Raw genomic sequence first — 72089 nt, 5'->3', positions numbered from 1 at the left:
CATACAAAAGTTTAGTTACTCTTTAATGGCCGTGCAGTATGGAAGGTGCTGAGCAGCAATTAACAATACAGACCCAGTGAGTGGTGCCGTCTTTATTAGTTTAATTAGAGCCCGCTGCTGCACTTTTGCCTGCACAGTACTCCATGATGTAACCTCGCCGTGTGGTCACACCCTTAGTTATACTTGAAAATAAAACTCAGCAAGAGGTGTCAGCAATTAACATACATATGGCCCATCTGTACCTGTGTAAACACGGGTGAATAGCGACATGCAAATGAATTGCTTTCAGAGAAAATGTATTGAATGTTTCCCAGTAAGGTCCATTTAAAAAAATAAAGGAGCCATCCCATGAAAAGTATTATTATTCAATGAATAGGGCATTTCAAAAGAAGTATCACTACAATACACCTGCAATAAAAATATTGTTCATTTTTTATGTACATTGCATTTTTTTTTATCTCTGGTAACGCCCCCTGCTGTTCATCCTTCTGGTCCACCTTCTCCTGCATTCAGAAATGGACTGACATGCTCAGCAGCTTTCATGCTCCCGTCCCTTTCCCTGGGGTAGTGATCTCATAGAGTAGCAAATAAAGAGTCCCAAACACCATCATCCCTTCTTCTAATGTCATAGAAATATATAGCTCTATCTCATTATAGACAGTGGAGAAGGAGGTAGGGGAAATTCATACCACAATGGCCAAAAACAGATGAGCTTGATAAACGTGCCCCGCTATTTTCTATGCAGGAGAGGAAGGGCTAAGAGCTGTAGTAATGTAGTCCTGGGGGATGTAGCTGCTTGATGGCCACATGGGATAAGCCGCTGCCCAGCCACAGAAAGTGAATAGACATGAGCCACAAAAAGGTGATTATGGACATATTAATTGGAGCGACAGGCACTCAGCATCTGAAACCATTTGGAGGAGTTATACAAATCAAGGTTTAATGAATATGTTATTAATCAATAGAAAAAAAACTAATTGAAAAAATCTTATATAAAACAATCTTAAAATAATCTTAAAATGGTATTGAGCACATGAAATGCTGACAAGTATTAATACCATTTTAAGATTATTTTAAGATTGTTTTATATAAGATTTTTTATATTAGTTTTTTTTATTGATTAATAACATATTCATTAAACCTTGATTTGTATAACTCCTCCGAGTGGTTTCACATGCTAAGTGCCTGTCGCTCCAAATAATATGTCCATAATCACCTCTTTTTGACTGGGTGTGTCAAATACGACAAGAGCAAGACCAAAAAAAGACAATTACATTGTAGAGCAGCTTTTCTTGAATTGATATAGTTAAAATATTGGCGTGCATTACTCCAGATACTGTGTGTGTATTGTGAGGGGTTATGCTCGGGATCGCCTTTGCTGGGGTCAAAGGACACTTGTCTGTTCCATCCAATTCAGACCGAACACCAAGGTATACGTTTTAAGCTGACTTGTAGCCAGGTTTATTGATGAGGTTGCAGATAAAATAACAAAAAGCAAAAGAAAACCTAGCCTTACCGGCACTTACTACACATATAACGTCCCTGTCTACCCGCTGGAGGGCTTCCTGTCAGCTGACAAAACAAGACTTTCAGCAACCTTTTACTCAGGTTTGGCGCGCGCACACAGACAGACAGACTTTCTGTGTCCCCAGGCAGAGAGAGACTGACTGACCTCCTGGCTCTGTTTTATCCCCACCCTCAGTGCTGCTTCATTCATTACCTCACAGGTAAGAGCTTTCCACCTGTTACTTCACATAGGAGGGGAATCTTGCAGAAATATACCGTATTTTTTGCCCCATAAGACGCACTCCCCCCCCCCCCAAAAGTGGGGGGAAATGCCCCTGTGTCTTATGGGGCGAATGCTGCCATCAGCTGGAGGAGGGGCCGGTGTCATGCAAATGCGGTGGGCCGGTGCGGTCACTGTACTCCGGCCCTGCCGCTCACTCACTGCTTTATTGGTTAAACATTTTATAATAATAGCTTTAATTGACGTTTCGATCCCCAGCCCCATCTGTACTACCGTTCTTACTAAATGTCCTGTAGCAGGCAGAGTAGGGTGGGCGGCCGGAACTCACTGACGTCACGTTCCTGCGCCGCCTACTTCATTCATAAAGTAGGCACGTCACGTGACGTCAGTGAGTTCCGGCCGCCCGCCCTGCTCTGCCTGCTACAGGACATTTAGTAAGAACGGTAGTACAGATGGGGCTGGGGATCGAAACGTCAATTAAAGCTATTATTATAAAATGTTTAGGCATTAAGGAAGTGAGTGAGCGGTGGGGCCGGAGTACAGTGAGCGCACCGCCCCCGCCGCATTTGCATGACACCGGCCCCTCCTCCCTCCCACAGGTTTAGCTATGATATATTAGAGCATCTGTGGATGCCACTATTATGGGGTGGGGGATATGTGGATGGCACTGTTATGGGGTGGGGGATCTGTGGGTGACACATATATAGCAGTGCCATCCACATATCCGACCCCCCATAACAGTGCCATCCACAGATCCCCCTCCATAACAGTGCCATCCACAGATCACCCCCCCTATAACAGTGCCATCCACAGATCACCCCCCCTATAACAGTGCCATCCACAGATCTCCCCATAACAGTGCCATCCACAGATCTCCCCATAACAGTGCCAGTGCGTCTTATAGGGCGAAAAATACGGTACCTCCCTTACACCACCATTCCTGCATTGGTGTCACAGTATATATATATATATATATATATATATATATGCAGTACAGACCAAAAGTTTGGACACACCTTCTCATTCAAAGAGTTTTCTTTATTTTCATGACTATGAAAATTGTAAATTCACACTGAAGGCATCAAAGCTATGAATTAACACGTGGAATTATATACATAACAAAAAAGTGTGAAACAACTGAAAATATGTCATATTCTAGGTTCTTCAAAGTAGCCACCTTTTGCTTTGATTACTGCTTTGCACATTCTCTTGATGAGCTTCAAGAGGTAGTCACCTGAAATGGTCTTCCAACAGTCTTGAAGGAGTTCCCAGAGATGCTTAGCACTTGTTGGCCCTTTTGCCTTCACTCTGCGGTCCAGCTCACCACAAACCATCTCGATTGGGTTCAGGTCCGGTGACTGTGGACGCCAGGTCATCTGGCGCAGCACCCCATCACTTTCCTTCATGGTCAAATAGCCCTTACACAGCCTGGAGGTGTGTTTGGGGTCATTGTCCTGTTGAAAAATAAATGATGGTCCAACTAAACGCAAACCGGATGGAATAGCATGCCACTGCAAGATGCTGTGGTAGCCATGCTGGTTCAGTATGCCTTCAATTTTGAATAAATCCCCAACAGTGTCACCAGCAAAGCACCCCCACACCATCACACCTCCTCCTCCATGCTTCATGGTGGGAACCAGGCATGCAGAGTCCATCCGTTCACCTTTTCTGCGTCGCACAAAGACACGGTGGTTGGAACCAAAGATCTCAAATTTGGACTCATCAGACCAAAGCACAGATTTCCACTGGTCTAATGTCCATTCCTTGTGTTCTTTAGCCCAAACAAGTCTCTTCTGCTTGTTGTCTGTCCTTAGCAGTGGTTTCCTAGCAGAAATTCTACCATGAAGGCCTGATTCACACAGTCTCCTCTTAACAGTTGTTCTAGAGATGTGTCTTCTGCTAGAACTCTGTGTGGCATTGACCTGGTCTCTAATCTGAGCTGCTGTTAACCTGCGATTTCTGAGGCTGGTGACTCAGATGAACTTATCCTTCGCAGCAGAGGTGACTCTTGGTCTTCCTTTCCTGGGGCGGTCCGCATGTGAGCCAGTTTCTTTGTAGCGCTTGATGGTTTTTGTGACTGCACTTGGGGACACTTTCAAAGTTTTCCCAATTTTTCGGACAGACTGACCTTCATTTCTTAAAGTAATGATGGCCACTGGTTTTTCTTTACTTAGCTGCTTTTTTTCTTGCCATAATACAAATTCTAACAGTCTATTCAGTAGGACTATCAGCTGTGTATCCACCTGACTTCTCCACAACGCAACTGATGGTCCCAACCCCATTTATAAGGCAAGAAATCCCACTTATTAAAACTGACAGGGCACACCTGTGAAGTGAAAACCATTTCAGGTGACTACCTCTTGAAGCTCATCAAGAGAATGCTAAGAGTGTGCAAAGCAGTAATCAAAGCAAAAGGTGGCTACTTTGAAGAACCTAGAATATGACATATTTTCAGTTGTTTCACACTTTTTTGTTATGTATATAATTCCACATGTGTTGATTCATAGTTTTGATGCCTTCAGTGTGAATCTACAATTTTCATAGTCATGAAAATAAAGAAAACTCTTTGAATGAGAAGGTGTGTCCAAACTTTTGGTCTGTACTGTATATATATATATATATGTTCTGATTCATGGGATAACCTCTTTAATAAATGCTAGGCTGCAGTCTTCTAAAGCACAGCAAACTGTTACGTTTTGCTGCTATTTTGGACCCATTAAAAAAACTAGACATAACTGCAATTTGTGAATAAACCTTTAGATTATGGGATTCACCAGGATCAGTTATATGCATAATGGATTCATTCTTTGCAAGATTTTGGATGGAGTTTTAACGGGGTTATCTGAGATCTTTTTTCATTTTTTTTTATTTCATCTTGCCCCCCTGAATTACAACTGTTGCATTAATGATTACAATTTCCCTACCGGGCAAGCGATGCACTCCCCAGTTTAATTAAGTTGCGGACACTTCTGGGATGACACGCCGTACATTGTGCATATGATCCTAGCCAAGTTACAACCCATAATAAACGCTGCTTGCAGCTGCAAGCGAGGCGGCCCAAGGCTGCCTGACTGCTCAGGTGCAACCGGCATACATTGTGGGTTGTAACTTGGCTAAAATCACGTGCTCAATGTGCAGCACGTGATCCCGGAAATGCCCGCAACCTAATTAGACCGGGGAGCGCAGTACTGGCCCTGTAGGGAAATTTTAATAATCTTCAGTGCAACAGTTGTAATACTCATCAAGGGGGGCAAGATGAAATAATAAAAAACTAACTAATAATAAAAATAACCCCTTTAAAGTTCACTTTAAGCATTACAGAATCCGGCAAATACAGATTGTAAAGTAGATTTTTCGGTGAGTTTTATCATTCCGACAGTCACTACATGATAGAAGTGTAGCCCCCGCTGACACTACTTTGGGCAATAGAAGAGAACTCAGAATGAAGTGCAAATGTTACTGTTTCTAAACAGTCAAAACAAACATTACATAAAGAGAAGAAAAAAGGGCATTCCGGGACCTGGAGAAGTAGCATGAATCTCAAGCAGGTATTTTGCATCAAAATATTTTGTAATACATTCCACTGCAGGACATAAAAAATATTGTGGCTGAAATTTTAATCCTGTGATGAATAGAAAACTGGTTGAACAACATTGTGCACCACTCTTTGAGACTGCAGACAAAAAATTAAGAAAATGTATTAGAAAAGGCACACGATGGTTAAGCACAGAGAAAAATAAAACGTACCTGGTAATCCACAACTGACAAAAGCAAATGACAACCAAATTTTTGATCCAGCATCACATCCAATGGAGGACATTTAGCAATAATGGCTTAATTTGTGCCAAGAAAATACTAACATTACAAATGAAAAGTGGTGATTTGTTTCACTTCATATATTAAAAGGCGCTCGCCACTTAAAAAATTTGACTTTTAAAATATACACTTGAATTACCGCTTATTTCTCACGATTTGCAACATTTTAACGCCAATTGCACTAAAATGTGACTTTTTTAACCCCTTAAGGACACGGCCCTATTTCACCTTAAGGACCAGGCCATTTTTTGCAAATCTGACCAGTGTCACTTTAAGTGCTGATAACTTTAAAACACTTTGACTTATCCAGGCCATTCTGAGATTGTTTTTTCGTCACATATTGTACTTCATGACACTGGTAAAATAAAGTCAAAAAAATTAATTTTTTTGCATAATAAAATACCTAATTTACCAAAAATTTGGAAAAATTAGCAAATTTCAAAGTTTCAGTTTCTCTACTTCTGTAATACATAGTAATACCCCCCAAAATTGTGATGACTTAACATTCCCCATATGTCTACTTCATGTTTGAATTATTTTGGGAATGATATTTTATTTTTTGGGGATGTTACAAGGCTTAGAAGTTTAGAAGCAAATCTTGAAATTTTTCTGAAATTTACAAAAACCCAATTTTTAGGGACCACTACAGCTCTGAAGTCACTTTGCGAGGCATAATAGAAACCGGCCAAAAATGACCCCATTCTATAAACTACACCCCTCAAGGTATTCAAAACTGATTTTACAAACTTCGTTAACCCTTTAGGTGTTGCACAAGAGTTATTGGCAAATGGGGATGAAATTTGAGAATTTAATTTTTTTGCCAAATTTTCAATTTTAACCCATTTTTTCCACTAACAAAGCAAGGGTTAACAGCCAAACAAGACTGTATCTTTATTGCCCTGACTCTGCTGTTTACAGAAACACCCCATATGTGGCCGTAAACTACTGTACGGCCACACAGCGGGGCGTAGAGTGAAAGGTGCGCCGTATGGTTTTTGGAAGCCAGATTTTGCTGGACAGTTTTTTTGACACCATGTCCCATTTGAAGCCCCCTGATGCACCCCTAGAGTAGAAACTCCATAAAAGTGACCCCATCTATTCAAAACTGATTTACAAACTTTGTTAACCCTTTAGGTGTTGCACAAGATTTAATGGAAAATAGAGATACAATTTCAAAATTTCACTTTTTTGGCAGATTTTCCATTTTATTTTATTTTTTCCAGTTACAAAGCAAGGGTTAACAGCCAAACAAAACTCATTATTTATGGCCCTGATTCTGTAGTTTACAGAAACACCCCGTATGTGGTCGTAAACTGCTGTACGGGCACACGGCAGGGTGCAGAAGGAAAGGAATGCCATACGTTTTTTGGAAGGCAGATGTTGCTGGACTGTTTTTTTGACACCATGTCCTATTTGAAGCCCCCCTGATGCACCCCTAGAGTAGAAACTCCAAAAAAGTGACCCCATTTTAGAAAATACGGAATAGGGTGGCAGTATTGTTGGTACTAGTTTAGGGTACATATGATTTTTGGTTGCTCTATATTACACTTTTTGTGCGGCAAGGTAACAAGAAATAGCTTTTTTGGCACTTTTTTTGTTTGTTATTTACAACATTCATCTGACAGGTTAGATCATGTGGTAATTTTATAGAGCAGGTTGTCACGGACGCGGCGATACCTAATATGTATACAATTTTTTTTATTTATGTAAGTTTTATACAATAACTTCATTTTTAAAACCAAAACATTGTTTAGTGTCTCCATAGTCTAAGAGCCATAGTTTTTTCAGTTTTTGGGCGATTATCTTGAGTAGGGTCTAATTTATTGCGGGATGAGATGACGGTTTGATTGGCACTATTTTGGGGTGCATATGACTTTTTGATCGCTTGCTATTACACTTTTTGTGACGTAAGATGGCAAGAAATGGCTTTTTTACACCGTTTTTATTTTTAATTTTTTACGGTGGTCATCTGAGGGGTTAGGTCATGTGATATTTTTATAGAGCCGGTCGATACGGACACGGCGATACCTAATATGTATACTTTTTTTATTTATGTAAGTTTTACACAATGATTTTATTTTTGAAACAAAAAAAATCATGTTTTAGTGTTTCCATAGTCTAAGAGCCATAGTTTTTTCAGTTTTTGGGCGATTATCTTGGGTAGGGTCTCATTTTTTGTGGGATGAGTTGACGGTTTGATTGGTACTATTTTGGCGTACATTCGACTTTTTTGATCACTTTTATTAGCTTTTTTAGGAAGTAAGGTGGGCAAAATTTCAATTTTCTCATAGTTTTAATTTTTTTATTTTTATGGCGTTCACCGTGCGAGGAAAGTAACATGACCGTTTTATAGATCAGGTCGTTACGGACGCGGCGATACCTAATATGTGTAGTGTATTTTATTTTTATAATTTTTATTCAGTGATAAATGTTATTTTTTTAATCTTAATTTTTTCACTTTTTTTTTATTTTTTTTTGACCCAGACCCACTTGGTTCTTGAAGATCCAGTGGGTCTGATGTCTGCATAATACAGTACAGAACCTATATAGGGTTCTGTACTGTATTTTACTTACACTGAACAGATCTATGCTTTTAGGCATAGATCTGTTCAGCACCATGGACAGCAGGACGCCTGAGCAGGCGTCCTGTTGCCATGGGAACCTTCCCTGTCTGCCACAACTTCACAGACGGGGAAAGGTGAGGACGGGGCTTCGGGGGGCTCTCTCCCTCTCCATCGGGGGGGCTGCAAAGGCACAGCAGCCCCCCGATCGGAGAGGGAGGGAGCTCCCTGCGCTGTTAACCTTTTCCATATAGCGGTTCGTACGGACCGCTGTATGGAAAGGGTTAAACGGCTGACATTATAACCCACTAGACGCCAACGATTATTCAAGGGGAGGCGGGGGATCGCGATCCCGCCTGCCGCACCGCCCGCCTCCCGCAATGCCCCCACCGCCTGCACCACCCGCCACCATCAAATCGTGCAGGGGTGCAGGGGGGGAATCTAATTTAGGCACTCTAAAGTTTCTGATCCCCGCGGTCAGGGACCGCGGGGATCAGAAACTGCAAAAAGCGCAGCAAACCGCAGGTCTGAATTGACCTGCGGTTTGCTGCGATCGCCGTCCCGGGGGGCTCTTTGCGGACAAGAATAGGCATTTATATTAAAGGCTGTCCGTGCCGTTCCGCAAATTGCGGAACGCGCACAGATGCCATCCGTGTTTTGCGGATCCGCGATTTGCGGACCGCAAAACACACTACGGTCGTGTGCATGAGGCCTTTGTCTCATACTCGGGATGTTATTGTTTTGTTTTTGTTGAATGTCAATTTACTGACAAAACCCTGCTGTTTAGCTCATTTATATTAGATAAAAATAAATGCATTCTGTTTTAATACTTACCTATCACTTGTTCCCACAACAAAGTTGTTTTTTCTTTTCCTAAATGCGACTTTTTACACAAAACACCACACACATAAGCTGACTTAATTGCCCACAACAATTTGAGCCATTTCTGCCTATAAGAGGATGATAAAAAAGATGTAATATGCTCCAATTTGATAGCCCCATCCACTTTTACATGTATATTTTTCATCAGAACTCAGATCAGACTCCCAATCTTCATTAGACCCCCAAATCCAAGCTCCATCAGTCTCAGATCAGACCCACATCAGCCTCAGATTAGACCCCCATCAGCCTCAGATCAGACCCCCATCAGCCTCAGATCAGACCCCCATCAGCCTCAGATCAGACTCCCATCAGCCTCAGAGCAGACCCTATCAGCCTTAGATCAAACCCCATAGACTCAGATCAAACCCCATTAGCCTCAGATAAAACCCCATAGCCTCAGATAAGAGCCCATCACCCTCAAATCAGACCCCTATCAGCCTCAGATCAGACCCCCTTCAGCCTAAGATCCGACCCCCATCAGCTCAGATCAGACCCCATCAGCCTCAGATCAAACCCCATAACCTCAGATCAGACCCCCATCAGCCTCAGATCAGACCCCCATCAGCCTCAGATCAGAACCCAATCAGCTCAGATCCCATCAGACTCAGCTCAAACCCCATAACCTCAGATCAGAGCCCATCAGCCTCAGATCAGACGTTAAAAAAATAAAATAAACTTACCTTACTTGCTCCGGACGACACTGCCACTTACTCACCGTTCTCTGGTCTTCTGGCCCGCGCTGCACTGTGACCTAACGTCCAACGCCTACGTCAGCCTGCGTCCTAACACTATACACAATCAGGACACAGTGCACCTGAAAGAGAACCAGGGAGGGTGAGTACAGTCAGCACAGCGCTTCCCTCACCGCTCCCCACACCTCCTGCATGCTGATGACTAGTGATGGACAAACATCGGCTGGGACGATTCGCAATCAAATGTTCGCAAACCACGAGTTCGCGGCGGGCCCCATTCACTTTAATGGCAGGCGAACCTGAAAAACCTTCAGGTCATATTTGCAGTCCACAACATGGACAGTGATATACCAGAGGGGGTCATTGCCAAAAATTCCCACAAAAAAAAATATATTTTAATCAGGGGCCATTTTTATGCAGCAGAGCAGCATGCCGGAAAGGGGAGGCAGAGCACTACCTGGTCAGGGATGAGGACTGTGTTTCCCAAGGATCATTTTCTACTGGGAAATACAGGGCAAAGTATAACACATTAGAATATATATAATATAAAGATATTAGCCCTACCCCCCAAATAATAATACAATTAGGTGGTCATTTATTATATAGAAATACGTCTTTGTAAGGTGTATTTCTGACACAGTATTGAGGGCACAGTACAGGGAACGACTAGGGGCACTGCACAGGGTGTGGTAAGAGGGCACAATGCAAGGTATAAGGGGGCACCGTACAGGGTGACGCGCACAGTAAAAGGTGGGGGTCACAGTCACATGACCCCGTGACGTTAGAATATCCTTATGGTAATTGCGGTTCATATGCCACCATAATAAGAGGCAGAGGAATGAGACAAGGGTGTGATTATGTGGCTAGAGATAAAAAAATGTAACTGTCGGCCAGTACAGGTTCTAAAAATTAGCCAATAGGCGTTCACCTGACAGCAAAAAACTTTGGATTCTGTGGCTGAACGTACATTAGGCGGTCACAGGATAAATATGTAACTGTCGGCCAGTACAGGCCCCAGAAATTAGGCAATAGGCATTCACCTGACAGCAAAGAACTTTGGATTCTGTGTCTGGAAGTACAAAAGGCCTTTTATGCCGCTTTATATACATAAGGCAAGGACCATTCTTTGTTCTGAGTGGTGGCGGATATGTGTGGGCTGGCATGAGAAAATTCAATTACACGTGGTCATCACAGGTGGTGAATTCCTCCGCGATCCATGCCTCATAAATTTTAAAAAATGTTAGGTAGTCCACACTGTCGTGAGCTAGGCGGGTGCGCTTATCAGTCACGATCCACCCTGCTGCGCTAAACGTCCTTTCGGACTGGACACTCGATGAGGGGCAAGCCAACAGTTCCATGGCAAATTGTGCCAGCTCTGGCCACAGGTCAAGCCTGCACACCCAGTAGTCAAGGGGTTCCTCGCTTCTCAGAGAGTCCACATCGGCCGTTAACACGATGTAGTCGGACACCTGTTGGTCTAGGCGTTCCCTGAGGCTGGATCCGGAGGGTGGCTGTCGATAGGTTGGCTGCAAGAATGATCTCATATCTGAAGTGACCAACACATCTTCAAACCGCACTCTTTTTGCAGGCGCGGTAGGATTGGTACCCGCACCTGTTTCGCTGTGGGTGGAAATTCCTACAGAATGCAACATCTCTCGCAGCAAGGCCTGGAAATGCTGCATTCTGGCACCCTTTTGTGATGCTGGTAACATGTCCGCCATTTTGTGTTTGTACCGGGGGTCTAAGTACGTTGCCACCCAGTACAGGTCCTTGACATTTATGCTTTTTATACGGGGGTCCCTCTTCAAACACTGGAGCATGAAAGCCCCCATTTGCACTAAATTGGAAGCGGTGGAGTGCCCTGGCCCCTGCTCATCGCCCAGGAGAATGTCATCCTCAGTCTCCTCCCCCCAGCCACGGACAACACCAGGGATCCCCGAAAAGTTTAAAGCCTGCTCTTCTTGCTCCTCCTCCTCCCCCCAGTCACCAACCTCCTCTAACTCCTCTTCAGACTCCTGCTGATTTGTCTCAGATGGAGTAGCCCCCCCCCCCCTGGGAATTCATTCAGTATTGCGACTTCCTCATCTTCCAGCTCCTGCTCCTCGACCGCTTGATCAATGACACGATGCAATTCACGCTCCAGAAAGAAGGCGTAAGGTACAATGTCACTGATGGCGCCCTCGCTGCGATAGCCATAGCCGTGTAAGATCTTCTAAAATGGCCAGAGATTTTCCTGGCCTGCCGCAAGACAACAAACTGCTGTACGACTAAGTTCAGGACGTGTGCCATGCACGGCACGTGTCATTTTGCCCTGTTTCAGCGCACTCAGCAGATTGTCGCACAGCACTTTACCAACTGTCAAATTGAGCGGGGTTAGCCACTGATTGGCCTGTGACCGCAGAGCTGAAAGCAGTGCAGGACTGGTGTGGCTCTGGGCTTCCAGGCACAACAGCCGCAGCACAGCATGGCAACGTCTCACCTGGCACGTCGATCAGGTTCTGGGGTGCTTGGGCGGTGCAGCGGAAGAGGGGGTAGCAGTGAAAAAGAGTCAGCCGAGGAGGAGACAGAGGATGGAGTAGAAAGAGGAGAAGAGGCTAGCCTGCGTGCAATCCTTGGCGGTAACACCAAATCCACACGGGTGTCACGGGTTACATGCTTGATGGCCGTTAGAAGGTTCACACAGTGGGCAGTAAAAGTTATGTACCTTCCCTGCCAGTGTTTGCTAGACCATGTGTCTGTGGTCAGATGTATCTTGGCACAGACACTGTGTGCCAGAGATATATTAACTTGCCGCTGAACATGGCCATATAGTTCAGGGATGCCCTTCTGGAAAAAATATTTCCTGTGGCCACAAATTTTCTAAAGGTCTCCGAGTCCACCAATTTATATGGCAGCAGTTGGCGGGCTAGCAGTTCCGACAAGCCAGTGGTCAGCCATTGGGCAAGAGGATTATCCGGCGTCATCATTTTTTTACGCTTGAACATTTGGGCCACGGAAGCTTGCCTTTTGCAAGATGAACGCGATGACAGCACAGTGGAAGGTAGAGTGGAGGACAAATGGGAGGAGAGCAGAGAAGAGGCAGGACATGGAGTGCGGCTTTGTGGGTTCTGACGGCGTTGCTTCCACTGGGCTCGGTGATGGCAGGCCAGGTGCCTTCTTAAGGCAGTCGTCCCTAGGTGAGTGTTGGGCTTACCGCGACTTATGCGTTGACAGCACAGGCTGCAGATGGCAACACTGTCAGCAGCTGACACATAAAAAAAAAAAAACACACTGCGGAGCTATGTAACGGCGTTCTGGGAGCGCAAGATGTGACTGTGCATGGTGGATGGCTTGCTCCAGATACATTTGCAGTCTGCTTTTTGCCTCCTGTGCACTGCGAGTTCTGCCGACTTCTCCTCCTTATCTGCTGCTCCGTCTCTCCCTCTGAGCTCCCCTCCTTTTCCTCTCTTCTGGGCATCCATGTGACGTCCATCGACACGTCATCATCGTCACCTTCACCACCACTGACATTAGAGATATCGGAGTAGGCAGCAACAGCGGAGACCACTCTCCTTGGGCTGATCTGGGTACTGTTGTCAGACTGCTGGGTGGAGGCCGTTGCTACCTCCTCTTCCTGATCCGATGCCAAGAATGGCTGCGCATCAGTAAGGTCTGGGAATGGATGGGAAATATATCCTCTGACTCGAGTGTAGGGGCTATGGTGGTGGTGTCTTTGGGTGTGCAAACAGCAGAGAGTGAAGAGGGTGCAGATACAGAGGATGAGGAGGGTGCAGAAACGGAAGGCTGAGTGAGCCACTCAACCAACTCTGGTGCGTCCTTTGACATAATCGGGCGCACCTTCTCCAACTTCCCACTTAGGCTCCAGCCTGGTGCACCTGCCCGACCCCTACCACCCCTGCGTATTTGCCTGTCTCTTCCTCTGCCTGTCATTTGCAAAATGACCCTGTGCCAAAGTTTCTAGAGAAGAGCAGTATTTGTGGAAGATGATATATGGCAGGCCTCAATCAGTTGTTAGTTGAAGCTGGTATATCACCCTCAAGCAGTAAATTTGTGGACGCAGGTATATGGAAAACGTAATTCACTATTTTGTGGAAGCTGATAGATCGCAGCCCTCAATCAGTATTTTCTGGAAGCATACAAATGCACTATAATATACTTTCTATGTTAGAAAGTATAAGTATATCACACCTATCGATAGCACAGTTAGCAGTCCTTAAAAGGACTTTTGTGGCCCTATTAGCTAGAGTTTGGTGTCCCTAAGTTCCTAACAGCCTGTCCCTGCTCCAAAATGCAACCTCTCCCTACACTGGCAAAACACATAATGTAAAATGGCCGCCAGATCGGGTTCTGTTATAGGGTTGGGGGTGTGTCCATGTGCTGAAACATCTTAATTGGCTGTCCTGTCCCACCTGATGGATGTGTCATTGGTCAAGGTTTGGCGCAATGCAAAAGAATATGGCGCGCGCGGACATTGCCATATGTTCGCATGTTCGGCGGATCGCAAACGCAGAAAGTTCACCGCTTACCGACCGCCAGGCGAACCGCAAGGCTATCACTACTGATGATTTGTTCCATAATGGAAGCAGTCATTAGCATTCAGACTACAAGATGCACTACCACTTTTCCCTCACTTTTGGGATAAAAAAAGGGCGTCTTATAGTCCATAAAATACAGTACACTCTGTCCCATTCAAGTGAGAAGGTGCTGTAATCACACCTGCTCACCGCTCCAGTGTCAATGGCGAGCAGGTAAACAGTGAAAAGAATGCAGCGTGCTCACAGGCGTTCTCTTCAAACAGTTGATCTGCAGGGGTTCTGGGAGTCAGACCCTGCTAATCTGATATTGATGACCTATCCTGAGTGACGGTTTCAATGCTGCCTGTCCCCCTGCTGCTGCCTACCTCAGACTCCCATCTCATATGCTGTTATATGAGGGAATACTGTTAATCATTGAGTCACTCCGAGCCCTGGACTCCTAAGCCTAGAATGGACAGAGATTTCCATTAATAAATATAAAAGTTATACTGAACATGTTACCCCAAAATTATATATCAATCTGCTCAGCTCCTCCTGCTCTTTAAAAACATGCTGGTAGGTTGGTGACAGATTTCCTTTAAAACATATCAGCTACTGAGGACTCCATTTTTATCTCCTAGTTTCATGCCGCAGAGCACTTGCCTTTTGATCTCATAGACACAATTTCGTGAGCACCTGCAGATTTGTTAGTAAAATCTGTCTCTGGTAATCTGCTGCTTTCGCTAACAAGAACGACTGCTGTGCTTTTCATTATTTTCATAATTTTAAAAAGCAAGGGCTCGTTCACGTCAGCGTTTAGCATTCAATTCCGATCCGTCAGAAGAGGTGAAATTTATTTTTAAAAGACGGATCACATCACGTTTTAAGCCTCTGTTTGACGTATATGTTAGAAAAAAAAGGAAACTAAAATGCAGCACACTTCTTTCTTGTATGCTGCACAGTCCGGTAAAAAAAAAGTATTCTTCCATCCAAAATAGTAGATACATGATGGAGGGGACACTAACTGATCGTAACGGATTTCATTTTTCTGTTCCTCTGATGGATCAAAAGAAAGGTCAAAGAAGATGCCTTAGGCCTCATGCACACAAGTTTTTTATTTTTTCCATTTACATTGCGTTTTTTGCGTTCCATTGATTTCAATTGGCTCTAAAAATGGCCGTGTGACGGCCATTACAAGAACAGACTCTCTCATGGCAGGCAGGCTCCTGCTCAAATGGTGTAGATCTGCAGGAGCACCGATCCTGGTCGTATAACCCCTTAGATGACATCGTCAATAGCGACTGCAGCATCTAAGTGGTTTCAGATAGAGGGGGCTTCCTCCATCAGACATTACCATGCAAAATAACCGTGGAGCCAAGTTTTGACCCAAGTCCCTCTTTGCTCCTATGTCCCTCTTTTTGATCTGAGGTATAGATTTGTATTACTACATTCACAATATTGATCCAAAAATTGTCTGGTTCCTCTCTGTATATTAGGGAGCACACCTCGTATATTATTTCATTACTTGGATGCAATTTGGATTTTAGACATTTCTATTTTTACGCTATTGTGTAAAAGAAAACTACTGAAGTGTATAGATAGGCAGGAAAAATTGATCTTGCACAGTGAATCATAAGAGTCCCTCTTCGACAGTCCAAACATTTGGGAGGTATGTGATAGCGATATAGCATAATACACTGCACTACAAGGAGTACCGTGTATCATGTAAGCGATTAGAGGTTCGCATGTCAAAGTCCCCTTGTGGGACTAATTAGTGTTTGTTTTTTTAAATTACGTTTAATTTAAATCTAAGTTAAAAACACACATTTTTTTATTTGGTATCACCGCATCCATAACGACCCAGCCTATATAGTTATCCCTGATGCAATTTTAAAAAAATGTGAGAATTGCTGTTTTTGCTTATCTGCCACCCAAAAAAAACCCAGAATGAGCTCTATCTCCATTTACTGGTATTGAAGTACCTGAGCATCTCACCACATTTATTTACACACTGCAACTCTATTGCAGAATTGTTTTATGTATGGTCCGTGTGGTTTATTTGCAGTCAGTTGCTGCACCATTCCTGCTCCGTCTCCCATCAGACAGCCTATCATGCGCGGCTCTCACAACAAACATGTCTGCCTTCCGCTTTCCCTCTTTTTTCCTGTCACAAACGACCGAGCTCTAACATCAAACCATCGGCACGTACGTTACAGATGTAAATGATGCACGAGGTCCCATTATAGACGGGACTATCGTCCACCATACACACTAAAAACACCAGGGCGATTAAAGACGCTACAGTGTTTTTTAGTTAGAGTATTTCGGTTATGAATCTATTTCAGGATTTAAGGGAAACACAGCGAAACGTTTGTATTGTTTTTTTTTTTTTTTTTTCCCTCACACACGCTATTTTGCCGCCATAATGAAGCCCTCCGCGTCTTTGTTTGAGGAGACTGCGCGCCTTTTCTCCCCTCCTTCGAGCACGCCCACCCACGAAGCTGATTGGCCGCACCTCCGCTCACGTGGGGCGAGCCTGCCCAATCACCGACCTTCGCGCTGTTTTTCGAACATTTTTTAAACTTCATACATATTCGTGGTATCCCTGCGCCGCGTCAAATAGTTCGCCGGAAAGAAGCCCCCCTTTCGTCTCTGTTGGACCTTATCGACCGCGGTCACGCCGGCTAGCGCTAGAGGAGAGCGCAGGCGTTTATCCCGAGACGGCTCCGCGAGGCACCGTCGCGCCAGGGTCGAGTTGTCCGGTGGAAAAAGCGAGCGGGCGGAAGGATTCGGCAAGGCGCGGGATTGCGGCCAAACATTTGGCACCGACGACGCGCATGCGTGTGGTGGATTCCGTGAAGGCGCCGATTGCTAGTAACGGACAGCGGGGCTGCTGAGATCGGTGTAGCCCGGCGGCAGCGGCTTAAGGCTCTCTCCTCATTAATGGACTGAGCGATCCGCATCGTAAAGCTTTCTAGACTGCTCAGGTCAGTGTCGGCGGGCGAGGGCGGGAGGAAAGCTGCTCTGTTATGAGGTGGCAGGGAGCCCGCCAATTTGTGTGAGCTCTGGGTCTGTCACCACGTCCTCTACGTGAGGTTCTTGTACGGCAAGCGGGCGGAACCAGAAGGTTTCTAAGTTCGTTGCTGGGCCTTGAGGTCAGCGGGAAGTCTCCCTGGGGGGTGGGGAAGCCGCATAGTTCGCGCAGGGGTGAATTCACACTGGGACAGAGCTCGCCTGTAGCGGTGTATACAGTAGGAGCTGATACTGAGAGGATGGTAGGAGTGTGCTCCTGTGAACTACAACTCCCAGTCTGCAGCTGTCAGTGCATGGTGGGAGTTGTGGCTCTCCAGCTGTTCATCTACATGCTGCACACCGCCTTCTACGTCCCGCATGTTACCTGACGTTTCAACACCATGGACAGCGAGGTCTCCATCACATCTGCAGACATGGTGACTTGTGGTCGCCGACCCCTCTCTCTTAGATGTGTGCAGGGCCCCCTGGAAAGTAATGGGCCTGTGTGCAAAAAATGAGGAAAGCACGTGGGTGGAAAAAAAAAAATGTTTGTTTCCATGAGGCCTTAAAGGGGTTGTCCACATTTGGGGTAGTAGTTGTGCAAATCTTGGGCACACCTGCTTCCCGGTGCTGCTTCGCTCACCGGCCACTGCTACGATGCCAGGATGTTACCTACCATTTTTGGCCACAGAGGACATGACGTAAGGGGAGCTGGTCACTGCTAAGGCCAGCGATTGGCTGCAGCGGTGTCAAAGTGGTAGAGTGAGAAGCATAGCGGGGAGCCATCCCAGGTAAGTAGGGGTCCTTTTGCAGGTCTGCCTTAGAGGTGGGTGGTTTGCTGAAAATGCCCACCTCAACACAACCTATTTAAAGAGGTATTACCGCCTGAGACATTGATGTCTTACCGCTAGTATGTGTCAGGCAGCTGCTGTCAGTCACTATGGCAGTTTTGGCTATAGCCGGGTGCTGTACTTGGGTATCCCTAAAACTCCCTTAGAAATGAATGGAGATGCTTAGCACGTGCCCGACTGGCCGCTCCGTTCTCTTTGGGAGGGGGGAATTGGGACACAGGCTTCTTGTGATCAGTGGGGGTCTCTGTGGTAGGACCATCACCTGGTCCCCGTGTCCCTCTGGTTCCTTGCATGGCCACCGCTGCATCTCTGTCGTGCAGATCACAACACCTGGTTACGGTGGAGCAGCCAGTAGAAGGCCGCGATGGTCACTTGCCCATCTACAGTCACTGAGATGTCATGTAAGGTGGCAGCTCACTATTGTGGCCTGCTGTCACCGTCTGCCCATAGTTTACTTTTGTGGTCCATGGGGGGCCAGTTGTTGAGAGTTGTAGTTTTCAGTAGGTTGGTGATCATAGGGGGCCTGGTAGAGGGGGTAGGTAACAGGTGCTGTCGGCAGGGTCCGGCTGTGGCCATCATGGGTGCTGCCTGGCACATGCTCAGTCCTGGAAGAGGATTTGAAGGCTTTAGACATGTGCGTGGTGTTGTGACAGGCCGGTCACTGTAGATAAGACTCCATACATAGACTGTCAGCACTCTCGCGGGGTGGGGGGTGGCTGCCCACGTGGCCTCTGCTAACCAGTGCACTGGTTATGGAGCACGTGTGCAGCAGGGTCGGCCAAGGGTGGAAAGTATTTTTGCCTAATAGTAGGAGTAAGTTCAGGCGACCTAGACAAAGCTGTGATTACCCTATGTAGACGGCATGAGGGCCATGTCCCCTTAAGGGACAGGACCCCTGCAATCAGTATTCGGCCCCCGGATACCTCTTCCTGGATTGTCTCATGAAGGCAGGCCCTATCATGGCATGTGAATGTCTTAGCAGAGTGGCCCTCTTCCTAGGGGTCCCTCTTATATAAACCAGAATGCAGGGGCTCTTTAACCACTTCAGCCCCGCTAGCTGAAACCCCCTTCATGACCAGAGCACTTTTTACACTTCGGCACTACACTACTTTCACCGTTTATCGCTCGGTCATGCAACTTACCACCCAAATGAATTTTACCTCCTTTTCTTCTCACTAATAGAGCTTTCATTTGGTGGTATTTTATTGCTGCTGACATTTTTACTTTTTTTGTTATTAATCGAAATGTAACGATTTTTTTGCAAAAAAGACATTTTTCACTTTCAGCTGTAAAATTTTGCAAAAAAAACGACATCCATATATAAATTTTTCGCTAAATTTATAGTTCTACATGTCTTTGATTAAAAAAAAGTTTGGGCAAAAAAAATATGGTTTGGGTAAAAGTTATAGCGTTTACAAACTATGGTACAAAAATGTGAATTTCCGCTTTTTGAAGCAGCTCTGACTTTCTGAGCACCTATCATGTTTCCTGAGGTTCTACAATGCCCAGACAGTAGAAAACCCCCACAAATGACCCCATTTCGGAAAGTAGACACCCTAAGGTATTCGCTGATGGGCATAGTGAGTTCATAGAACTTTTTATTTTTTGTCACAAGTTAGGCTACTTTCACACTAGCGTTCGTCGGTCCGCTCGTGAGCTCCGTTTGAAGGGGCTCACGAGCGGACCCGAACGCAGCCGTCCAGCCCTGATGCAGTCTGAATGGAGCGGATCCGCTCAGACTGCATCAGTCTGGCGGCGTTCAGCCTCCGCACGGACAGGCGGACAGCTGAACGCTGCTTGCAGCGTTCGGGTGTCCGCCTGGCCGTGCGGATCCGTCCAGACTTACAATGTAAGTCAATGGGGACGGATCCGTTTGAAGATGCCACAATATGGCTCAATCTTCAGGCGGATCCGTCCCCCATTGACTTTACATTGAAAGTCTGGACGGATCCGTACGAGGCTATTTTCACACTAAGCTGTTATATGCTAAAATAATGCAGACGGATCCGTTCTGAACGGAGCCTCCGTCTGCATTATTATGATCGGATCCGATCGAACGCTAGTGTGAAAGTAGCCTTAGCGGAAAATGATGATTTTTTATTTTTATTTTTTTCTTACAAAGTCTCATATTCCACTAACTTGCGACAAAAAATAAACTCTAGGAACTCGCCATGCCCCTCACGGAATACCTTGGGGTGTCTTCTTTCCAAAATGGGGTCACTTGTGGGGTAGTTATACTGCCCTGGCAATTTAGGGGCCCAAATGTGTGAGAAGAACTTTGCAATCGAAATGTGTAAAAAATGACCGGTGAAATACGAAAGGTGCACTTTGGAATATGTGCCCCTTTGCCCACCTTGGCTGCAAAAAAGTGTCACACATCTGGTATCGCCGTACTCAGGAGAAGTTGGGGAATGTGTTTTGGGGTGTCATTTTACATATAACCATGCTGGGTGAGAGAAATATCTTGGCAAAAGATAACTTTTCCCATTTTTTTTATACAAAGTTGGCATTTGACCAAGATATTTTTCTCACCCAGCATGGGTATATGTAAAATGACACCCCAAAACACATTGCCCAACTTCTCCTGAGTACGGCGATACCAGATGTGTGACACTTTTTTGCAGCCTAGATGCGCAAAGCGGCCCAAATTCCTTTTAGGAGGGCATTTTTAGACATTTGGATCCCAGACTTCTTCTCACACTTTCGGGCCCCTAAAAAGCCAGGGCAGTATAAATACCCCACATGTGACCCCACTTTGGAAAGAAGACACCCCAAGGTATTCAATGAGGGGCTGGCGAGTTCCTAGAATTTTTTTTATTTTTTTGCATAAGTTAGCGGATATTGATTTTTATTTTTATTTTTTTGTTTTTTTCTCACAAAGTCTCACTTTCCGCTAACTTAGGACAAAAATTTCAATCTTTCATGGACTCGCCATGCTCCTCACGGAATACCTTGGGGTGTCTTCTTTCCGAAATGGGGTCACATGTGGGGTATTTATACTGCCCTGGCTTTTTAGGGGCCCTAAAGCGTGAGAAGAAGTCTGGAATATAAATGTCTAAAAATGTTTACGCATTTGGATTCCGTGAGGGGTATGGCGAGTTCATGTGAGATTTTATTTTTTGACACAAGTTAGTGGAATATGAGACTTTGTAAGAAAAAACAAAAACAAACAAAAAATTTCCGCTAAATTGTGCAAAAAAAATGTCTGAATGGAGCCTTACAGGGGGGGGGGGGTGATCAATGACAGGGGGGTGATCACCCATATAGACTCCCGGATCACCCCCCTGTCATTGATCACCCCCCTGGTAAGGCTCCATTCAGACGTCCGTATAATTTTTACGGATCCATGGATCGGATCCGCAAAACACATGCGGACGTCTGAATGGAGCCTTACAGGGGGGTGATCAGGGAGTCTATATGGGTGATCACCCCCCTGTAAGGCTCCATTCAGACGTCCGTATGATTTTTACGGATACATGGATCGGATCCGCAAAACACATGCGGACGTCTGAATGGAGCCTTACAGGGGGGTTATCAATGACAGGGGGTGATCAGGGTGATCACCCCCCCTGTAAGGCTCCATTCAGACGTCCGTATGATTTTTACGGATCCATGGATCGGATCCGCAAAACACATGCGGACGTCTGAATGGAGCCTTACAGGGGGGTGATCAATGACAGGGGGGTGATCAGGGAGTGTATATGGGTGATCACCCGCCTGTCATTGATCACCCCCCTGTAAGGCTCCATTCAGACGTCCGCATGTGTTTTGCGGATCCGATCCATGGATCCGTAAAAATCATGCGGACGTCTGAATGGAGCCTTACAGGGGAGTGATCAATGACAGGGGGGTGATCATGGAGTTTATATGGGTGATCACCCGCCTGTCATTGATCACCCCCCTGTAAGGCTCCATTCAGACGTCCGCATGTGTTTTGCGGATCCGATCCATGGATCCGTAAAAATCATGCGGACGTCTGAATGAAGCCTGACAGGGGGGTGATCAATGACAGGGGGGTGATCAATGGTTCATAAAGGGTTAATAAGTGACCGGGGGGGGGGGGGTGTAGTGTAGTGTTTGGTGCGACTTTACTGACCTACCTGTGTCCTCTGGTGGTCGATCCTAACAAAAGGGACCACCAGAGGACCAGGTAGGAGGTATATTAGACGCTGTTATCAAAACAGCGTCTAATATACCTGTTAGGGGTTAAAAAAATTCGGATCTCCAGCCTGCCAGCGAGCGATCGCCGCTGGCAGGCTGGAGATCCACTCGCTTACCTTCCGTTCCTGTGAGCGCGCGCGCCTGTGTGCGCGCGTTCACAGGAAATCCCGGCCCTCGCGAGATGACGCATATATGCGTGACTCTGCGCAGGGCTGCCACCTCCGGACCGCACATCTGCGTTAGGCAGTCCGGAGGTGGTTAAGAAAGGTGTCACAGGCCTGCAGACTGAAGGCATCGGGGCCGATATACTGGTGAAAATGCAGCACAATTCAGACACGCGTGACTTGTACAACATTTCCTGACTGTCTTAGATGTGTGTACCTTGCTCGACAAGTGGGGGAGAATTGTTTAAGCAGCTGCCATTATTCATTTTTTAAATGCTTGTATAGAGCTTAGTTCTGTGGGGGAGTAATTGTAATTTCTTGGTGCTATTTGAGAGTATCAGTGACTTTGTAATTTGTATACCTTTTGTTATTTTGGTCATGTGAGCACCTAAGTGTGGTTTTCACTTTTGTATAATGTATCCACAATGAAATGTTTGGGCCAGCAGACAACGCTGGACAAAAACTGCTGGTCCTGGCATATCTGCTGGCAAAGAATGGATCTCTTGCGAACCCCATTATAGTTAATGGGGCTGATGGTCATTCCACGACCATCTGGCAGTCCTGGATCCAGAGAGCTTCGGCAGGCTGTTCTCTGCCGGGACAGTGTGAAATGAGCCTAAGGGTCCATTCACACGTCCGTAGGTGTTTTGCGGATCCGCAAAACCAGCGCTCCAGACTAAAAAAATATCAAGGAGTCATTGGCTCTTAACCTGAAAAATTTGGGAGCCAAATAAAATTTTGTCGGCAAATTTAAAATGCATATAATTACGGTATAATGAAAGAGACATGTCTTAGGGTACTTTCGGCAGAGGATTCGGGCAGGCAGTTCCGTCACCGGAACTGTCTGCCGGATCCGTCAAACGTATGCAAACTGATGGCATTTGTCAGACGGATCAGGATCCTGATTCGTATGACAAATGCATTGAAATGCCGGGTTCGTCTCTCCGGTGTCATCCGGAAAATCTGATCTGGCATTTTTTTTTTTTTTCACATTTTTTCTGGACTGAGCATGTGCAGACTGCAAAAGCGGATCTGTTTTGCTGGAACACTCGGGGCCGGATACGGCATTAAAGCATTTCAATGGGGAAAAAATGCTGCCATTCCGGCAAGTGTTCCGGAATCTTAGCCGGAGATAATGCCGCAGCATGCTTCGGTTTTATCTCCGTCCTGGAAAGGCAAAAAGGCTGAATGGATTGCTCTCCATTCAGAATGCATTAGGATAAAACTGATCAGTTCTTTTCCGGTATAGAGCCCCTAGGACAGAACTCAATGGCGGAAAAGAATGCAAGTGTGAAAGTAGCCTTACCTAGGGTTGTCACGATACCAAAATTTTGATTCGATTTCGATACCATAAAAAAAGTATTGCGATACTCGATATCATGCGGGGAAAAAACGCCAAAAAAGCTGTGTGCATTCTGCATTTTATGTAACGTCTGGACCATAATAAACAGTCCGATCCTAATTTTTGTCAGGACAAGGTGACTAAAAAATGGCAAATTGCAAGTTTTATTAATCTGGGCCTATGTGGCATTTGGAGTCACATGGACCAGAACTGAGGACACGGCCAATGTTTACTTCACGTATGACCAGCTTTAGGCTACTTTCACACTAGCGTTCGATCGGATCCGTTCTGAACGGATCCGATCATATTAATGCAGACGGTGGCTCCGTTCAGAACGAATCCGTCTGCATTATTTTAGCATATAACAGCTAAGTGTGAAAATAGCCTCGTACGGATCCGTCCAGACTTTCAATGTAAAGTCAATGGGGGACGGATCCGCCTAAAGATTGAGCCATATTGTGGCATCTTCAAACGGATCCGTCCCCATTGACTTACATTGTAAGTCTGGACGGATCCGCACGGCCAGGCGGACACCCGAACGCTGCAAGCAGCGTTCAGCTGTCCGTGCGGAGGCGAGCGGAGCGGAGGCTGAACGCCGCCAGACTGATGCAGTCTGAGCAGATCCGCATCCATTCAGACTGCATCAGGGCTGGACGGAAGCTCACGAGCGGACACCCGAACGCTAGTGTGAAAGTAGCCTTAGACATGTGCTCGTTATAAGCCACTTGTAGTCATTAGCACAGTATCACTGCAGATCTCATACAGTATATGTCTGGTCATGAACAGTTCAGTTAATTAGTGTTTTTGTTTCTCTTTTAGGTAAGTTTGTTGTGAAGATGCCTCTACACGGTGAAATAGTTGTAATAAAAAGAAATGGTACAGATGGAACTCACTTTCCATTGACGGCAACATCGTGCTTGTTTGGAAGGTACGCCTTTGTTTTTTATATCCTAATACCATCGTGCCCTCAAGATGCTGAGATGACTCTAATCCCTGCTCCTTACGTTACAGAAAAACAGAGTGTGACATCCGCATTCAGCTGCCACATGTCTCCAAAGAACACTGTAAAGTTGAAGTCAAGGACAGTGGAGAGGTAAGTAATGGATTATTGTATGAGACTGTACCGTTGAGTCCAGTATAGTCAAACCACTGAATGCTAGACACTAGCAGCAAGAATTTCCAGGGCTGATCACTTGCTACAGTGTATTAATGCAAGTAACATTTTTTTGGCCATGGCGTAGGCCATCAGGAGACTGAATACTACGACTGTCAGTCATTCTTCTTTACCTCTGACAGAAGGCTCAGCTGTGGTGAGCACAGAGCCAGAGTTGGTGAACTGTGCTCCTGGATTAACGGGGTTGTCCCACATTTGGTGTTTTCACTGCGAAATGGGACTACGTGCCGGGCACAGGTGGCTGGGTGAATGGAAACAGCTGAGCGAGCATTTATTTTTTTCATAACTCCTATTGTAGCAAATGGAAGGTACGCAAACCGCATACTAGAACAAGCTCTCAAGAATTACAGAAGCAGCTTAGCTTGTTCTCCTATGTAGTCTGTGTAGCTCCTATTTACTATAATGGATGGGGGTTATCTGTGGAATTTGATATTGGTGCCCTATCTTCAGTCTGGGTCATCAATATCAGATCTGGGGTATTCAACTCCCATCACCCCCGCCTCTTAGCTGTTCAAAGAGGCTGCAGTTCTCCATGAGTGGCAAGGCCTCTTCCTAGGCCAGCGACATATCTGTACATGGGTCACATGGCCTAAGTGCAGCGCAGGCCCATTCAAGTTAGTGGGGCTGAGCTCCAATATTAAGCACAGCCGCTGTACAATGTAGTTGTGAAGAGACCACAGCGCTTGCCGAACCTCCCCAGTGGACTCGTACAACTGATCCCGCGAGTCGGACTCCCTCAGATCTAATATTAATCACCGATCTTGAGGATAGGTCATCAAATTCCTGGAGAACCCCCTTGATAAAAACAGTGTTTGGCTGTTTCCATTAGCCTTGTCACCCGGGGCCGGTGCTTAGTCCCATCTCGCTGTGGAAACTGCAAAGGGGGACAGCCTTTTTAAATAGCCCCCGTCACCAAATAAGTCATGCGTATATAGTGTTGTTGGCCATGCTCCCTTGAGCGCATGGCACCTTTTTGTTTTTATTAATATGGGTACCCCAAATTTGGAGACGTGTCCCTCTTAAATCTTGGCACCACAGAGGTATGGCCAGTCACTCCTGTTTTCCTAGGCAGCTGCTGGGCTTCAACTCTTCTCGGCAGTGTCTCACTCACACTGTAATGTTGTAGCTGTGATGCAGCGTAGTCTCGCAACAAATCCCAGTTCTTGCAAAAATCATTCTGCAGCTAAAGTCTGTGAGCGGCATTGTCACAGAGTTGGATAAACCACCCTTGGCAAGAGAGGAGTGACTGGCCACACCTCTGACTAGTCGCTCCGGTTTTAAATATGTGGTGCCGAGATTCAAGGGGAAAAATATCTTCAAAATGGGGAGACACTTTTTACTAAAGGCTAATGTTTCCTGCTCAGGGTAGCATGGTCAACAGCACTATATATGTATTTGACATTTTAAAATGTGGTTAAAGTTTGTTTTTGAAATTTGGTTTTTAAATGTTTAGTAAATGTCAAGAGATTTTTTAAGCAAAGTATATTCCAAAGTTCAAGAACTTCTCAGCTGGAAATCTGGCTTTTCCTCTAAGCATACATCTTGTAAGCATTTGAAAGTCTTGAATTTCTTGGTGGGCGCTTGCTGTCTGAGGCACATTTTATACTTGTAGACTCTTAAAAGGTTTTAAAGACAAGGTTCTTATTTCTCTGTAGGTATTTGTTACCAACTTAAGCTCAGTGAACCCAACTCGGCTCAACGGAAACGTTGTTAAACGGCCAGTACACCTCAAGCACGGAGATGTAATCACAATTATCGATCGCTCATTCAGGTAAACCTAATGCACAGTTCATTTCCTAATGGTGACAAAAAAAGATGAAAGAGCATTGTATGATGATGTACTATGTTAACAGATTTGAAAAAAACCCTGCAAAGCAAGGAAAACGGAGATCAACAGGGCTTGATTCTGAAACCTTTAAGGTAGGTGATTTGATTGTGAGTGAACTTTGTACAGCATTTGAAAAAAATCATGAAGTACAAACTTTTATTTTTTTCTCTTCCAGGTGTTTGCAAGTAACCAACCTTCAGACATAAGTATGTATCTTATTTCTACATGTACTGTTTCTGTATTACTATATTAAAAAAGGTTCTGTTACCTTTAATATACACTGCAACATCTGTGGCGTCTGTAGAACAATGAACCATAGGAGTCCTGTGTGTATGTTCTAGAGGCCCAGTATTGAGCTGCACAGAACATTGGTGGTAATGGTTATATAATAGAAAAAGGATACATGTTATTGGGAGGCTGTAAGAAATGAATATGTAAAAATGTAGGAGGTGATGGGTATTTTCATATTTTGTTTAAACAGATGAAACTGTGCGGATTGAAACTCTAACCAGTAAAACGCAACGCAAATCTGAAGGAAACCTCACCAAAACTACGCATTCACGTCGATCGCTGCAGGTTTCCGCTTCGTCAGAGACCAGAAACGATCTGTCCCCCTTTGGCGAATTGTATGAAATGCTTAAAAGTAAAGTGGGTGCTCAAAAAGAAAATGGTAAAACACCCGTGAAAGATAAAGGAAGCTCTCCAAAAAATACAGCGCTAAAGAGAAGCCTTCAAATTCAAGACAATTCCCAGTCTTCTATTGAATCCAAGCGCACTTCTAGACGAAGTCAATCAAGTGACAGCCCAGTAACACGTCCCAAGGAGGTTGTTAAATCAAGATCGGCTTCTACTGGAAGAGTCGGAGAGGCCTCAAAGAGTCCCTCAAGGAGTCCTAAAACTTCCTCTAAGGAGTCTTTAGCAGCTAAAGAGCTTGAACAGACAAGGAGAACTCCTAGCAAACGGGCTTCTCAGTCAGTGCCCGAGGAGCAGGTTATTCCCAGTGTAAATGGAAGCGTTGAGAAACTATCTCCCAGAAGGTCTTCAAGCAAAAAGCAAAGCCAAGTAATTACTCAGGTACTCTCTACCCCTACTAACACCAAAATACCTGACTCTTCAACACCTCAGTCTGTCCCTGAACAGCCAGTATTAAAGAACCAAGGGAGCTCTCCTCGAGGTAAATCTCCTACTCAAGGAAGAATAAGTGCATCCAAATCGCCAAAATCCAGTCAAGATAAACCTTCTGTAACCGAGGCTAAAACAAGTACAGGTATGTTGTTTTCTGTGCTGCTTCTTGCATTAACCTTCGATGTCTGGTTGCATTTAGTTGAAAAAAAAAACAGATTTCCGTTTTTTCGATACTGGGCTGCGCTTCTGCGCAGTCTAGTATCTCTGAGCATGAGCGCGCTGCTATCGGCGCGCTCATGTTCTCTCAGCAGCACGGGGAGAAGGAAGCTGTCCTCCCTCCCCCTGTGCTGCTGCCGCTGCCACCAGTGAGAAGAGCGGGACGGAGGAGGGGCGGGCGCACTGCGCCACCAATGATAGGATTATTCCCACACAGAGCAGCGCCCAGCGATGTCTTAGCACTCACCATTAGTCCTGGGCGCCGCTCTGTTCGCCCGCAGTGCCCCATTACTGTCTCCTCTCCTGCTCCACATGCTGCTGATTTACTATCGGAGCAATGGGAGGAGACATCAGCTTTACTAGTGGGCGTTCCTTCTCCCTGCACTGCGATTGGACAGCGCTACAGCCAGTGAGAAGGAACGCCCACTAGTGAAGCTGATGTCTCCTCCGATAGTAATCAGCAGCATGTGGAGCAGGAGAGGAGACAGTAATGGGGCACTGCGGTCGAACGGAGCGGCGCTCAGGACTAATGGTGAGTGCTGAGAGCCTGAGACATCGCTGGGCGCCGCTCTGTGTAGCCTAATGGTGAAAGTCTGGAGTCCCATATACAGTAGTCAGTCTTTAACACACAATACAGGAGGTGGGTGCCGGCAGCAGAATCGCATTGCCGGCACCCTGCCCCTGACAGGGAGCTGCGATCAGCGGCAGTTAACCCCTCAGGTGCCCTAAGGGGTTAACTGCCGCTGATCTGCCAGTACCCGCCTCCTGTATAAAAAGGTAATTATCATTGGTGGTGCAGTGTGCCCCCCCCCCCCATCCCATTAAAAACATTGGTGGCACAGTGCGCCGGCCCCTCCCAACCCCCCAGTATTAAAATCATTGGTGGCAGTGGCCACAGGGACCTCTCCCCTCCCCCTCATTGGTGGTGCAGTTGCAGCTTCTGATCGGAGCCCCAGCTGTGTAAGCCTGGGGCTCCGATCAGTTACCATGGCAGCCAGGACGCTACATGAGCCCTGGTTGCCATGGTAACGTCCCTGATGCTGTGTGCACAGAGCAGCAGGGACAGTGTGAAGTCCTATTCACCCTGATAGAGATCTATCAGGCTGAATAGGACAAGGGATGAAAGATCCCAGGTTCTAGCCCCTAAGGGGGGAAATAGTTATTAAATAAAAAGTGTAAAAAAAAACCCCACCAAAATATTAAGTATAAATCACCCCCTTTTCCCAATTTTACATATAAAAATATATAAATAATAAACATATTACATATCGCCACGTCAGAAAAGTCCAAACTATTAAAATATAAAAAAAATCTAGGTGGTGAATGCCGAAACAGAAAAAAATTAATAAAAACTGTGCGATTCGCCATTTTTAAAAATGCGGAATGCACGTGGCTTTTTTGGTTTATTTTTTTCGCGTGGTATAGATAGGAAAAAGGCAGCACTCCAAAAATAAAATTTAAAAAAATACTTTATTCACCGCAGTGGCGACGTTTCGGCTCTGTAGCCTTGAGAAAGGCTCGTATACAGAGCCGAAACGTTGCCACGGAGGTGAATATTTTTTTTTTTTTTTTAGAGATATCTATGTCTCTGTCTGTCTCTCTTAAAAAAAATAAAAAAAAATAATAATTACAATTGTACCCTTTTTTTTTTAAAACACTGACACTCCTGATCTGACCTCTTAAATGCTCATTATAGCTCAATTCTTATACTGATAAGATGGTGGTTTAAGTGTTTGTACCAGTCATTTAATAAACTTTATCTCTAAATTACTATAAGGTGAAAGTAAAAAAGCACCATGCAAGTAAACAGTTAACCCTTTGTGACAGAACAGTTGAATATTTTTGATAAAGACCAATTTAAATTTTTTTTTTTTTTTAGCCTAAAATAAGTTAAAATGCAATCATAAAAAAAGAAATGGCAACCGAAGATGTACATGGCCTTTAATCTCTGGCGGAGATATGTACAATGTTTTCTGCTCGTCTGAAAACACCTTTCCAAAAACTATTGACTGATAGGACCTTAAAGGGCGTTACCACTCCAGAGTTGTCTGTTTTAATAAAGGGGTTGTCCCGGTTCAGAGCTGAACCTGGACATACCCATAATTTCACCCAGGCAGCCCCCCTGACAAGGGCATTGGAGCTTTTCATGCTCTGATGCTCTCCCTTGCCCTGCGCAGAGCAAGGCTCTTTTATTTACAATAACATACTGCTGGGTGGAGGCTTCCGCCCAGCAGTGTGTTCGGTGACATCACCGGTTCTGATGGGCGGGCTTTAGCGCTGCCCTAGCCGTTTTACAGGCTAGGTCAGCGCTAAAGCCCGCCCATCAGTGTTGGTGACTTCGCCAGGCTCACTGCTGGGTGGAAGCCTCTGCCTGGCAGCCCTAAGAACCCAGTACTTGACCGGATCTCAAGAAAATGCCTTTGCCCTGTGCAATTTTAGCACAGGGCAAAGGAGAGCATCGTAGCATGAACTGCTCCGATGCTCAAGTCAAGGGGGCCTACTGGGTGAAAATGGGGATATGTCCGGGTTCAGCTCTGAACCCGGACAACCCCTTTTTAAACATTTGTTTCCCGTGAAATAATGCTGGAGCATCTTCATGAACACGACCGTGCTGTTTTTGCTTTTCGCAAATTGCGGATCAGGCAAAATGCTGCCTGTGTGCCTTTCGCAATTTATGGAACAGGAGGCCCATTATAGAGATGCCTATTCTTGTCCGAAAAACAGACAAGAATAGGACAGGTCTCATAATTTTTGCAGGGTCACAGAACGGAGCAACTGAGCTTTTGCGGACCCATTGAAATGAATGGTTCTGTATACAGAACACAAAAAATGTTCATGTGCATGAGCCCTTACTCTGCATTTCATACCTCCTCAAAATTTGACTAAATCAGCGACTAGGTGTAACATTTGGATGTGTGCCTACAGTCTGACAATGTCCAGCCAATGTCAGATGGGGACGCCCTAGCCTCCGCGCACGGGGAGAGGTGGCGGTCAGTGGCCCGGTGTATGGAAGGACATTTTATAGGATTTGACAACCCCTTTTTAAGTCTTTCCGGGTGAACCTCGGAAGGTCCTATACCTGGGTACACCCGGATCAGCAGAACAGTGTCGTCAGTACCTAATATAGCAACTTCTATCCTTGTGTATTGGTGCCTGGTAATGCAGTTCAGTCCATTCAAGTGAATAGGGCTGATTGCAGCACTAGATACATTCGCATGGATGATTGTGTCCTTGCCTTGGTACTGCTGTAAAGTAGGAGCAAAACTAATTTTGTGTATGAAATGATCATATTTCTCGTGCATGGCATTGGGGGGACACAGCACCATGGTTCTGTGTCCCCCAATGCCTACTACGAGAAAAGGATTTTACGGTGAGTACAAAAAAAAAATTTTTTTGCAGTTTAGTTCAACTTGTTGCTTTTTCTTAATAGCTGAACCGAGGAAATCCCCAAGAAAACGAAGAAGCGATGAGCTTTCCCTTCCAGATCCGCCACCTAAAAGGAAGAGGGTCTCTTTTGGGGGACATCTTAGTCCAGAGCTCTTTGATAAAAGGCTGCCTCCTAACTCTCCCCTTAAAAAAGGTGCCACGCCTGCTCGAAGGAGTCTGTCTCTCAACTCTCCACGTGCTGTTATGCGCAAAAGCTTTGGCCTTAATCATTCTGTTATAAGGGTAAGCACCAACAGCTCATTCTTTATGGAATTTCATATCTCAATGCAGAAATCTTTATCGGATGTTGTACACCACAGTGCAGCTGAGCAACAATTATATATTTTTTCCCCTCTTATTTATTAGGAGGTCTTTGAAAAATCTGAAAGAAAGTCTTCAGGGAAAGGTTCCCCAGCCAAGCCATCTGCTAAAAGTCCATCACCAGCTAGAAGATCTGTTTCAGAGACCTCACCAGCTGTATCTAAGACCAATGCTGGCTTAACACCTGTGAAAAACTCCCCGCCTAAGAAGTCTCCAGCAAAAACACCATCCACAACCTCTACTAAGATGACGCCAGTTAAAAACTCTCCATCCTCAAAGTCACCAGGCAAATCTCCTTCCTTAACTCTTAAGAAAACGCCATTAGTAAAGACTCCGGCCAAGAGGTCCCCAGTGGCCAAGACGCCATCTCCGGCCAAGAGGTCCCCAGTGGCCAAGACGCCATCTCCGGCCAAGAGGTCCCCAGTGGCCAAGACGCCATCTCCGGCCAAGAGGTCCCCAGTGGCCAAGACGCCATCTCCGGCCAAGAGGTCCCCAGTGGCCAAGACGCCATCTCCGGCCAGGAGGTCCCCAGTGGCCAGGAGGTCCCCAGTGGCCAGGAGGTCCCCAGTGGCCAAGACGCCATCTCCGGCCAAGAGGTCCCCAGTGGCCAAGACGCCATCTCCGGCCAAGAGGTCCCCAGTGGCCAAGACGCCATCTCCGGCCAAGAGGTCCCCAGTGGCCAAGACGCCATCTCCGGCCAAGAGGTCCCCAGTGGCCAAGACGCCATCTCCGGCCAAGAGGTCCCCAGTGGCCAAGACGCCATCTCCGGCCAAGAGGTCCCCAGTGGCCAAGACGCCATCTCCGGCCAAGAGGTCCCCAGTGGCCAAGACGCCCCTAGTTAAAAAATCTCCGTCCTCAAAATCGCCAGTCAAATCCCCTTCTGTAACTCCTAAGAAAACGCCTACAGTAAAGACTCCGGCCAAGAGGTCCCCAGTGGCCAAGACGCCGACTCCGGCCAAGAGGTCCCCAGTGGCCAAGACGCCGACTCCGGCCAAGAGGTCCCCAGTGGCCAAGACGCCGACTCCGGCCAAGAGGTCCCCAGTGGCCAAGACGCCGACTCCGGCCAAGAGGTCCCCAGTGGCCAAGACGCCGACTCCGGCCAAGAGGTCCCCAGTGGCCAAGACGCCGACTCCGGCCAAGAGGTCCCCAGTGGCCAAGACGCCGACTCCGGCCAAGAGGTCCCCAGTGGCCAAGACGCCGACTCCGGCCAAGAGGTCCCCAGTGGCCAAGACGCCGACTCCGGCCAAGAGGTCCCCAGTGGCCAAGACGCCGACTCCGGCCAAGAGGTCCCCAGTTAAAAAATCTCCGTCCTCAAAATCGCCAGTCAAATCCCCTTCTGTAACTCCTAAGAAAACGCCTACAGTAAAGACCCCGGCCAAGAGGTCCCCAGTGGCCAAGACGCCGACTCCGGCCACTCCTGTTACTCCATATATTAAGGGTCGATTCTCTATTTCGCGTATAAATACTCCACCACAGGAACAAGTTCCAAGTAAGCTACCAGCTTTACAGACAAAGATCTCTCGTAAATCTCTTTCAATGAAGAAAACTCCTCGAAGAAGCAGAAAACTTGAAGCTTTTGAACTTATACGTTCTAGAAGGAGAAGTGGTGCCACAGAAGCCAACTTGCTTGGTAAGTCTTAGCAGACACAATGGCTACATTACTTTTGCTCTTGGGATCAATTTGAAAATAATAAATTATTTATTTGTATATATTTTTAGTGTCTAAATCATGGGCTGACGTGGTAAAAATTGGAGTTGCCAAAACCCCAAAGAAGATTAATAAACCAGTACAGAAAGTGGTGCCTACGAAAAAGCTATCAAAACATAAGGTGTGTGTGTGATAGAGAATCTCTAATAAAATGTTTACTTTTGTCAAATTCTCAACTGTATGTTGTAAGTATTACAATATTTGTCTGTTTTCAGACTCCACTGAAAAAATATAAGGATCTGACAAGCACAGGTCATGCAGACTCTCCTGCCACAATCCTTGTTGGAAGAGCTCATACAAGAGTAGTGAATCTAACTGGACATGTCCCTAAAGTTGTGAGGAACCGGGCTGTAAAACTTGACACTGACCACAATGAAAGCTTTTCTGGTAAATATTACTATGGTTCTGACTTATTCTGGATTAACATTGTAGGATAGTGTGCTGAAGTGGATAGATTTGGGTAAAGGTATAATTTATTTAGTTCTATTTTTTATTTTAAAGGGTTTCTGTCATTAAATAAAGTTGTCAAAAGGTGATTGACATCCTCGGTCTCCTCCATGCCCCGCAAATCCCATGCCTGCACCGTCAGTTTTAGTATTAGGCGCAGTGAGTGAAGGGCGCTCTCCTGCTGCCGTCCCTTACCGCCTGCGCCCAATAAAAAAATGGACTGCGCGGGGCTGCGAGGTTGTCAAACGTTGAGAGGACGGAGCCTCTAGGTCAGGCATCCTCAAACTGCGGACCTCCAGCTGTTGTAAAACTACAAATCCCACAATGCCCTGCTGTAGGCTGATACCTGTAGGCTGTTCGGGCATGCTGGGAGTTGTAGTTTTGCAACAGCTGGAGGGCCGCAGTTTGAGGATGCCTGCTCTAGGTGCTGCAGCAACGCCCAACTAGCACCTAGAGGCTAATTTGCATATTATAAAAGTCATTATTTAGCGGCGGCCGGCAGGTAGAGAAGTCATACAGTTATGTTCTGCTGACATTAGCACATCGCTAATGTCAGCCAGCTACATTACTATTTTTCTGTTGACAGAAACCCTTTAAAGGCACTGCCTTACAATGGCCAATTACTGGTGGTGCTCTGTCTACCAGGACCCCCTACTGATCCTGAGAACTATACTCCCCAGCAGTCCCATAGAATGTGAATAGAGCACATCCTCACCCTGCCACATCATCAGTGGCACTTTCGTTCTCTGTATTAGTTGGGGTCCCAGCACTAGGACCCCCCTGTGACCTTTTATTCTCTATTCTGTGCATAGGGGATAACTTTAAAGGTGCTATTTTATACTAACCTGTCTTTTTGTTCAACCCTCTTCTTTCCTAGGTGTGGCTGAATTGTTTAGCACCCCAGCAAATGCCAAGCAAAGAAAAAGTAATCGATTGGAAAGCTCTAAAATAACCTCGCCAAATTCTGAGGTCGTGGAGATGTCGGTGATGCAGACTCCAGAAGGATCAGGTTGGTGTTCAAATTGCTGTTGGTTGCATTTTGTTAGGGAAATGGTGTAGGGGAATAGGTAGGTTGTAAACTTATGAAAACTCACCTGTGAATTATGGTAACACCTGAATGCAGTGTGCTATCTTGTCTTTTGATTGAGATTTTTTGGGGTGTAGGCATACGTTGCCTACTGTCTCCAATGTTTAAAGGTGTTTTCTGGGGCTTAGATTTTGATTACTTATTTTCAGGTACCCTAATTTCAGCTTTTTGTGGCACTGGTGCCAGAATATTTAAAATGTTTGTATCTGGAAGCAGAATGCTCTGTCCACTGTATTGCAGTTCAGCTGCTATTCACTTGAATGGTAGGAGCACACTACCCGAGGTTCTGGATCCCCATTAAATGTGGCGGGATTTATTCTGCCTGAAATATACCATTACATGTGGTATGAACCGACTTATGTTTCTAGGACATGTCTTAAATTTCTTTCTTTGCTTCCAGGTGAAATGGTGGTTTCACCATTAAACAGTGCTAATACTACAAAACGTAAGCAATATAGCCGGGATGCTGTGTCGAGGCTTCTGCAGAGTCCTGCCTCCCTAGAATTGCAGTCTGAAGAGTTGTCAGAAGAAACTCCAAAATCACAGAAGGGTAATCGGAAGTCTGTGGGTCTCTCAGGTGTCAAACGCATTATGAGAACGCCTAAACAGAAAGGGGCACCGGTTATTGACCGTCATGCATTAGGGAAAATGTTGAGAACACCAAAAGAATCTGACTCCCCTCGGGCTTCTACTCGGCGATCTGCTAACCTTGAGGTGCTTGGCATTGACAGGCTTGTGAAAAGGCCCAAGCAAAAGGGGTTGCCTGTGGAAGATTTCACTGGTATTCAAAGAATCGTGAAGACCCCTAAAGAGACAGTGCAGCCTGTGGAAGATTTTGCTGGTGTCAAACGTGTCATGAGAACACCGAAGGAAAAAGTACAACCAGTGGAAGATATGATTGGAATAAAGCGACTAATGGCAACACCTAAGGAGAAATCGCAGCCAGTGGAGGATATGGTTGGAATAAAACGCTTAATGAGGACACCTAAAGTCTGTGGTCAGCCAGTGGAGGACATAATCGGAATAAAGCGCATAATGAAAACCCCTAAAGAACGGGGACAGCCAGTTGAGGACATCGCATTAAATCATTTAATGAATACTCCAGTTGAAAATGTTCAGTCAACTGAAAGTGCCCGTCCGATAGAAGAAATATTTGGAATAAGAAACTTGATAAAAACACCACCAAAGTCGAAGGCCAGAGAGGTAAATACATACATGGTTTATAAAGCTAGTAAGAAAGTCTTGTGTGCTTTCATCTGGAAAGCTCTAAATGAATTAGACGTTTTACAGTTCCACTTAAGTTTTGTTTCAATTCTTCACTGTTCTAGACTCAATATCTAAAATGTGTTCATTGTTTATTGCCAGCGGATAACAAAAATCTGTCCTGGTCGTGTGATGGACGCACAGATGCAGGGCTCGTTACAGTACAGTTATCAGAACCGTAATTGGCTTTGGGATCATCTCATGACCCAGACTGCTTTTTATCCACTAGAAGTAAACATTGATCTCACTTGAGAGCCATTACTGCAGGTTGTTACAGGAAGTAAAGTATATTGGACCATTGTATAACTTTTGATTACACAATGGGTAACTTTTTCAGAAACTGGATTTAAAAAAAATAATAATTTTATAGTCCAAGTCAGTAGTGGATTCAAATGGAATAGGAAATATAAAATAACTGTTTCCAGCCCTAAGTACAAGTATCAATAGTGAAAGTGTAGGGCAGATGGCTATGTATGATATGCATTCCGTTTTTATAGAAACTTATTTATGCTGATCTATTGTTCTCATTTTGAATTGAAACATGTAACCGTTTTATTTTAATAGGATATAACAACTGTTCCCAGCAGCCGCTCTGCACAATGTAAGTATGTCAATATTATAAAAAAAAATCCATCAAGAAATTAGACTTATTAGGGCTTACTATAATTAGGCTCCAAGTGCAGTAAAGCTTAACCCCTTAAGGACACAGGGCGTACAGGTACGCCCTTGTGCCCTGGTACTTAAGGACACAGGGCGTACATGTACGCCCTGTGCATTTTCGATCACTGCCGTGCGGCTGGCAGTGATCGGAACCCGGCGCCTGCTCAAATCATTGAGCAGGCACCTAGGCTAAATGCGCGGGGGGGTCCCGTGACCCCCCCATGTCGGCGATCGCGGCAAACCGCAGGTCAATTCAGACCTGCGGTTTGCTGCGATTTCTGCAGTTTCTGATCCCCGCGGTCCCTGACCGCGGGGATCAGAAACTTTAGGATTAAAAATTGTTTCCTGTATCCCTCCCCCCTGCACCCCTGAGTTGTTCGAGCACGGTGGGAGGTGCAGGGGGAGGGTTGCGGGCGGTGCGGGAGGCGGGCGGTGCGGTAGGCGGGATCGCGATCCCCCGCCCGCCTCCCATTGCGTAATCGTTGGCGTCTAGTGGGTACAGGTGCCAGCACATTGCTGGCACCCTGGTATAAACGGCTGACATCGGTGATGCGATGTCAGCCGTTTAACCCTTTCCATACAGCGGTCCGTACGGACCGCTGTATGGAAAAGGTTAACAGTAAGAGGGAGCTCCCTCCCTCTCCGATCGGGGGGCTGCTGTGCCTTTGCAGTCCCCCGAATGGAGAGGGAGAGAGCTTCCAGGCAGCCCCCCAAGCCCCGTCCTTACCCTTCCCCGTCTGCGCAGTTCTGGCCACTACTGAGCAGACGGGGAAGGTTCCCATGGCAACAGGACGCCTTCTCAGGCGTCCTGCTGTCCATGGTGCTGAACAGATCTGTGCTGAAAGCATAGATCTGTTCAGTGTAAGTAAAATACAGTGCAGTACTATATATATTGTACTGTACTGTATTATGCAGACATCAGACCCACTGGATCTTCAAGAACCAAGTGGGTCTGGGTCAAAAAAAAAGTGAAAAAAGTGAAAAATAAAGTAAAAATCAAAAAACACATTTATCACTGATTAAAAATGAAAAAAATAAAATTCCCTACACATGTTTGGTATCGCCGCGTCCGTAACGACCTGATCTATAAAACGGTAATGTTACTTTACCCGAACGGTGAACGCCATAAAAATAAAAAATTAAAAACTATGATGAAATTGGAATTTTGCCCACCTTACTTCCCAAAAAAGGTAATAAAAGTGATCAAAAAAGTCGCATCTACGCCAAAATTGTAACAATCAAACCGTTATCTCATCCCGCAAAAATCATACCCTACCCATGATAATCGCCCAAAAACTGAAAAAGTTATGGCTCTTAGACTATGGAAACACTAAAACATGATTTCTTTTGTTTCAAAAATGAAATCATTGTATAAAACTTACATAAATAAAAAAAAAGTATACATATTAGGTATCGCCGCGTCCGTATTGACCGGCTCTATAAAAATATCACATGACCTAACCCCTCAGATGACCACCGTAAAAAAATAAAAATAAAAACGGTGTAAAAAAAGCCATTTTTTGTCATCTTCCGTCACAAAAAGTGTAATAGCAAGCAATCAAAAAGTCATGTGCACCCCAAAATAGTGCCAATCAAACCGTCATCTCATCCCACAAAAAATGAGACCCTACATAAGATAATCGCCCAAAAATTTAAAAAACTATGGCTCTTAGACTATGGAGACACTAAAACATTTTTTTTGTTTTAAAAATGAAATAATTGTGTAAAACGTACATAAAAAAAAAAATTGGATACATATTGGGTATCACCGCGTCCGTGACAACCTGCTCTATAAAATTACCACATGATCTAACCTGTCAGATGAATGGTGTAAATAACAAAAAAAAAAACGGTGCCAAAAAAGCAATTTCTTGTTACCTTGCCGCACAAAAAGTGTAATATAGAGCAACCAAAAATCACATGTACCCTAAACTTGTACCAACAAAACTGCCACCCTATCCCGTAGTTTCTAAAATGGGGTCACTTTTTTGGAGTTTCTACTCTGGGGGTGCATCAGGGGGCTTCAAATGGGACATGGTGTCAAAAAAACCAGTCCAGCAAAATCTGCCTTCCAAAAACCGTATGGCATTCCTTTCCTTCTGCGCCCTGCCGTGTGACCGTACAGCGGTTTACGACCACATATGGGGTGTTTCTGTAAACTACAGAATTAGGGCCATGAATAATGAGTTTTGTTTGGCTGTTAACCCTTGCTTTGTAACTGGAAAAAAAAATATTAAAATGGAAAATCTGCCAAAAAAGTGAAATTTTGAAATTGTATCTCTATTTTCCATTAAATCTTGTGCAACACCTAAAGGGTTAACAAAGTTTGTAAAATCAGTTTTGTATACCTTGAGGGGTGTAGTTTCTTAGATGGGGTCACTTTTTTGGAGTTTCTACTCTAGGGGTGCATCAGGGGGGCTTCAAATGGGACATGGTGTCAAAAAAACTGTCCAGCAAAACATGCCTTCCAAAAACCAAACGGCGCACCTTTCACTCTACGCCCCGCTGTGTGGCCGTACAGTAGTTTACGGCCACATATGGCGTGTTTCTGTAAACGGCAGAGTCAGGGCAATAAAGATACAGTCTTGTTTGGCTGTTAACCCTTGCTTTGTTAGTGGAAAAAATGGGTTAAAATGGAAATCTAGGCAAAAAAATGAAATTCTCAAATTTCATCCCCATTTGCCAATAACTCTTGTGCAACACCTAAAGGGTTAACAAAGTTTGTAAAATCAGTTTTGAATACCTTGAGGGGTGTGGTTTCTTAGATGGGGTCACTTTTATGGAGTTTCTACTCTAGGGGTGCATCAGGGGGCTTCAAATGGGACATGGTGTCAAAAAACCAGTCCAGCAAAACCTGCCTTCCAAAAACCAAACGGCGCACCTTTCACTCTACGCCCCGCTGTGTGGCCGTACAGTAGTTTACGGCCACATATGGCGTGTTTCTGTAAACGGCAGAGTCAGGGCAATAAAGATACAGTCTTGTTTGGCTGTTAACCCTTGCTTTGTTAGTGGAAAAAATTGGTTAAAATGGAAAATTAGGCAATAAAATGAAATTCTCAAATTTCATCCCCATTTGCCAATAACTCTTGTGCAACACCTAAAGGGTTAACGACGTATGTAAAATCAGTTTTGAATACCTTGAGGGGTGTAGTTTATAGAATGGGGTCATTTTTGGGTGGTTTCTATTATGTAAGCCTCGCAAAGTGACTTCAGAGCTGTAGTGGTCCCTAAAAATTGGGTTTTTGTAAATTTCTGAAAAATTTCAAGATTTGCTTCTAAACTTCTAAGCCTTGTAACATCCCCAAAAAATAAAATATCATTCCCAAAATGCTGCAAACATGAAGTAGACATATGGGGAATGTAAAGTCATCACAATTTTTAAGGGTATTACTATGTATTACAGAAGTAGAGAAACTGAAACTTTGAAATTTGCTAATTTTTCCCAATTTTTGGTAAATTTGACATTTTTTTATGCAAAAAAAAATATTTTTTTTAACTTTATTTCACCAGTGTCATGAAGTACAATATGTGACGAAAAAACAATCTCAGAATGGCCTGGATAAGTCAAAGCGTTTTAAAGTTATCATCACTTAAAGTGACACTGGTCAGATTTTCAAAAAATGGCCTGGTCCTAAGGTGTAAAAAGGCTGTGTCCCTAAGGGGTTAAAGGGGTTCTCCTGCCAAATATATCGATGACCTATTGTCAGCATAGGTTCCTGACACCCCACTCCGGGCAGCTGTTTGAAAAGAAGGCGGTGCCCCCATGGAGCTTCCTAGTCATTATGCTATATGTTATAATGACAGGTCAGTTTTGATTTGTGGGGGCCTGCTACCTGAGGACCCCCCTCCACCCCCGCCTCACAAACACTAAGTGAGCAGAGTGGTATACAACATTTTTTTCCTGCCTGGGTCATTCAACTTGGGCTTCATGCACACTGTTCAGTTTATTTATTTTATTTATTTTTTTGTGGTCCGCACCTGAGCCGCAAAAACTGCTGCTCGGATGCGGACCAGAACGGTCGTGTGCATGAGACATTAGACAGGTTTATGTTCAGCAGAAGATGGTTACAGGATAGATGCAGGGAAAACGTTAGTTAATTGAATTTTTTGCTTTAGCATTAGGAAACACTTCTGTGCGTCGAGGAAGACTTGCAAAACGTTTGAGCCTTCTGGATGACACTGCTTCAGGTATAGTGTGCTGCAAGTTAACATTTGTGTTATGGGAAATTGACCTGTTGTTGAACCCCTTTTAGGACAGAACAATTTTCCTTTTTTATTTTTTTTTCTCCCAGCTGTCCTAGAGCCATAATTTTTATTTTTCTGTTCACATAGCCATATGAGGACTTGTTTATTTTTTATCTTTTCGTGGAACTGGTTGTACTATCTAAGGCTACTTTCACACCTGCGTTAGGTGCGGATCCGTCTGGTATCTGCACAGACAGATCCGCACCTATAAATGCAAACTATGGTCTCCGTTCAGTACGGATCAGTCTGCATACACTTAGTCAAAAAAAAGTCTAAGTGTAAGTCAAACGGATCCGTCCTGACTTTACATTGAAAGTCAATGGGGGACGGATCCGTTTACAATTGCACCAATATTGTGTCAATGTAAACGGATCCGTCCCCATTGACTTAGATTGTAAGTCAGGATGGATCCGTTTGGCTCAGCTTTGTCAGACGGACGCCTCCAGAGCGGAATGGAGGCAGAACTGAGCCAAACAGATGCATTATGAACGGATCCGCATCCATTCAGAATGCATTGGGGCTAAACTGATCCGTTTGGGGCCGCTTGTGAGAGCCTTAAAGGATCTCACAGGCGGACCCTAAAACGGCAGTGTGAAAGTAGCCTAATGCGTATTATGTAGTGGAAAGCTTAAAAAACATTTCAAATGGGGTGGAATTGGAAAACAAAAATTGTAATTCCGCCATGTTAAAAAAATAAAATAAAGTTTTCTTACTGGGCCCAATATGTCGGAGGCATCCTGTTTTTGAGAGATCCTTTCAGCAGTCATCTCACTGCAATCCTGCCTGTAAGGACCACATTAGCGGCATGGACCTCCAGCAGGCTGTTCCGTTGGGTGAACAGCCTGCTGGATCCGTCCTGCCGCTAGTGACCGTGTGCCTCCGGACTGCCGCTCCGCCCCCATTATAGTCAATGGGGACGGGAGTTCCAGCGAGGCACGGCAAGAGGCTGCCGAAATAAAACTACGACATGCCCGACATTTATTCCGGCTGCTGTGCCTTGCCGGAACTCTGCCCCCATTATAGTCAATGGGGACAGAGTGGCAATCCGGAGGCACGCAGTCACTAGCAGCAGGACGGATCCGGCAGGCTGTTCACCCGACGGAACAGCCTGCCAGAGGACCGTGCCGCTAGTGTGAAAGTAGCCTAATACATAATCCACAATTAAAATAGCTGATGGTCACATCTTATCCACCCTTGTACAGTGAGGTCTGCAAACATCAATATAGTGACATGAAAATAAAACCTTTAAAACAGGAATACTCAGTTTTATTTTATAACCATAGGTAATGAAGCCCATAAAATTGTGCAGTCGCAGATCGAGCAAGAGCCTGTTATACAGAGCAGCCAAGCTGTTAAATCTACACAAAAGAGAGGGCGATTTTCCAAGAGCCAAATTTCTTCCTCAGGTGAGTCCATGTAGCCTCCTTGGTCTGGCATAATTACCCCCCCGCCCCACTTGTAAATATAGGTGAGTTTTGCTTTGGTGCAATTGCATATTTGTAAGCTAGTTGCCAGAATTTTTTTTCTAGAATTTGGTATTATGGGACTTGTAGTACTACACCTGATTAAACGAGGAAATTTACTTCATTATTCATAGTTCATTATTTTTCACTCAAGATTATTTTGTATTTGGCAGTTGAAGTCATCTTATGTTTTAACACTGGAATATTGCTTGCAGAATTGCCTAAGGAGCATGTTGCATCTGATGCTGATATGACTTCCCAAAGACGTAGAGGAAGACCAAGCTCCTCTGCTGTAGCCCCTAAAGAATCGCTATCATCTGATGCTGAGGTGACTTCCCCAAGTCGTAGAGGAAGACAAAGCTCCTCTGCTGTAGCCCCTAAAGAATCCCTATCCGATGCTGAGGTGACTTCCCCAAGTCGTAGAGGAAGACAAAGCTCCTCTGCTGTAGCCCCTAAAGAATCCCTATCCGATGCTGAGGTGACTTCCCCAAGTCGTAGAGGAAGACAAAGCTCCTCTGCTGTAACCCCTAAAGAATCGCTATCATCTGATGCTGAGGTGACTTCCCCAAGTCGTAGAGGAAGACAAAGCTCCTCTGCTGTAACCCCTAAAGAATCACGATCATCTGATCATGAGGTGACTTCCCCAAGTCGTAGAGGAAGACAAAGCGCCTCTGCTGTAGCCCCTAAAGAATCGCTATCATCTGATCCTGAGGTGACTTCCCCAAGTCGTAGAGGAAGACAAAGCTCCTCTGCTGTAGCCCCTAAAGAATCCCTATCCGATGCTGAGGTGACTTCCCCAAGTCGTAGAGGAAGACAAAGCTCCTCTGCTGTAACCCCTAAAGAATCGCTATCATCTGATGCTGAGGTGACTTCCCCAAGTCGTAGAGGAAGACAAAGCTCCTCTGCTGTAGCCCCTAAAGAATCCCTATCCGATGCTGAGGTGACTTCCCCAAGTCGTAGAGGAAGACAAAGCTCCTCTGCTGTAGCCCCTAAAGAATCCCTATCTGCTGAGGTGACTTCCCCAAGTCGTAGAGGAAGACAAAGCTCCTCTGCTGTAACCCCTAAAGAATCGCTATCATCTGATGCTGAGGTGACTTCCCCAAGTCGTAGAGGAAGACAAAGCTCCTCTGCTGTAGCCCCTAAAGAATCCCTATCCGATGCTGAGGTGACTTCCCCAAGTCGTAGAGGAAGACAAAGCTCCTCTGCTGTAGCCCCTAAAGAATCCCTATCCGATGCTGAGGTGACTTCCCCAAGTCGTAGAGGAAGACAAAGCGCCTCTGCTGTAGCCCCTAAAGAATCGCTATCATCTGATCCTGAGGTGACTTCCCCAAGTCGTAGAGGAAGACAAAGAGCCTCTGCTGTAGCCCCTAAAGAATCGCTATCATCTGATCCTGAGGTGACTTCCCCAAGTCGTAGAGGAAGACAAAGCTCCTCTGCTGTAGCCCCTAAAGAATCCCTATCTGCTGAGGTGACTTCCCCAAGTCGTAGAGGAAGACAAAGCTCCTCTGCTGTAGCCCCTAAAGAATCGCTATCATCTGATCCTGAGGTGACTTCCCCAAGTCGTAGAGGAAGACAAAGCTCCTCTGCTGTAGCCCCTAAAGAATCCCTATCTGCTGAGGTGACTTCCCCAAGTCGTAGAGGAAGACAAAGCTCCTCTGCTGTAGCCCCTAAAGAATCCCTATCTGCTGAGGTGACTTCCCCAAGTCGTAGAGGAAGACAAAGCTCCTCTGCTGTAACCCCTAAAGAATCGCTATCATCTGATGCTGAGGTGACTTCCCCAAGTCGTAGAGGAAGACAAAGCTCCTCTGCTGTAGCCCCTAAAGAATCCCTATCCGATGCTGAGGTGACTTCCCCAAGTCGTAGAGGAAGACAAAGCTCCTCTGCTGTAGCCCCTAAAGAATCCCTATCCGATGCTGAGGTGACTTCCCCAAGTCGTAGAGGAAGACAAAGCTCCTCTGCTGTAGCCCCTAAAGAATCCCTATCCGATGCTGAGGTGACTTCCCCAAGTCGTAGAGGAAGACAAAGCTCCTCTGCTGTAGCCCCTAAAGAATCCCTATCCGATGCTGAGGTGACTTCCCCAAGTCGTAGAGGAAGACAAAGCTCCTCTGCTGTAACCCCTAAAGAATCACGATCATCTGATCATGAGGTGACTTCCCCAAGTCGTAGAGGAAGACAAAGCGCCTCTGCTGTAGCCCCTAAAGAATCGCTATCATCTGATCCTGAGGTGACTTCCCCAAGTCGTAGAGGAAGACAAAGCGCCTCTGCTGTAGCCCCTAAAGAATCGCTATCATCTGATCCTGAGGTGACTTCCCCAAGTCGTAGAGGAAGACAAAGCTCCTCTGCTGTAGCCCCTAAAGAATCCCTATCTGCTGAGGTGACTTCCCCAAGTCGTAGAGGAAGACAAAGCGCCTCTGCTGGAGCCCCTAAAGAATCACTATCATCTGATGCTGAGGTGACTTCAACTCATCGTGGAAGACCTAAAGCTCTCCCAGAAAACCCTAAGGAAACTGTTCCCATTGCTGATGACAAGGTGGTTTCTCCAACTCGTAAAGGAAGACTAAGTACCACTGCTGAAGCACATAAGGAGTCTTTGCTCAGTGAAGCAACATCCCCAAAACGTAGAGGAAGAACGAGCACCTCTTCAGTTACCAATGAATCAGTTCTGTTGAATTCCCCAGTATCTAAGGAAAGACCTAGCACCACCACTGAAGTGCTCAAGGAATCTCTTCCTGTTTCTGAAGTTACTTCATCAGCTCGCCGCGGAAGACCCCAAAAAAGCGTAGCACCAGTACTGGAGGTGTCTGTTCCTATTGCACAGACTAAGTTGGCATCCCCAGCACGTAAAAAGAAACCCAGCATCCTACCAGAAATCTCCAAGGAGTCTGTTGCTGATTCTGCCAGAGATGTTACATCTCCTAATCATAGTGAAATTGCCAAGGATCCCACTGAAGGCAAGACAGTATTACAGACACGCAGGGGAAGACAAAAGTCCAAGGTAGATTTGTCCCAGAAGCCTTCAGCTCCCGAGGTTCAAGTGACTCGTGGAAGTAGGTCTAAAGTCGCTGCTGAATTATCGGTTTCAGTGTCAGATGAGTTGCCAACTACCCAGACACGCGGATTAAGACAAAAAGCCACAGGACAAGCTGCTAAAGTGTCTGCTTCCACCCCTAAGGTTAATGTAAGTTTGCCAACACGCGGAAGCAGGTCTAAAGGACTTGTGGAGGCACCAGAGGATTCCATACCGGTCTCGAATGACAAGCCTGTTATTCAGAAAGGAAGAGGCAAGACAAAAGTTACAGACAGTACACAGGAGTCTGTTTCAATTGATAGTGAGGCAACTGCACCAACACGTGGACGTCAGTCTAAGGTTACAACAGAGGAATCTGGTCCAGCTGTAGAAGAAGTAACTTCACAGAGGCGCAGAGGAAGGCTTAGAAGGGTAGACAAGCTTGAAGAATCTACAGGTTCTGAAGATGTGGCTTCATCTGTGGAGGAAGTGAGTGCTAAAGGCACAGAAGGTATTTCTGATAAAGTTACCTCGCCCACACGCAAGGGTAGATCTAGGAACACAGAATTGCCCAAGGCGACAGCACCGATTACTGATGAGGCTACATCAACTAAACGAAGGAGGCAACCTGAGACTACTGAAGGTTAGTTGGGAGTTTGCTAGAGCTTTATTGTATCACATGTAAAATGGTTTGTATTCCTGTATTTACTATTCTGCATCCATAAGTAGAGTTCATGCAGAAACTCCAAAAACTTGCAATGGTTGATTTCATTCTGTGGTGGCTTGTCTGAGGGCAGGTTTGATGTATGAAGGCACTGCTGGACAAAGAAATATAGTGTAAAGCATTGGGTGGAGAGCATAGTTGATCCTTCAACGATGCTTTATAGCACATCCTTTTGTCCAGCAGAGCTGCCACGAAGAAAACCTGCCGTAAGTGTGAAGCATGTCTTCAAGGGATCCAGTTTTATGGTTAAAGATTGTGTAAAACTTGTATTTCATTCATATAAAGCAGTTGTCTCACTTCAGCAACTAACATTTATTATGTAGAAAAAGTTAACACAAGGCTCTTACTAAAGTATTGTGATTGTCCATATTGCCTACTTTGCTGGCTGGATTAATTTTTCCACCACTTTATACACTTCTCATTACCATGGTTACGACCACTCTGCAATCCATCAGTGGTGGTCGTGTTTGCACACTATAGGAAAAATCACCAGCCTATGTGCGCTCTCAGTCACAGCCACCAGGGAGACGTGCACTTTATGCTATATTGTGCAAGCACGACCACCACTGATGGCTTGTATGTGATCAGTGTGTGTGTGATGGAAAAATGAATCCAGCCATCAAATGAACCAATACGGATAATAATAAATTAATAGGCACTTTAATTTCCTGCTCATTCTGGGCTTTGAAGTCAAGGAGGCGCTCCTATCAGTGACAGCAATTTCTGTCTACAGTCAGAGGGAACGCTGTCAATCACTGATGGGACCGCCTCTTGGACTTCACAGCCCAGAGTAAGCAGGAACTTAAATGAATAAATTACAAGTTTTTCTGAATTTCATACCATAAAACTATACATTAACCTTCTCCCTGCAGAGACTGCACTACATTTTCAAGGTTCCCATTAATGGGGTTGTTTCTGCATCAAGTGCTTGGTTTTCTGCAAGCCCCATTTAGTTGAACTGTCACAAATAGCTGAAATACATCAGTAGTCGTGACTCTGCAAGCTGTAAATATTTCTTAAAGTGCAATGGCAAGCTTTATTTGATCTTATCCTTCTTTGTAGGAGAGTCTGACTCGTCACAAAGACTGTCTCTAGATGCAAATGAAAAGACTTCCAAATCAACTAAGAAAGCTGTTCGTCAGAATGTCAGGTCAGCAAAGCAGATTGCAGATGAACACCTACAAACACCAGAACCTCAAGAGTCCATAGCTCCAGTTGCAGAAAAGAAAACCCAGCTACCTCCCTCAAGAGGAAGAAGAAAAGCAGTGCAAACTGAACCAGTACCTTCTGGAGGTAACCTGATTTACTTTTGCTAATATGTTAATTTTGTGAACTCATCGTTATATAGAAAAACAATTTTGGTGCAGAAGTGTACACAATACAATTGTTCTAATTACACTGCATAGCAGATTCTGCTTCTGAATAGCAGCATGGACCAGTCATGGGGCAGGCTGCTTATTTCAGTGCCTTAAGCTCTGTCTTCTAATCTCCCATATCCAGAGTGGTGCCAGGCCCCTAGAAAAACTAATGTAGCGGTAAAGAGAACCTGTTGCCATGAAATTAACCCAGTCACACTGTCTTGTAGGGCTAGCTCAGCTGAATGTAATATCTTTCACTTGATCTGCTGCTCCTTCCTATAAGGCTCTATTCACATCTGCATCAGAGGCTCAATTTTGGTCTCCATTGCAGATTCTGTCAAAAGCGGCAGAAAGGAAAACCCTGTATGCACAACTATCATCTAGTGCTATGTGATGTACTTAACCCCCTTGATGCAAAATGACACACTACATGTAGGTTACTTGTATACAAGGGAGCTGTAGAGTGTGCTAATCACCCAGTGCCCCTCCACACATGCAGCCACTTACCAGCCTTCTGCCGATCACCAGCAGCTCTGATCTGTACTGCCACTCGCGCTCCGCTGCCAGCCGCTCTGCACACAGCGCCGGGTCATAGTGCACATAAGCGCGCACTATGACCCGGCGCTGTGTCAGGATCCAGTGCAGCGTGTTGCGGACCGGCAGGTTACAACGGAGCGGTAAGTAATAGCAAGCCCTTCACTCCCGCTCAGTGGTCACATGATGCAAACGAATCCTCGATGCAAAAAATTTGCATCAATGATTTTTAAAACATTTTTGTCGAATTACTCTGTTTAATCGAGTAATCGTTTCAGGCCTTGTGCTGACAAGCTGAGCCTACTCCATAGGCAGCAGGTGTCAGCTTTGTAATGCATCTGACACTTGGCTGCAGTGCCTGGAGTTGGGGGAAGTCAGATCCCAATCATTAAACCCACTCAAATGCTTCAGTTAGACAGGAAGACAACTCCTTCTGTCCTCTGACCAGATCCTCTGCAGCGAAATAGTGCACGCAGTAAAACTCAAACAAAGCTGAAAATTTATATTTTTTTTCAGTACACAAAATGGTATATTAACCCTTTAATGATCGGGCAACTTTAATTTTTTTGTACTCCCAGCTGTTTACCAAAGCCATTACTTTTTATTTTCACATAGCCTGATGAGGGCTTGTTTTTTGTGAGACAAGCTGTACTTTCTAATGGCACCATTTACAGTTGCATACAATGTGGTGGGGACCGGGAAAGTTCCAAATAGGGTGGAATTATAAAAAAAGAAAAAACTCAATTCCACCAGTTTTTTTTTATTGGTTTTGTTTTTACAGCATTGTTACAGCATTTTCTATGTGGTAAAACTAACCGGTTACTTTCATTTCTCCAGGTCTCCATTTATAACAATACCACATATGTATAGTTTTTCTTTGCATCAACATATTACCCCTATAACTTAATTTTTTTTTTTTCTTTGTGTACAGAGGGCTCACTTTTTGTACTTTTTATTGATGGGGGTGTGTGACTTTTGATGCCCAAGATTCTTTTTTTTTTTTTCTTCTTTAATTTTGTTATGTACTTTAAATTTTAGAGGAAGGTGCGTATTTATTTTTCTTCATTTTAGATTTTAAAGTCGCCCCCCCCCCCCCCCTCGCGGTCACCCCCTGTATAGTTCCCCTATGGTACTATAACAAGCAATTAGATTGCTTCTCTAATACTCTCTATAGGAACTAATGTACAGCAGCCCTGTACCATTCCAGAGTACAGTGGCTGCCGCACACTACACCTGGGAGCACGTGTTTCCGGTTTTTATTCTACCAGATGCAGTGGTTACATTTGACCACAGTAGCTGAAGGGTTAAAAGTCCACAATCGGTGTTACGGACATAAGTCCCTGGTGTCAGGCAATTAGTGGCTATGGCATGCGCTACACACTCAAGTGGGCACTGACTGCTGATTTGTATACACTTAAAATGGTTGGCAACAGGTTAAGTAGTACCAGTTTAAAAAAAAAACAAAAAAAAAACTCATGACTGTGGAACAGAAAAATAAGATATGGCCCTTGGAAGGTGTGGAGGAAAAATAACTCCTGATCCTTAAGATGTTAAAATAATTCTATGGCGCACGTGTGCATTTTTCTGTATGTTTGAAGGTACATTTTTTTAAAACTCAGTGTGTTGTCATTCATTGTTTTTGCCCTTTTTATACAGCTGTTACGGATGCCTGCTGGTAGTTTACTTCATTGCAGTGCCTAAGTGTTTTTTTTTGTTTTTTTTTATATGGTTTCAGGAGATCCTAATTCAAGTTTGAAGAATGAACAACCTGAAGCGTTACCTGTTCAAACGTCCCCTTTACCCCGAAGAGGTGGAAGACGTAAGAACGCAGAAGAACTTTCCAGTGAGTTCAGAGCACGTTGGTTATTGTAGGTAGAACATGTTTATGGAATTAGGCAAAGTAATTATTTATATTTTTGTTTTTAAGGTATTGAGCCTGATGTTGCTAAACCAAAGACATCCAAACAGGAAACCAGAAGCAGGGGCCAATCCAAGTCCAAGAGTTTAACAGAGATTATGGTAGGAGATTTAGCCGCTTCAAAAGAGCCAGTTAAGAGCCCAGAGCCCAAATCCCCCAAAAGAACAGCTAGGCAAACAAAGGACTTGGTGACTGAACCTCCAGCTGAAAGCAAGCCTAAGAGTTTGCGTGGACGACCAAACAAAAGCAGAGATCTCTCTCCTGAGGCAACAAGTTTGGCCAGTTCTGAAACAGTGGTATCTAAAATTGAGGTCTCTCAGAAGGCATTACCAGCAAGGGGAAGACCTAGAACTACAAGAGACATTGGCAATGTATCTGTTTCTGATGCTGATGAACAGACAAAGGAATCTAGCGCTAAACAGCAAAGAGGTTCAAGAAGAAATCAGCGTTTGCAGAAGGAGTCCAGTGCAAGTCATGAAGATCAGACTAAACCTGCTGCTTCAGAGGATACAGAACCTAAAAGAAGGGGGACACGGGGTAAAATATTAGACACTGATGAGCCTCAGTCAGCCCCTGAAGTAAAGGGTAGAAAGAATGCAAGAGGTAAAACTGTACAAAATACGGATGCACAGACTGTTGCTAAATCGCAGGCAAAATCTGTACAATGGCACCCTCTGCTGGCCACTGACATTCAAAACACAGAAGCATCTTCTCAGGAGTCCAATGAAATGTCTACAAGAGGTGGTAGATCTAAGGTAAAGGCTAGACCTAAAGCATCAGAGCTGCAACTTCCTGTTAAGAGATCTCGTAGAGGAAACAATCAAGCAGAAGCTGAGGAGATTCCAGCATCAACCAGCCCTGAATCTCTAACAGTGTCAGATGTTGCGCCTCCTAAAAGAGGCAGAAAGGCAGTCGTGCATGCGAAAGATACAGATGAAAAATTAGCAAACAAGTCCACGAATTCTGCAGAAGTTGTTCACACAAGTCCACAACGAAGCCGACGAGGAGCGTCTTCTAAGGTAGTAGATAGTGAAAATAATGAAGTTAATTATGTTGAACCGTCCACTTCAAGAAGGCAGAGAGGAGCAATGGCTAGTAAGACACCCCCAGAAAATGAAAGTACCCAATCCCCTGTTAAATCAAAAAGGGGAGGCTCAGGTAAAGATAAAGCTGATGAAAGTTCGACAAAGTCTACAAGGGGAGTGAAAAGGAAACTGCCGAACAGTGAAGCAAAAAGTGCACCTCTTGATGAATCTGAAACTCCTTCTCAAGCAAGCGAGTCCATCCTAGTGGAAACAGAAAATATTCCTGCTGGTCGTGGTAGGAAAAATCAAAGAAATACCAAAACACAGAAAGAAGTTAAAGAGGCACAGCCAGAAAAGCAATCGGTGACCTCTGAATCGCCTGCAAAGAAAAGAAAAACTGGTAATTTGTTTTTCCATAAACCACACTGGAGCAGTGCTACAAACACAGCAAGAAGTGATGTGATTTCTGTCTTCATATCTCACAGCATTGCCAGCGGATAGCTCTACAGAAACAGCCACGTTTGTGGAATTGCTGCTTCTACCGGGCAGACAGTTGGGTAGAAGCAGCGCTTCCACAAATGTTGCGAGAAATGATGATAGAATGCATCTCTTCTCACAGTATTTTTTAGTGTGTAGTTGTAAATTGGCGAATGCTCTGGCAGGGAGCCAGTGGCCCTATGAAATTCCTCATCCCTGATATAGGTGAAGGTGCTTCTTACAGGCATTTGTCTTAATGCACAAATTCTTGTTTAACTAGATAATATCTATGTAGAGTTGCACTGGGTATCGAAGTTTTGAAACCCAATCGATACTTTGACCTGGATCGATACAATCCCTTGTCTTGCTATTTAACGATACTAGGCTCGGCTGCTGTGTGTCCTAGTATCTGTTAGAGAACATAGCACGCGCTGCTCTCAGTGCACGGCATGTTCTCAGCAGCATAGGGGAGAAGGAGGCAGTCCCTCCCCCCTGTGCCGCTGCCACCAATGAATGTAATTAACACATTAATTTAAGTTTAGGCTGCGGGTGCCGCACCTGAGGGGTTAATTGCCGGGGATCACAGTGCAATGTCATAGAGGGCGGGTGCCAGGTATGTGATACTGCTGCCAGTACCTGCTGCCTACACTTAAATTAATGTGTTAATCGTTGGGTCAGTGGCAGTTCTAATTGGATCCCCAGCAGTATAATCGCAGGGCTCTGATCGGTTACCATGGCAGCCAGGATGGTAACCTCCCTGCTGCTGTGTGCACTATGCACAGGGAAGCAAGGAGAATGTTAAGTCATATTCACCCTAATAGAGCTCTATTAGGGTGAATAGGACAGGGGATTAAAACAGGACTCGACAAATCGCTAGTGGCTCATGCTCCTCATTGCTGCGGTGCATCTTCTTCTCAGAAGTGTGGCAAGTGGCAGTACGATAGGGGGCGGCCTCCCCCATCATTGGTGGCAGCAGCAGTTCCAGCCATGTAATCCTGGGGCTCCGATCGGTTACCATGCCAGCCAGGACGCTACGGAAGTCCTGGCTGCCATGGCCAGTTACTCTGCAGCAATATACTTGCTTGCATGCGCTGTGGCCGCCCAGTGCTCCTTCTTGTAACTTGTCACAGGTCTGTGCGGCGCATTGCTATAAGCCCTGCCCATGATTGCTATAAGCCCTGCCCACCAAATGATTTTTTAGCTGGCTCCTAGATTCCAAGGAAATTTGTCAAGCCCTGGATTAAAAGATCCCAGGTTCTAGATCTAATAGGTATTATAACTATTGCACATGGTAGCCATATTTTGACCCCTAACTTTTTAGTATTTGAGTATGGGGGCTCATTTGTGCTGGGCGAACTGAACTTTTCATTGATACCATTCTGGGGTGTGTGACTTTATGATCACTTATTTTTATTTATTTTTTGTAGAAAATGAAGCGACCAAAAAACGGCGAATCGGCCATTTTTATGTTTTTTTCTGGTTTGCTGTTTGCCGTATGGCGAATATATTTTTATACTATGGCCGCATTTTTTTTTTTTGTTTGGGAAAAGGGGGTGATTTGAATGTTTTATTTTTTTAAACTTTTATTATCATAGACTCCAATGCACTTGCATTGGAATCTATTATTTTACTACTTTCCTATGGAGCCCTATTACAGGCCGCTACATAGGAAATGCTATGCAGCAGCCTCCTGTCATTCATAAAGACGGGCTGCTGCGTACACGCTACGGCTCCTATATTCACCTTACGGGGGAGCCGAAGCATAACCGAAAGTGCGCACTTTCGGTTTTAGCGCACTCAGATGCCGTAGTTAGGATTGACCACGGCATCTGAGGGGTTAAATGTCCAATCGACATTACTGCCGGTTGCGGACATGAGCTGCGGGAGTCTGCTAAAAGAAGCAGGCGGCTATAGAGGCAGGAGCGGGCGCCATCTTTAAACACCAACCCAGCACCGTACATGTATGGCCCTGGGCGTGAAGGGATTAATGGTTGCCTAGTTCTATAGTATAGTTGACATCCTTGCTTTACTCTACCGCAAGTAACTGAGTAGGGTTATATTAGTTTGCCACCTCAGCTGCTGCATCTCGATGGCTCAAAAAGTCTTATTCTAGAGTCATGACCTATTATAGCTACTGTATTGGGGGGGGGGGGGGGGGGGGGTATGGAATCTGTGGATGGCACAGTTTAGGGGAGGGGGGGGGATCTGTGGATGGCATTGTTTAGGGGAGGGGACTCGGCTCCCTGCTGTTGTGTGCACAAAGCACAGGGCAGCAGGGAGAGTGTAAAGTCCTATTCACCCTAATAGAGCTCTATTAGGGTGAATATGACAAGGGTTCTAGCCCTTAAGGAGGCTAATAGTTATTAAATAAAAAGTAAAAAAAAAAAAAAAAAGTTTAAACACGCCCCCCAAATATAGAAAACAATATATAGCATATCGCACATGCTTAAAATTATATCGCAATATAGATTTTAGGCCATATCGCCCACCCCTAGGATTTACTATATTATACAAGAGCAGGTTGCAGTAGAAGCTCAAAGGAGTTGCACAGCGTTAGAGAAACATGGCTGCCTTCTAAAAAACAGTGCCACACCTGTGCCTGGGTTGCATCTGGTATTGTACCATGGCACCATTGAAGCTTGAACTCACTTCTTTGGAAGTAAGCAGCCATGTTTAAATGGTCATGGGCAACCTCTTTTTAATGGTAAAGATTTTTTTTATCAGATTCTTAACATTTCCCTTTTGCTGCTTTTGTTTCTTCAGAGGAAGCTCCCACAAAAAGAAGCTCAAGACAACAGACGTCTAAACTTGAGAATGAGAAGCCGTCCGCAGCAACAAAAACCCGAACAAGCACACGGAGCAGGAAATAGCAAAGATAGCCGTCCGTCCGCCTCCTCCTTGTAAATTAAATTATAACATTTTCGAACGGATCACTAAAAAAAAAAGTTCTTAAAGTGGTTTAAGAGAATTCTAGATGTTTTAATTCCCTAGCACTGCTTAATCGTTTTCAATGGAATTGTACATTTTTATATTCAAAATTTTTTTAATCTTATTTTTGTCATAAAAAGTTTAAGCTTTACATTTTATGCAGATGACTGGATGAAAGGGAATGAATGCTTTGTGGCTGTGTCTGAAATTCAATTTAACATTTGTTTTTTGTTTTTTTTTTATGCCGTACTCGTGTTAGATTCCTGTACATGTTGAGTACACAGAATTTGCTGGTCTTTTTATATATTGCTTTTGCTGTGGTTCATAATAAAATATTGGAATGATTTTTTTATTTTTTTTTGAACTAACATGTTACATTTGTAATTTGCCTTGCTGAATGTGATGCAAAGATTGTAATCAAATCATTCCAGTTTGTGGCTTCCTGTAATTATGCCATACACACTGTCTTAAGTCAGTTTTAACCACACATATTTAAGTTTTTGTATTTTTTAATATGGGGGAATTAATATATGTAATATATCTAGACATGTCTGGGGTTTTCTGGGATTAATCAGATAGCACTGCCCTTATCAATAGACCATGTCGGGTGTTGCGCCTCATTCCTATTAAAGAGGATGAAGCCAAACTGCAATACTAGACATGGCCTATAGATAAGTGCCTTTTTGTTTCTGCAAAACGTTCTTTCCCAGAAAACCCCTTTTATTCTGTACTTTGTGGCTAATGTGATTTCTGTGAGTTCTTATTTTTCAAATATTTCATTAGCTCCAGTGACAGCCCAGGAATTGTGAATGAGCATGAAGAGGCCTGTTTTCATGGGAATGTAGCGTAGGATCTTTTGCGTCCTGTAATGCCTTTGATACCATGAGGAGGCCTTCACAACAAATGCTCAACTGGTCCTTTTAAAAACTGGTGTACATATAATTCCAAACATGGAATTGAGTTTTCGTTTGTTTTAATGTATGGAAAAAAAAATTAAAAAGCTGACTTGCAATGTTACCTTTTATTGTATTCTGATTATTCATCAATGTTTACGTTATGTAAGTTCCCCCTTTGAGGACCCTGCCATATTTCACCTTAAGGACCAGGCCATTTTTTGCAAATCTGACATGTCGCTTTATGTGGTGATAACTTTAAAACGCCATTGAGATTTTCCATAGCATCACCACGATGGCCATACAAGGAGATTGAGCTCTGTAGGTGCAGGAAGTAGAGAGGTTTAAATACCCACCAAACACCAGTATTTCCTCCCCCTACAGAGGACAGGGGCGGAGAAAGTTCTCCATGTGCAGCCGCCATGGAGATGAAGGTCTTGGAATGATGTGGAGTCGCGTACCTGCTTCAACGGGACCCTCATCAGACCACGGTCTTGTGCTAGCGCCGGGCAGGGGGGCTGGGGCCTCCTCCCGGAGCGCAGACGCCCGCCGGTTTACTAAAGCCACAGCCGGGTTGTGGCACCTGAGGGGTTAATTGTGCAGATCACAGCCCCCTGTAAAAGATCGAGTGGTGCCAGGCAGCAGGGGGCAGTTATGTACACAGTAGTTAGTATATTCTAACTTGAATCGTCCCCATCACCATGGGAACGCCTCTGTGTTAGAATATATGTATGTGCACCCCTTATCATATGTACAGCGCTATGGAATGAATGGCGCTTAAATAATAAATAATAATAATATACTGTCGGATCTGAGTTTTCACGATCGTGAAAACCCAGTTCTGAAAAAGCTGTTATGCAGACGGATCCGCACTGAACGGGTACCATCGTTTGCATTTATAGGTGAGGCTCCGCACCTAGCGCAAGTGTGAATGTAGCCTAATTAATTTTCCATGAGCTCACCACGACAGCCCGTATTTCCCTCCCTTTTTCGTTACTTTGGGGTTGATATGAAGAAATATCTTCTCCAGTTAAAAAAATTTTTCATGTGTGTATCCACCACCTTTTACTCTGGCGTTTGGTAGTGGGATCGTGGTGATCTCATGGAAAATGAATTACCGGTAAGTACTTCTTCCGGCTTTCTCATCACACATTGTACTTTGACAGTGGTAAAACTAAGTAAAAAAAAAAAAAAACATTTTTATTTATGAAAAATTAGCTAATTTCAATTTCTCAACTTTTTATAATAGTAATACGTGTAAAAATAGTTATAGTAACCTTTTTAAGGACCATTTCAGGTCTGAAGTCACTTTGTGAGGCTTACATAATAGAAACCACCCAAAAATTACCCCATTTTAGAAACTACACCCCTCAAGGTATTCAAAACTGATTTTACAAACTTTGTTAAAGGGGTTATCCCACCTTCTCTTTTCCATGCCATGGCTGCTCTCTCATGTTCGCTAAACTGCTCAGTCAGGGGGCGTTTCGATTTCTTATGACTGACAGCAGGTTCAGCGGTCTGCTGATCTACAGACTACGCCTACTTGCCTGGCGTGCGCGCTCCCGTGTGAGCAGGAAATCATTCGCGCAGGAGAACTAACAAGTGCACAGCCGCAGAGAGTTCTATTCCAAAAAAGGATTAACTACAGGAATCCAACGTGCATGCGCGAAAATGCGCAAGCCCGAGTCGGGTCGGGCTGTGTAAAAAAAAAAAATGATAGCGCGCAAGCGCGGCCAATGCTCTGTCGCTGGTGTGGCCGTAACCAATACCAACCGGCTGCAAACCATGCTAAAAAAGAGTGTCAAATATATAAGAAGGGAGGATGAATCGGTAATCACTTATATTGGTTAAGTTGATAATTGTGTCAAAAACTACACAATTAAGCAGACCTAAAAAGATGGGATAAACCCTTTAGGTGTTTCACAAGAATTAATGGAAAATGAAGATGACCTTTCAGAAATTCTCTTTTGGTAGATTTTCCAATTTAATCCATTTGTTCCAGTAATAAAGCAAGGGTTAACAGCCAAACAAAACAATATTTATTGCCCTGATTCTGTAGTTTACAGAAACACCCCATATGTGGTCGTAAACTGCTGCATGGCAGGGCGCAGAAAGAAAGGAACACCATATGATTTTTGGAAGGCAGATTTCACTGGGATAATTTTAAGCTGCCATGTCCCATTTGATGCACCCCTAGAGTAGAAACTCCAAAAAGTGACCCCAATTCGGAAACTACGGGCTTAGGGCTCTTTCACACCTGCGTTCTTTTCTTCCGGCATAGAGTTCCGTCGTCGGGGCTCTATGCCGGAAGAATCCTGATCAGGATTATCCCCATGCATTCTGAATGGAGTGAAATCCGTTCAGGATGCATCAGGATGTCTTCAGTTCCGGAACGGAACGTTTTTTGGCCGGAGAAAATACCGCAGCATGCTGCGCTTTTTGCTCCGGCCAAAAATCCTGAAGACTTGCCGCAAGGCCGGATCCGGAATTAATGCCCATTGAAAGGCATTGATCCAGATCCGGCCTTAAGCTAAACGTCGTTTCGGCGCATTGCCGGATCCGATGTTTAGCTTTTTCTGAATGGTTACCATGGCTGCCAGGACGCTAAAGTCCTGGCAGCCATGGTAAAGTGCAGCAGGGAGCGGGGGAGCAGCATACTTACCGTCCGTGCGGCTCCCGGGGCGCTCCAGAGTGACGTCAGGGCGCCCCAGGCGCATGGATGACGTGATCGCATGGCACGTCATCCATGCGCATGGGGCGCTCTGATGTCACTCTGGAGCGCCCCGGGAACCGCACGGACTAAGTATACTGCTCCCCGCTCCTACTATGGCAACCAGGACTTTAATAGCGTCCTGGCTGCCATAGTAACACTGAAAGCATTTTGAAGACTGATCAGTCTTCAAATGCTTTCAGTACACTTGCGTTTTTCCGGATCCGGCGTGTAATTCCGGCAAGTGGAGTACACGCCGGATCCGGACAACGCAAGTGTGAAAGAGGCCTAAGATGGCAGTTTTCTTGGTACTATTTTAGTGTACATATGATTTTTGGTTGCTCTATAATTACACTTTTTGTGAGGCAAGATAACCAAAAATAGCTGTTTTGGCACAGTTTCTATTTTTGTTATTTACAACGTTCATCTGACAGGCTAGATCATGTGGTATTTTTGTAGAGCAGGTTGCTACGGATGCGACAATACCAAATATGGTTGTTTCAGTTTTACATAAAACATTTTAGAAAAAAATATTAGTCTCCACGTTCTGAAAGTTTTTTTTTCCTTGGGGGCGACTGTCTAATTTTTATTTTTTCGGTATTAGATGACTGTTTGGTACTATTGTGGGGTGCATATGACTTTGATCGCTTGGTATTAGGGTCCATTCACACGTCCGCAATTTCGGACCCCAGAACGGAATTGCGGACCAGTTCATTTCTCTGAGGCAGCGCAATGTGCTGCCCGGACACGGCGTTGCGGACCCGCACTTCCGGGTCTGTAATTCCTTTCCCGGAAAAAAATTGATTGCGGACAAGAATAGGCATATTCTATTAGAGCTGGCAATGTGTGGTCCGCAAAATGTGGAACGCACATTGTCGCGGTCTGTGTTTTGCGGATCAGTGGATCCGCAAAACATGTTACTTTCGTCTGAAGCCTTACACTCTACACTTTTTTTACGGTGTTTACCTGAGGGGTTAGGTCATGTGATATTTCAGGATCTTATAGATGCGGCGATACCGAATATGTATACTTTTCGATTTGTCCCTATTTACAATTTTTTTGGGGGGAAATGATATATTTTTTTTTTCCTTGAAACTTTTTTATTGTCCCACTCTGACTTCAACTTTTGGGGGTCTGATTCCCTTTACAATGTATCACGATACTTCTGTATTGTGATGCGTTGGCTGTAAGTGTATTACAGACTGTAATCACTTATAGCCTATTTGCCTGTGAGATCCAGGGGGCTGGATCTCACAGGTTGTCTCAGAAGGCAGCCGCGATGCCTAAGGAAGGCATCGGGCTGCCATCAGGTCTCCATCACAGCAGCACTGGTACCCGATGGCTGCGCTCTCCCTCTGCACACATTGCACATGCCACGGTTATTGCTGACCGTGGCACTTTAAGGGTTAATGCGCCGGCATCAGTGATTTCACCAATGCCGGCGCATGCAGCAGAAGACCGGCTATCAGTGACCGCCGGACCCCTTGCCGCTGATCGGGCGGGAGCTGGACCTTAAGGGGTTAGAGGGTTATCTCATGACGAATGTAAAAAATGAAAATTGGACATCATCCTAGTACATGACTATCTTTCTAACAAAGCTAGAACCAGCCCTGTACCTCACATGGATCCAGCGATCTCCCTATTTGTTGCTCTGCTAGATTTTTATATCAAGCTGAAAGCTCAAGGGGAGTGTCTTTTCTGCTGCAGCTCAGGGGGGCATGTTCACATCTCCCTATCACAGCTCAGGGAGGCAGTTGAAGGATGAAACTGAGCATGTGCTGCCGCCTTGGTGAGCAGGTCCAAGAAATGAGAAAAACAGCAGGTGGCGCTATACAGATAAATTATATTGAATAACTAAGTGGCTATGCTAACCCTTTAATTACATGCAATTACAAAAGTATTCAGATCCAGGTGCTGGTTAAATAACTGTAAAATATTTATCTCTATGACAGCACCAGGAGAGAGTGCATCCGGCTCCCAAGACAGGAAACCCACAGGTATAAATTTAAAGCAGCCTCTCCCTCATTCAGTGATTTCCTGTCCTGGAAGGATGACCTGCATTTTTATTTTTTTTTTAAAGTTTTTCCTGAAGCTACATGAGGAGTAGCTTCTCCCTAGATTTAAGGTTGGCTGGGACGAGGTGTGTGCCAGGTGAGTTCCCCACTACTCACATGCTGAAGACCGCACACTGCATCTCATGGGGCAGCAAGATACGATGGCGGGCAAAAAATGCGTTTAAAGACCAGGCTGGATGGCGAGCAGGGTTGCAATTTCAGGACGCGGCGGTACTCACCGGAGGCATAGCAGGCATTGAGATACGGTAGAGCGATCCCTGCTTCACCTCGTGTTCGGTGTTTGGCCTCCCCAACTGACTGCCAAGTAAGAGGAGGGCGGAGCTTGAAAGAGCATGCTTTTTCTTTCAAACAGCAGAACGGTAGTGACAAGTTCAAAAGCGCCTGGTATACAAGAGGGGACTCTAATGATGTGATCCTGGCGTCCCATGCTGGATTCTGAGAATTCTTCAGCCCAGTTCAAGCCTGCCTTAGGATCTTTGCGGGGTTCTTCCAGATCCAAGGCTACAAGAGGTATCCCAGTATGGAGAGCTCTGGGGGGAGAACCCAAAAGACCCAGTTACCCCTACACCTGCGGTATGAATGAGGTTATTGGTCTATCTTCAATGTAATGGACTTTTGTGTGTGTGTGTGTGTGTGCGTGTGGGGGGGGGTGGGGGGGGGGGGATTGTTATTTATCCTGGCCTTTGTGTCTTTTTTTTTTTTCCCTAGGATATACCTAAAAAAAAAAAAAAAAGCGGCTGCTAAAACGCGCCATAAGAAAAAAATGTGGCCTCTGTAAAACAAAGCTAGATTCTGCTTATACTAAACTGCAATATAGTATGCCATGAAAATACCATTGCTGAAGAATCCCTGGGTATGGTTAGATGCATGAAGAAAATTATTAGGGAAGAAGTCAATAGTACCTTGCTATCTAGAAAAGAACACAGTCACCATAAACGGAGAGGTTCTAGAGAAAAGTCCGCTTTAACCTTGTGGGATTCTGATGTTTCGGGTTCTGATGAATTCCTAGAAAGCGGGAAAGTAGATACAGCTTCTTCATCTTCTGATGACTAAGGTGGCGGTAGACCTTTTTTTCCCATTCAAGAGGTAGATCAGCTTGTTAGAGCAACCATGAATTTTGAAGATGCTAAAAAAAAGTCTGATCTGTAGAGGACATCATGTTTGATGGGCTACAAACAAAAAAAGAAAAGAGCATTTCTCGTACTTTTTTCCATTGGGGGACACAGACAATGGGTATAGCTTAGAGCAGGCATGCTCAACCTGCGGCCCTCCAGCTGTTGTAAAACTACAACTCCCAGCATGCCCGAACAGCCTACAGCTATCAGCCTACAGTAGGGCATTGTGGGAGTTGTAGTTTAACAACAGCTGGAGGGCCGCAGGTTGAGCATCCCTGGCTTAGAGGTATTAGTAGGAGGGACACTATGCAAATGAAAGAGCTCCTCCTCCTCGGGCTATACCCCCCGACTCCACCAGGAGGAACTCAGCTCTGCTTAGTGTCTGGTGAAGGAGGTTGACACTCTCTGATTCTACTCCTTTTTGTTATTTTTATTCTAGATGGGGACACAGGTCGGCATGGCGCCTTCCTGGTCCCCCGTGGAGTGCCCGCCGCCGTCTTTGGGACGTTGCCTGGCTGCCTCCATTTCCCCCCAAGAAGATAAGTGGATCCGGGCTCGACCTGTTAGCTCCGGCATCCCACCAGCTGCTGGGACGCCTGCTGCCTACCCTCCTCCAGAGCACTGTTCTCCTGGATTGGAGTCAGAAGTCTGAAGAGGCGCATCCCTGCTGGTCTGGACATCGAGGGAGCATGCTGAGCAGATAAGTATTGCCCAGTCCCTCCCCCTCCCTCTGTGTCTGTTTGTCTGTGGCTACCTGGGTGAGCTTGAAGAAGGATCCTGATGGGGCACTTTCTTCATTTTGGCACTGGAGTACTGGCATCTCTTACCCCTTAAACTGTGGGCTTCAGCGCTTCTCTCGTCGGGCCTTGGCTGCTGCGCTCTCTCAGCGCCCGCCGGCAGGCCGCTCCTCCACGTGGTGTTTGTTTAAATCACGCGCGCGCTTATTTTCGTGCATATTTTCGCGCGCGCGCTTCTTTCCGCGCATATTTTTCGCGTGCGCGCTTGTTTCGCGCGCTTATTTCGCGCGCTTTTTTTGCGCCATAATGACGCGTTCGGTGGGGCGGAGCCTCGGCATGCCGCTCTGACTCTCCTTACACCGGAGACTCTGTTTGCTCACGGCCGTGCAGCTCCTCATCACTCTACTCCGTTTTGTGCCAGGCAAGCTGGTAGCTCAGTGGTAATGCTGCTGCTGCCCCATGTCCAGGCTTTCTGAGTTCAAAGCCTTTTTCAGCCTTCAAAAATTGTTTACATTATTCTAGATGGGGACACAGGTCGGCATGGCGCCTTCCTGGTCCCCTGTGGAATGCCCGCCGCCGTCCTTGGACGCTGCCTGGCTGCCTCCATTGCCCCCCAAAGAAGACAAGTGGATCCGGGCTCGACCTGCAGCTCCGGTGTCCCACCAGCTACTGGGTCTCCTGCTGCCACCCTCCACCAGAACACTGCACTCCTGGACAAGGAGTCAGAAGCCTGAAGAGGTGCATCCCTGCTGGTCCTGGAGTCGAGGGAGAAGATCTGCAGGAGCAGATAAGTATTACCTGCATCCCTGCCTTACCCCCCTCCTCCACCCCTCCTCCACGTCCCTGGGAGCCTGCGGTCCCCGCTTGGGCATCTGCCATGTCCAGCGCGGCCGCTAAATTGGTCTTAGTCGCCAAGGCATCCATGTCCTTTAATCCTGTGGCGCTAACGACTCCATCTCTCTCAGTGGTCCCCACAGTGGGTGACTGACTACGAAGAGGCAGCGTGAGCGGCAGCATCCCACCTCGGATGTCTCCGTCTCTCCACCCCCCTCACCTCGCCAGTGGCGCTTGCGGACTGCTCTTCCCCCTCCCTAGGGAGAGTAATCCGAAGGGGAATTATCCGGCTCGGACGAGCCAGGTCCTTTTTGGACTATAGGGCATTTTCAAATCCTGTGACGCCAACCACCTCTCTAAGTGGTTTTCCACAGAAGACGCCCGACTACTAACAGGGAGCGTGAGCAGCAGCATCCCTCCTCGGATGGCTCCGGCTCTCTCCCCCCCTCGTCTAGAGGCGCGTTCGGGCGACTCTCCCCTCCCTTAGGGAGCGCAAGTCTGAAGGAGAATTTCCGGCTCTGATTAGGTCATGGACCCCTCGCCTAAGCTCTCCACCAGGGTGGCTGACTTAGTGGCGACTGTCCGAGACACCTTTATTCTCCAAGGGGATTCTCCTCCTTCCACTGGTCAGGAGTTCCCCCTTTTTCCGTCCAGGCAGTCGGAGACTACCATGTTCGCGGTCCATGAGGGATTTTTCCGCGGTCATGTCCAGGGCCTGGGGTAGTCTTAATAAGGTTCTCGACCACCCAGCGCATGAATATACTTTCCTTTCCCTGCTGACGGCGAGGAGAGGTGGATCCTCCGGTGGCCGGATTAGCCAATTATATGGCCCTTCCTGTCTTAGTCAGTTCCTCTTTCCAGGATGCTGTAGACAGACGCATAGACTCTCTTCCAGGTCCTTTTTTCGCTGGCAGCGCGTCCCTGTGACCTACCTTTCACTCAGCAGGGGTAGCCAGTGCTCTCTCGGTGTGGTTACAGCACCACCACCAGGAACTGGCGGTACGAGATGCGGCTACTAACACACTGGAGTTGGTTCTCCAGATGTCTCAGGCTTCTAAGATTCTTTGCGAAGCTTCTAGGGACATTGTTTCCCTCTTTGCCCGCAGGTTGGCCATCTCTGTCACTCACCGCGAAGAGATCTGATTGAAGGTGTGGGACGCTGACGCCTCCACCAAGCGTTCCCTTGCTAATCTCCCCTTTGGGGTTTCCAGACCTTATGGGGATCAGCTGGACGAATTCATCTCTGCATGCCTTTTGCCGTTTCTCATCTGGTAGGCCGTCGCCTGCTTCCTCCGCCGGGGGTCTCAGGTCGCCCGCAAAGAGGCCTTCCTTTGCACCAGCCTTCCCGGCACTAGAGGGCCCAGTCAGCCCGCCCTGCTGCTCCTAGGCCTATCACATGTCCTGATTGCGGAATCCCACCATCGATTCCTGCGCTTCGCCATTATGGGTCGACACTGTCAGTTTGTCGCCCTTCCTTCGGGTTGGCGACCACCCCGCGGGTCCTTGCCACGGTCCTGGACCGCTCATGGCGCTTCTTCGTACCAGGGGCATTCCTTTGCTGCCCTATCGGGACGATATCCGGATAGAGGCCCCCCTCTCTACCGCAGACCAAGGACAGCGTCCGGATCACTGTTCAGACTCTGGAACGGTTCGGCTGGCTGGTAACTTTCCCAAACTCCTGCCTCTTCCCGTCCCAGAGGCTCTCCTTCCGGAGGATGATTTTGGACACCTCGGCTGCCAAAGTATTCTACCAGCCTTCAAGTCCTCCCAGATCCAGGGGGCAGTGTCGCATCTGCTGCGCTCCCCGTGCCTCTCCATTCGGGAATACTTGCAGGTCCTGGGTCTTATGGTAGCCTCTTTCGAGGCCTTCCATATGCCCAGTTTCACACTCGCCTGGCGCAACAGGAGATCCTTTACCTTTCAGCGGGTTTGGGCAGCTCTCCCTTGGTGGCTGTTCCCGATGAATCTGAGGTCGGGGAGTTCCTTTCTCGCATTCTCCTGGACGATCGCCACCACCGATGCCAGCATCCTGGGTTGGGGGGGCGTTTTCCAGTCTCGCACGGTTCAAGGGATTTGGTCGGCGGCCGAGTCTCGCCTTCCAATCAACTTTCTGGAACTGAGGGCGATTTTTTCCGCTCTCTCTCTCCTATTGGACCTCTCTCCTTGCGGGCCTCCCAGTGCGGGTTCAAACGGGCAATGCCGCGGCCGTGGCCTATATCGACCATCAGGGCGGGACCCGCAGCCGGATGGTGATGCAGGAGGTGAAGAGAATTCTGACGTGGGCGGAGACGCACGTTCCGGTGTTGTCAGCAGTTTGCATTCCAGGAGTGGACAACTGGACAGCGGACTTTCTAAGCCACAACACGGTGGATCCAAGCGAGTGGTCTCTGCATCCAGAAGGGTTCGAAGAAATCTGCCACAGATGGGACCGTCCGGATGTGGACTTAATGGCGTCCGGGTTCAACAACAAGATCCCAGTGGTCCTGGCTCACGCCCGAGATCCGGAGGCGTACGGATGGATGCGCAGGTGTCTCCGTGGCAGGACTTCAGCCTCCTCTGTTTTCCTCTCCTACCAAAGGGTCTACGCCAGTTCGAGGCGGAAGGGAATCCGACCGTTCTCATCACCCCAGAGTGGCCTCGCCGCGCGTGGTTTTTCGGACGTGGCTCGGTTGCTGGCGGACGCCCCATGGCCTCTTCCCGACAGACAGGACCTACTGTCTCAGGGCCCGTTCTTCCACCGGAATTTGCGGTCTCTTCGTTTACCGGTGTGACTGTTGAAACCGCCATCCTGATGAAGATGGGGTTCTCGGATTCAGTGGTTAGGACCATGATCAGTCCGGGGAAGTCTTCTTCCTCCCGGATTTACTATCGTACCTGGATGGCCTTCCTGTCCTTTTGTGAGGGTTCGGGGTTCCCTCCCCTTCGGTTTTCCATCTTGATGGTACTGTCTTTTCTTCAGTCTGGGCTTGTGCAGGGACTGTCGCTTAGTTCCCTGTAAGGTCAGGTTTCGGCGCGGGCCGTCAGAGGTCCCTTGCTCTTAAGGGTCCGGTGGTGACCTTTCTTCGGGGGTGGCGCATTCGGTTCCCCGTATGTTCCCCCTTTGTCTCCTTGGGATCTCAATTTGGTTCTGTGCGCTCTGCAGTCGGCCCCCTTCGAGCCTTTGAGGAGGGTCTCTCTGACTGTTCTCATCTGGACTTCCTTGTGACCATAGCTTCTGATACAGCTACATAGCGTAGTGATTAAAGTTCTGGGCTATTATGCAGTGGCTGTGAGTTCACATCCCATCACGAGCTTTTAAGTCAGACTGGTGTCGAAGCTGGCCGCTCTTTCCTGTCAGGAGCCTTTCTGGTTTTCCACCAGGATTAAGTTGTGCTCCGTCCAGTCCCCTTCTTTTTGCCCAGGGTGGTCTCTCCCTTCCACCTTGATGAGGATCTTGTCCTGCCTTCCTTTTGTCCTTCTCCAGCTAACCCCAAGGAACGCACTCTGCATTCCCTGGATGTTGTACGGGTCCTGAAGGTGTATCTCGCGGCTACTGCTTCCGTCCGCCGTTCTTGGCGCTCTGGATCTGCTTGGCTATTTCCGCGGCTTGTCGCGCTTGTGGTGGAGTTCCCCCGGCTAGGATTGCCGCTCGCTCCACTAGGGCGGTGGGGGCTTCCTGGGCAAGACGCAATCGTGCCTCTGCGTCTCAGCTGTGTACGGCGGCCACCTGGTCGTCCTTGCATACCTTTGCAAATTTTTGTCAGTTGCATTCACTGGCTTTGGCCGCAGGGTTTTGCAGGCTGTGGTTCCTGTTTGACCGTTGGGCGTTCCTCCTGGCGGTGCTGATATTTTTTCCCACCCCATGGACTGCTTTTGGACGTCCCATGGTCTGTGTCCCCCAATGGAAAAAAGTACGAGAAAAGGAGATTTTTGTGAAACTCACCTGTAAAATCTTTTCTCGTCTTTTCCATTGGGGGACACAGCTCCCACCCATTATTCCTGTTGCAGGAGGGGTCTTTAGTTCAGTTTTTCTGTTTCTGGTTGGACCTTATGGCTTGGTCCGATGGTTTCCATGATTATTTCTTGCTCCTTCTCCTACTGCTTGTGCAACGCCTGAGTTCCTCCTGGTGGAGTCGGGGGGTATAGCCCGAGGAGGAGGAGCTCTTTCATTTGCATAGTGTCCCTCCTACTAATACCTCTAAGCTATACCCATGGTCTGTGTCCCCCAATGGAAAAGACGAGAAAAAGATTTTACAGGTGAGTTTCACAAAAATCTCCTTTTTCTCGTACATTCCATTGGGGGACACAGACCATGGGTATAGCTTAGAGGTATTACTAGGAGGGACACTATGCAAAAACGAAGCTCCTCCTCCTCGGGCTATACCCCCAGACACCTCCAGGAGGACTTCAGTCTTTGCTTAGTGTCCGTTCAAGGAGGTTGACGCTTATTCTTCTCCTGTTTGTTATTTTTTTCTGTTTTCAGATGGGGACGCAGGTCAGCATGGCGCTTTCCTGGCCCCGTGGAGTGTCTGCCACCGTCTTTGGACGTTTTCCTGGCTGCCTCCCATTCCCCCACAGAAGAAAAGTGGATCCAGGCTCAACCTGTCAGCTCTGGCCCACCAGCTGCTGGGACACCTGCTGCCTACCCTCCACCAGAGCACTGTTCTCCTAGATAGAGTTGTTGCGATACCAAATTTTTGATTCGGTTTCGATACCATGAAAAAGTATTGCGATACTCGATACCATGCAAAAAAAAATAAACCAAAAAAGCCACGTGCATTCCGCATTTTTAAAAATGTGAATCGTGCAGTTTTTATTTATTTTTTTTCTGTTCCGGCGTTCACCACCTAGATTTTCTTTTATATTTTAATAGTTTGGACTTTTCTGACGTGGCGATATGTAATATGTTTATTATTTATATATTTTATATATGTGAAATTGGGAAAAGGGGGTGATTTATACTTCATATTTTGGTGGGGGTTTTTTTTACTTATTTTTTTTTACACTTTTTATTTAATAACTATTTCCCCCCTTAGGCTACTTTCACACTAGCGTTCGGGTGTCCGCTTGTGAGCTCCGTTTGAAGGGGCTCACAAGCGGCCCCGAACGCATCCGTCCAGCCCTAATGCATTCTGAGTGGATGCGGATCCGCTCAGAATGCATCAGTCTGGCAGCGTTCAGCCTCCGCTCAGCAGGCGGACACCTGAACGCTGCTTGCGGAGGCAAGCGGATCTGTCCAGACTTACAATGGAAGTCAATGGGGACGGATCAGTTTGAAGATGACACAATATGGCTCAATCTTCAAACGGATCCGTCCCCCATTGACTTTCAATGTAAAAGTCTGGACGGATCCGTTCAGGCTACTTTCACAGTTAGAATTTTTTTTACAATATAATGCAGACAGATCCGCTCTGAACGCAAGTGTGAAAGTAGCCTTAGGGGCTAGAACCTGGGATCTTTCATCCCTTGTCCTATTCAGCTCTATCAGGGTGAATAGGACTTCACACTGTCCCTGCTGCTCTGTGCCTTGTGCACACAGCATCAGGGATGTTACCATGGCAACCAGGGCTTCTGTAGCGCCCTGGCTGCCATGGTAACTGATCGGAGCCCCAGGCTTACACAGCTGGGGCTCCGATCAGAAGCTGCCACTGCACCACCAATGAGGAAGAGGGGCTTCTCTGATGCAGTGGTGAGAACCATGATCAGAGCTCGGAAACCGGCTTCTTCGCGGATCTATTATCGCACCTGGAGGGCCTATCTAACCTTTTGTGAGAAATCGGGTTTTCCGCCACTTCGTTTCTCTGTCCCAGTGGTGCTGGCTTTTCTACAGTTCGGCCTTGAGGTGGGGCTGTCGCTCAGTTCTTTGAAGGGTCAGGTTTCGGCCTTGGCTGTCATTTTTCAAAGGTCCATTGCCTTTTTAGGACCTGTGAGAACCTTCCTGCAGGGGGTGGCGCATTCGGTTCCTCCGTATGTTCCTCCCTTGCCCCCCTGGGATCTCAACTTGGTCCTGCTCGCCCTTCAGGAGGCGCCTTTTGAGCCTCTGAGAGAGGTCTCCGTGGTCTTCCTCACCTGGAAGGTGGTTTTTCTGGTGGCCATTACCTCCATCAGGAGGGTTTCAGAGCTGGCCGCGCTTTCCTGTCAGGAGCCTTTTCTGGTCTTTCACCAGGATAAGGTGGTGCTACGGCCGGTTCCTTCTTTTTTGCCCAAGGTGGTTTCTCCATTCCACCTTAACGAGGATCTTGTCCTGCCCTCTTTTTTGTCCTTCTCCGGCGAACCCCAAGGAACGTGCTCTCCACTCCCTGGACGTCGTCAGGGCCCTGAAAGTGTATCTGGGGGTTACCGCCTCCTTTCGTCGTTCGGACTCCCTCTTTGTGATTTCCGAGGGGTCTCGTAAGGGTCTGGCGGCTTCCAAGGTTACTGTGGCGCGGTGGATCCGTTCGGCTATTGCTGCGGCCTATCGCGCTCGTGGCCAGGTTCCCCCGTCGCGGATTACCGCTCACTCCACAAGGGCAGTGGGAGCTTCCTGGGCCAGACGCAATCGCGCCTCCGCCTCCCAGTTGTGTAAGGCTGCACTTGGTCGTCTTTGCATACGTTCACAAAGTTTTATCAGTTGCACTCGCTGGCCTCGGCTGATGCTGTCCTTGGACGCAGGGTATTGCAGGCTGTGGTGCCTGTTTGACTGCTGGACGTTTCTTCTCCTGGCGGTGTTGGATTTTTTCCCACCCCATGGACTGCTTTTGGACGTTCCATGGTCTGTGTCCCCCAATGGAATGTACGAGAAAAGGAGATTTTTGGTGAAACTCACCTGTAAAATCTTTTTCTCGTCTTTTCCATTGGGGGACACAGCTCCCGCCCACTTTTTTCATTTATGCTCAGGGTGTGTTGGTGTGATGGTTTCCATTGTGCTTTTTTCCGTTCTCCTTCTACTGCTTTTGCAACGACTGAAGTCCTCCTGGAGGTGTCGGGGGGTATAGCCCGAGGAGGAGGAGCTTCGTTTTTGCATAGTGTCCCTCCTAGTAATACCTCTAAGCTATACCCATGGTCTGTGTCCCCCAATGGAAAAGACGAGAAAAAGATTTTACAGGTGATTAACAGGGAATGGAAACATCTAAATAAATGCAGTTTCATCCCAGGCTTGGTAAAGAGAAAATATCCCTTTGGAGAAGGTGATTGCTCTTTATTGGATAAAGCCCCTAAAATTGATGTCCCCATAGCCAAAGTCTTGCATAAATCCTCACTGCCTTTTCATGATCTCGGTCAACTCAAGGACGCGATGGATCGAAAGGCAGATAGTTTTTTAAGAAGAACTTGGGAGTCCATTGGAGCGGCATTTAAACCTAATATCGCTTCTTCTTGTACAGCAAGAGCACAAATTCTGTGGATTAAACAACTGGAGGCTCAGATAAGGGATAAAATCCCCCAGGGATAAATTATTTGAATCCCTTCAGGCCATCTCTAAAGCAGCATTTTTTTTTGGCTGATGCTGTTAGACTATCTGCAACGGCCTCATCTATGGCTAATTCTGCTCATCGAGCATTATGGCTGTAAAATTGGTTGGGTGATGTAGCATCCCATGTGAGGGTAAATATCTTTTTGGCTCAACCCTACATGATATTCTAGAGAAAGCGGGAGAGAGAAAGAAGAGTTTTCCATCTTCCATTCCTCCTTCCTTTGGTAGACAGAATTTTTATTTTCAATGGGGCAGGTGGTTTAAGAATAGGGAAAAAAGCCTGGGGCAAAAGAACAATAAGTGGAAATTTTTCAGGAATCAGCCCTCAGATACTGCCAGAAAAGGTAATCCACAATGACGCCAGGGTGGGAGGAAGATTAAAAAAATTCCCTCCCAGCCTGGACACAAATAACAAACAGCACCTGGATCCTTCGATCATTAAAAGAGGGATTCAGAATAGATTTAAAATATTCCCCTCCAGATAAGTCCAGAGTAAGGGTACTTTCACACTTGCATTTTTCTTTTCCGGCATAGAGTTCCGTCACAGGGGCTCTATACCGGAAAATAACTGATCAGGCATATCCCCATGCATTCTGAATGGAGAGTAATCCGTTCAGTTTGCATCAGGATGTCTTCAGTTCAGTCGTTTTGACTGATCAGGCAAAAGAGAAAACCGTAGCATGCTATGGTTTTATATCCGGCGAAAAAAACTGAAGACTTGCCTGAATGCCGGATCCGGCATTTTTTCCATAGGAATATATTAGTGCCGGATCCGGAATTCAAAATACCGGAATGCTGGATCCGTCCTTCCGGTCTGCGCATGCGCAGACCTTTAAAAAAAAAAAAAGGATCCGTTTTGCCTGATGACACCGGAAAAACGGATCCGGTATTGCAATGCATTTTTCTGACTGATCAGGCATTTTTCAGACTGATCAGGATCCTGATCAGTCTGAAAAATGCCTGATCAGTCAGAAAAAATGACATCCGTTTGCATACAGTTTGCCTGATCAGGCAGTCAGTTCAGGCAACGGAACTGCCTGCCGGAATCAAACAACGCAAGTGTGAAAGTACCATAACCCAAGTAGGGCGCTCAGTTCAGGACTCCTTAGAAAAAGAGGTTTTAAGTCTTCTTCAAAAGGGAGCACTTATTCCATGCCCAGAAAGAGCATACTATTCCACTCTTTTTTTGCCAAAAAGCCAAATAGAGACTACAGAACAATTATAAACCTGAAGTCTTTAAACAGTTACCTACAATACAGACGGTTCAAGATGGAGACAATAAAATCTGTAGTGAAGCTCCTCTACAAGGATTTTTTTTTTTATCAAATCTTTTTTATTGATTTTAACAAAAATGTCATATACAAGTGTTCACATTATATACAAGTACACGATTGTGTAAATATTTCTCCATATAGAATGTGACATACACATTTGAGCAAGAAAAACATATCGAACTCCCTCCCCCCCACCCTTCCCAACCCGACCCACACCTCAACGAAAAAGTACAGTATACAGACATGAAAAAGTGCAAAAAGACAGTTGTGCCTCTATGAAGCAGCGCTGTTATCCTGACCGTAATAGTATAATGATAGTACAATCATAGTAATGCAATGTCCCTTC

The 72089-nt window shown here is 46.0% G+C and overlaps 1 protein-coding gene across 1 annotated transcript; it reads left to right on the top strand.

Moving 5' to 3' along the window:
- Positions 1-17025: 17025 nt before the first annotated feature.
- On the top strand, positions 17026-55592 carry LOC122942391 (serine/arginine repetitive matrix protein 2-like). Its single transcript, XM_044299982.1, has 22 exons — positions 17026-17199; positions 24562-24670; positions 24754-24835; positions 26572-26687; positions 26770-26836; positions 26920-26950; positions 27226-28011; positions 31516-31754; positions 31878-33462; positions 33552-33661; positions 33756-33927; positions 34865-34996; positions 35475-36277; positions 36902-36938; positions 41114-41185; positions 42526-42648; positions 42921-44023; positions 44174-46355; positions 47499-47729; positions 50064-50171; positions 50256-51671; positions 54512-55592. The coding sequence occupies exons 2-22, from the start codon at positions 24579-24581 to the stop codon at positions 54616-54618; spliced, it is 9594 nt and encodes a 3197-aa protein (XP_044155917.1). The 5' UTR covers positions 17026-17199; positions 24562-24578; the 3' UTR covers positions 54619-55592.
- The last annotated feature ends 16497 nt before the right edge of the window (positions 55593-72089 follow it).

The sequence above is a fragment of the Bufo gargarizans genome, chromosome 6 (assembly GCF_014858855.1).
Source record: "Bufo gargarizans isolate SCDJY-AF-19 chromosome 6, ASM1485885v1, whole genome shotgun sequence".
NCBI lineage: Eukaryota > Metazoa > Chordata > Amphibia > Anura > Bufonidae > Bufo > Bufo gargarizans.
The sequence above is the reverse complement of the archived record's forward strand: the minus strand, read 5'-3'. Positions and strand labels throughout refer to the sequence as shown.

What these genes read in the sequence shown, in the direction of transcription:
- LOC122942391 (XM_044299982.1), top strand. Translation starts at nt 24,579, where the DNA reads ATGCCTCTACACGGTGAAATAGTTGTAATAAAAAGAAATGGTACAGAT. An exon ending in ACATCGTGCTTGTTTGGAAG is followed by an intron (nt 24,671 to 24,753) that starts GTACGCCTTTGT and finishes CTTACGTTACAG; the next exon opens with AAAAACAGAGTGTGACATCC. An exon ending in GAGCCAAATTTCTTCCTCAG is followed by an intron (nt 42,649 to 42,920) that starts GTGAGTCCATGT and finishes TATTGCTTGCAG; the next exon opens with AATTGCCTAAGGAGCATGTT.